Raw genomic sequence first — 71,907 nt, 5'->3', positions numbered from 1 at the left:
ACCTCTTATCCCACCTACTTCTCCGTGGCCCCCTGAACGGCTTTCCATGTGTGCAACAGGGCATATCGGGCAGGATTCGCCCTGCACCTCTGTCCTCCTGCCTTGGGAGGATATGCATCGGGAGGCCACCCTACAGGGCACCCCCAGAGGCTGAGCGCCCCCAGGAGTGGGCAGCGGTGGATGCCTGTAAGGCCATCCCTTGGCTAACAGGGGATGAAAGTTGAAGTGTAAAGGCTTATGTTTCATCCCCTGGGAAGGCGGCCCCTTGGAAGGATCTAGTGGGGCAGGCAGCAGCCCCCAGCACACAGCGAGCTCGTTTCCTCCCCCTGCTCCTCTCTCCTGCCCCTGTGGGTCGTGCTCCCTGAGAGGAGCCCCTTGCAAGGAAGGCTTTGTCACAGGCCCTGGGGAACCAGGGCACCCGGCAGCCAACTCCCCCCACCAGACTCTCCTGAAATTCATTCATTCATCCATTCATTCATCCATTCATTCATAATAACTTACCTCTACATGTAGTATTTTTAAAAATCAATATAATGTTCTAACCGTATTTTAAAGGAGAAATAAAAGGAAGTTTATATATATATATATATATATATATATATATATATATATATATAAGCTCCAGCTCCATATACATATATATATGTATACACTATTTTTCGATTCATATATGTTCAGGCAATTTTACCAGGAGACTGAGGGAGCAGTGTAGATACGGCGCCTTTGTATAGATTCACCGTGAATGTGACCTAGCGCTAAGAACCGTGGAAACAGGGTCAGGGGACTTGGTGCTCCGAGCCAGGCCTGCCATTAACCTCCTGTTAGGTCCACCCAGGTCCCTTTCTCCGGGCAGCTGTTCTCTCAAGGATAAAATGTGTCATTGAACTGTAGGCTCACCAAGGACCAGTCCTGCTCTATTTCTGTATGGTTTTCTGACCTTCTGACCTTCTCTGGACACTTGTTTTCTCATTCTGGCCTCCCTGCAGCTGTTAGATGAGCCATACCCGGTTGAAATAGTAAAGTTTATATGGAGCATGCATTCCTGCCCGTCACTGATGGAAGGGACAAGGGCTTGTCATCATGGAGTTCATACCTGGGAAGGAGGTGCAGGGTGGGCGACAGACAACAAGCAAACAACTAGACACAGTGTATCCCAGATAGTAAGAGCAGTGGAGAAATGCAAAACAGGTAAGGGGTTTTGAACCATGGGGGGATAGGGAGCAGGGGAGGGCTGCTAAGGAAATAAATTCCTTAGGATCTGCATCCCATTGCGCTGTCTCTAAGGGGCAGCGCTCTCTGAACTGGCTCCCATTTGGAAGGCCGACTGTTTCAGTTCCTACTGTGTAGAGAAAGGCCTCCACAGATAGTGGCTGAACACCATAATTATTTTATCATCTTGCATGGTTTCTGTCGGCCGGGAATTCAGGGAAGTGCTCGGCCAGGTGGTTTTGGCTTGCAGTCTCACCAGCAGTGTAGTTGGATGGGGTCTTGGAGCTGTAAGAGCTGGAGCCTGGAGCATCAGGGAGATGGAGGGAGAGGTGCTGCTAAGCACCTCTGTAATGTGGGCTCCGGGTCTCCCCAGGGGGGTTTCTATGTGCGAGGGTGTGCACTTCCTCATGGCTTGGAGGCTTCGGTCACTAATATGATGGCACAGGGCTCCAGGTGAGTGTCCCAGCAAACTGGCCAGAAGCCATAACACCCTTTGTGCTGCACATGCCTTAGGGAGGCTTCAGGAGTCTTCTCTCCTCATGTGGATCCACTGTGGTATCCCCCCTGACTTGAGATTGGTAAGAGCTGGGACCAGATTCCAACCAATGGAATATGACAAGGCAATGGTCTGTCGTTCCCATGATTATGTTACATTGTATGGCAAAGTGTAGGGATTTTTTTCAGATGCAGTGAAGGTCCTTAAGCCATGTGACTTTGAGTTCATCAAAACGGAGGTGATCCTGAATGGGCCCCGGCAAATCATGTAGAGTCAGCTCGGAGGAGACCTATACCTTCCTGGAAGTGAGAGACCCTAAGCGACAGAGACTCTCTGTCCATTGCTTGGTGTTATGGGCTGAACCGTGTCCCCTACACTCACAAATTCATACATGGAGGTTTGAACCCCTAGGACCTCAGAATGACTATTTAGAGACAGGGCCTTCAAAGAGGTGATTATGATAAAATGGGACCATTAGAGTGGTCCCTAAATCAATTCATCTGATGATCTTTTGTTTTTTTTAAAGATTTTATTTATCTATTCATGATAGACAGAGAGAGAGAGAGAGAGAGAGGGAGAAGCAGGCTCCATGCAGGGAGCCTGATGTGGGACTCGATCCTGGGACTCCAGCATCACGCCCTGGGCCAAAGGCAGGTGCTAAACTGCTGAGCCACCCAGGGATCCCTCATCTGACGATCTTATGAGAAGAGGAAATTAGGACACCCAAAGAGGACCCATGTGCAGAGAGAAAGGACCATGTGGGGACAGGGCAACAAGGCAAACAGAGGGCCAAACCTCAGAAGAAACCAAGCCTGTTGACGCCTTGATCACAGGTTCCCTGCTTCCAAAACTGTGAGAAAATAAATTTCTGTGTTATAAGCCACATGATCTGTGGAATTTTGTGACGGAGGCCTTAGCAAATGAATACACTTGCCTCGGAAGAAGTCGGCTGCCATAAATGCTGCAGTCACAGGAAATGAATTCTGCCAAAAACCCGAGGATGCTTGGAAGTGGATCCTTCCTGAGTTGAGCCTCCAGATAAGACCAGCACCCAGCCATCGCCTTGGCTTCCTCTTTGAGAGACCCCCAAAGGGAGAATTCTGCAAAGCCCTGCCTGGGCTTCTGACCCACAAAGTAAGTGTGCGTTGGTAACAGATGCTGTGGGAAGCCAAGTGTGTGGTCATTTGTCATGCAGCGTGGAGACCACACCCACCTTTTATGATCCAGCCTTGAAAGTCACAGCACAACCTCTGCTGTGCTTTATTTGGGTGCAAGGGAACCAACCATAAGCCCACCCAGATTCAAATACTGGGACCGGAGGTTTCAACTGCAGCCAAATTTGGAAAACACAGCCTGTGGCACCTGCATAATTGAATTTTAATTCATGGCTCATATTTGAAACTGTGTAGCCTGCTTTCTGCGTCCCTGTCATCTTCACTGACACTGCGCGTTTTCTCCAACTGGTCCTCACATGGCCTTCTCCTGAGGCCCCTTTGAGCCTCCATGGAGGACGTCTGTCTCTGTTCCTTTGAGGGGACACACACCAGCTGGCGTCACAATACCTGCATATATTATAAAGCAGGCTTTTCCAAACACACTGCCTCCATTTATGACACCTCAGTTGGACATTTTCTCATGATGCCTGGATAGAAACATTTTTTAAATTTTTATAGATTTTCCTTCATCCCCAGTTTGCTGTTCCTGGTGGCTGGATCCATTGGTGGAGCCTGGGAAAGCCCCATCCTGTGAGTTGACTGGAAGTGTGTGCCTTGGTACCCGGGGAAGCGGCCTTGGAAGTAGGCTCTCCATCCACGAGGCCCCTGTCCTGGGGGTGCAGGGGGGAGGGGGCTCCAGTTAGGAAGGGCCTGGGAGGACATTCAGGCCAACCAGACATCTGGGGCTCAGTTCCCTTCTACAACATCCCCACCTAGTGGACCTGCCGGAGTGCTTCTCCGGTGGGGATAATACCTTTCAGTTGCCCCAGGGAAGGAAAGGGCAGGTTCTCTCCGGAAGAAAGAGGCCATTCATCAGCTTGAGTCTCTAAGCTGCTTTCCTTGACCTCTTTAGCAAGACAATAGCCTTGACAGCCAGGCGCTGTGTCAGAAGAGGAGGATTTTCTGAATTCCTCCGATGTCATTACGATATTAGAGTTTGGCTGGCTAGATCTCGAGTTCTACCTAGAGACAGAGGAGAAAGAAGCCATGGGCTGAGGCGGGGACAATGCCAAGTCTGTTCCTTCCACTTTGGGAGATGACAGCAGGAAGAGGAGAGAGACGGGGGAAGCAGGGGGCTGGCCAAGGTCCTGAAAACGGGGTGCGCTGAGGAGGTCAAGGGGAGGGCCAAGAACTCTGTGGAGCTATGCCACGCTTCCCCTGGGCATCCAGGCAGAGGCTGCCGGGATCTAGGAGAGGCCCACCACGCAGCCCTTCCCAACATGGTGCAAGGAGAGGGACAGGAAGTCTGACAGAGCAGCACTCTGGGCGCCCCCCACCCGAGATCTCAGAGTTTATGTACCTTAGTGAGGAGACCAGGGGGTGCTGAGAGGGCTGGCAGAGTGGTCTGCTGGGGAGATAGGCCACTACAGGTAAGCACCTAAGGCCGAGACCCAGTGACAGGCCAGGCTCCCAACGGCTGACTCATCTTGACCACTTAGTTCCTTGAGGTGTTCCTCTAAGCCTTTTCTGTTTGTTATCTCTATTAGGCTCTGAATTCACCTTGTGTGGTAGGTACTATTGTGATCCAAATTTTGCAGATAAGGAAACCTGTCTGAATCCCCTCAACAAGATGAGATAGAATTAGCCAGACCTTGGGGCGCCTGGGTGGCTCAGTGGTTGCTTGTGTGTGTGTGTGTGTTGGGGGTGCACTGGGTGGCTCAGTGGTTGAGCATCTGCGTTTGGCTCAGGTCCTGATCCAGAAGTCCTGGGATGGAGTCCCACATCGGGCTCCCTGCAAGAAGCCTGCTTCTCCCTCTGCCCATGTCTCTGCCTCTCTCTCTCTGTGTCTCTCATGAATAAATAAATAAAATCTTTAAAAAAAAAAAAAAAAAGAATTAGCCAGACCTTAGTAGTCCCAAGGCCATGGAGCAGAGTAGAGGCTGGCCAGGGGTATCCAGAAAATTCTGCATATATGCAAGGACCCTTCCTACCAGACTCCCACCCCCTACAAGGACCCCGAAAGTTGTCCTGAAGGAGAAGCCAAGATGGAGGGAATCTAAAACACTGTGCATTTTACTTGCCACAGCCTAAATGATCTAACAAGACTATTTTAAATAGTTGGACCTGAGTTTACTGGATTGGCCAGCATTTACTCATTACCCACCCAGTGGGGAGGGCTCCATACAAAATGTTAGGTCAATTAGAGGAGAACTACAGAAGCTTAATTTTTTTTTTTCATGTTTGAGTGGAATACAAGTCAATCCATGACTCGACTTTGTTTCTCAGCCTGGCTTATATCTAAGGAGCCATTCGGTCTGAACTTGAGAGTCAGAAAGTTCTGGGTCTGAGCTCCAGCTGAGCTACTCACTTGCTATTGGACTTTGAATGACTTAACCCCAGGGCTTCGACTTCTTCACGTGTCAAATGAGGAGCGCAAGTAGATATTGTTTAAGCCAGAGGCCAGTAAGCATTTTCCAAAAGAGGCAGAGAATAAACAATTTAGACTTTGCAGGTCACAGAATCTCAACTGCAACTCTTCAGCTCTGCCCCGACACACAAAAGCAGCCGCAGACAACACATAAATGGATGCGCGAGGCTGTGTTCTAATAAAACTTTATTTACAAAATCTGGAGCCAGATTTGACCCAAGAGTCTTAGTTTGCTGGTGCGTGGGTTAGAGCATAGGCTACTCAATAACAAAGAGAACTTCAAATATTAGTGTCTTAGTTAAGACAGAAGCTTAAGGATGCCTGGGGGGCTCAGTGGTTGAGCACCTGCCTTCGGCTCAGGGCATGATCCCGGGGTCCTGGGATTGAGTCCCACATCGGGGGTCCCCGCAGGGAGCCTGCTTCTCCCTCTCCCTATGTCTCTGTGTCTCTCTGTGTGTCTCTCATGAATAATAAATAAAATCTTAAAAAAAAAAAAGAAAAAAGCTTATCTCTCTCCTCTGTTAACCGTCAGGAGGTGAGCCACCTTTGGGATCCAGGCTCTTTAAGGAATATTTCAGGAGTAGCAAGGACAAGGCTGGAGGGCTGGAGCTGAGCAAGCAAGCAGAATAGGGTAGGAGAGGAAGTCAGAGAGGCTCTGTGTGTGCATGTGTGTGTGTCTGAGAGAGACAGACAGGGACAGAGAGTGGTTTCGGGTCTCAAAGGCTGCTCTTGGCCATGACTTCTCCTCTGCAGACGATAGCATCCCTGACTTTTCTTGGAGCCGCCTAATTTGAACTACATTTGAACAGGATCCCTTCAGCCACTATGTGGAGAACAGACTGGTAGTCAGGCAGGCAGTAGGGGACCCGCGAGGTGGCCTTTGCAATCATTGAAACAGGAGACAATGATGACAAGGAGTGGTTAGAGTCTGGACATATTTTTAAATGGAAATGGGCTTTTTTTTTTTCTTTCTGGGAAGATTCATGACTTTATTCAGCTTACCCAAAGGTGATCCTCCAAAAAATTACAAATTACTGTGTAGGCCTGACACATTTGGGGTGTGACCACAGGCTCAGGGAGCCACTTGATCCGGGAATCCTCATAGCAAATGGGTCCACACGAGCAGGTGCCAAATCTATTTTCTTAGACTCTGGATCCCCGGTGCTTAGCACAACGCCTGACACACAGCAGGCCCTTAAACAAATGTTTGTTGAATGAATGAACAAAGGAACAAGCGAATGAAAGAATGAATGAATTTCCCCAACAAAATGCAAACATGCAAGATGGTGCTTTGTGTAGCAATTAACACAGAATCTGCCAGAAAACCAAGTGCTTGTGTTACCTTCCAGGCAGATGCACAGCTCTAGCTTTAGAGCCGCTGCCCAGGGAGACCCAGGGAGCAACAGAGCCAAAATAAGACAGAGGGATTGACACAGCTGGCCCAACCCCCGATCAAGGGGCCACAGCTTCACGGGCCTCCTGGTTGTGCTGCAGTAAATCACAAAGCCCTAGGCTTGGACAGACTTAATTACTTGGAAGCGAGATGGTTAAAGCTGCAAATTCCAAGGGGCTGCCATGTTCAAAATCTTCTACTTCAAAGAGAAAGCCGAAGCAGGAAATTGCCAGGTCGGCAACCCTTGGGCAACACACGCTGTGGCGGTTAATTTTATGTGTCATGGGGGTGCCCAGATATATGGCCAGACATTATGTCCCATGCGTCTGCGAGGGTGCTTCCGAACAAGATTTGCATTTGAATGAGTAGACTGAGCAAAGCACTTGCCCTCCCCGATGCGGAGGGGGCCTCATCCCATTCATTAAGGGCCTAAGTAGAACAAAAGCCTGAGCGAGGGACAATTCATGCTCTCTGCCTGATGGTCTTCGTCTTCGAGCTGGGACACTGGTCTTCTCCAGCCTTTAGACTCAGACTGGAACTTACGCCACTGGCTCTCGTGGGTCTTTGGTGTTCTGCTTACAGATCTGGGGAGTTCTCAGCCTCCATAATTGTATGAACCAAGTTCTCATAACAAATCATCCATCATCTCTCTCTCTCTCTCTCTCTCTCTCTCCCCAATTGGTTCAGCTTCTCTGGAGAACCATGGCTAATACATTTGCCATTACTGGGCTTTGGCTTCCCACCTAACACCCAACAATGTTGGAACAAGAGGCCTCCAAAGGATTGTAGGCTCACATGAACCAGGTCTCTGGAGCCAGGTGAGTTTCTCAACCTCTCTATGCCTCTGTTGCTTCATCTGTGAAAGGAGGAAAATGGTTGGACCTACCTTACACAACTGGGTGCAATGAGATGAAAGCCCAGGCACAGGCTCTTAGAAAGCATCTGGCACTGGGCAAGTGCCACGTGAGGGTTCAATATAATTAGTATTTTCAGCGTGACCTTGGGCAAGTGACGTGAGCTAACTGAGTCTCAGCTTCTTCATCTGTAAGAGAAGATAACGATATTGGCCCTGCCTGTTGGCTATAAGGATCAGATGCAAAAATGTGTAAGTGATGTAAACGATACAGACAAACAGACTCAAATGAGAATGGGGATCATTCTCCCCAGCCACACTTGGAGCATCTTGAAGATGGTTCAGTGCAATGGTTAAAAGTGTGGGTTCTGCATTACGGTGGCCAGATTTACCAAATAAAAACACAGGATGCCCTGTGAAATCTGAATTCTAGAGAAAGAATAATTTTCTTTTAGCATATGTCCCATGCAATATTTAGGACATTCTTACACTAAAAAAATACTTGTTGTCTCTCTGAAATTCAGATTCCACTGGGCAGCCTGCATTTTCAACCCCCTTCTGGAGGTGAACTAATTGTGTTCATATGCCAGGTCTTATTCGCTGTACAAACTCAAGCAAGTCACCTGACTGCTCTGGGCCATGATTTTCTGGCTTTGCCAGTCTTCAGCTGTGCCACCAGGGAAGCCCTCAACCCCTTTGTACCTTTATTTTCTCATCTGTAATGTGGGGCGAGGAGGATAATCATGAGAATAAATGAATCAATGCATGTAACACTCTGCCCAGCGCTCGACAGATGCCAACCATTGGTCAACCAGCATTCTTCCAGCAAATGCTGAATTGAGAACCTTTTTTTGGGTAAGCGACACACTGGGTGCCAGGGAAACAGTGTGACCCGCGTGGATCCAGCCTCTAACTGGAGGGCTTCCTCCTGCCATGGCCTCCTTTAACCACCCATGACTTTAATGGTTATAGAAATTTCATGTCTTTAATTTTCCTAACAGCCACCGAGCGTTTGTTTGAACTCACTTATTATTCCTTTGCAAATGTCCACTTTTCCATTCCCCTGGGCCATCATGACTATAAATCATTGTCTTGTGATTCCATGCTTAGAAAGAGCCAGGACTAGAACCTACTCATTGGAGGGTTTTACTGGGTTATTTATTGTGACAGAAAATGCAAATAGGTTGGCAGTAAACATAAGGGGAAAAAAGCTACCTCAGCAGTATGCACAGAACGTAAATGCAGATGGAAACGGTGGGGAGAGAGTGTCATTTTTAGTAAGTGGAGCAGATACTCCACTTTGCTGAAAATATGAAATGCCAGAAAATTCTCCTGACTTCCTATGCTACTGAAAGATACTTGAAGTTGACCTGCTTCTTCCTTCAGAATCCCAGAATGACATTATATTTCACTGTATTAGGTGCTTTTCAATGTGAAAAGGCGGATAACGTGGCAAATAACACACCAGAAGGGGTTTGTGGGGGAGAACAGAACTCGGCTGGACTCCACTAACTTCCATCACCCACAGAGAAGATCCTTCCTCAGGGCTGGCCAATTTCCCTTCTCTACTGGTCTATTTCGTGCCAGATAGATCTTTTCCAAGTGGGAAAAAAATACATTTCCCTGGTCTCTGTGGATGACTTCCAAACAGAGGTAGGAAATAGGGAGCCCTTGTTCCCCAGGTCTGCTCGAGGATACAGAAACATTGCCGTGTCCTGAGTTGTTGATGTCAGCGGGGGGGGGGAAGACTTCTTTCCTACTCCCAAAGTCTCCTTGCAGGTGGAGGGAGCCCCAGGGGTGTCATACTTCAACGCCAACCTGCGCCCTTCCCTCTCTCCGCTGAGACGGGGCGGGGGGGGGGTGCCCTGATGTGACAGGTGGGTTAGCGTGGAGAAACCTCCTCTTCCCCCTCCTGCTCAGCCTGCGAAGAGCCAATGTGTCCCCTGCTCCTCCATACGGTACGTCTGTGACCAGGTATGTTTGTCTGTTTCGGAGTTCAGGGTTAGGAGACCCACATGCCTGCAGATGATGAGTCACGTGTCTGATGAAAACCCCGTGAAGAGTAAAGGTGCTATTTTGGCATTTTACTGTCTCTCAGTGGGTACAGTTTTCAGATGGAGAACGGGAGCTTGTGTCTTAGTCTAACTGAGCTGATATCACAGAATACCATGCATTGGGTGGCTTAACAACATTTATTTCTCCCAGCTCTGGGGACTGGGAGTCCAAGGTCAGGGTGCTGGCAGATTTGGGGTCTGGTGAGGACCCTCTTTCCTAGCTCGCAGTTGGCCACCTTCTGCCTTATCCTTGCATGGCAGAGAACAGAGAGAGAAAGAGATCCTGTGTCTTCTCTTCTTCTTGAGGAGCCCCTAATCCCATTCATGAGGGTATCATCCTCATGACTTCATCATCCGCCAAAGGCTCCATCTCCAAATATCCTCACTTTGAGGGTTAGGCTTTAACATATGAATTTTAGAAGAAAGAAGCATTCAGCCCATAGCATCTAGTGATAGAGTTACCTCCAAGCCCAGAAGTTGACAAAGCTACATCTGAGGTACCATGGATGGTCCTCAGAGCATCTCTATCCTTCTCTATGTCAGCCACGACCCATGAAACACAGGCCGGAAGCCTCACTGTTACTAAGAAATCTTCTTGGGAATGGTTAAGGGGGCTAAGGCAATCACATTCCTCTTCCATAGTCAATTCCCAGTCAAGACTCTGCCTAAATGCCTTCACCCTCCCCTGAGGGTGGAAATGGTGCCTGTCCTCAAACCATATTTATGGAGGGGGAGGAATTGTGGGGTGTTGTGCTTATATGTTTGTGGTGTGTGGTGTACGGTGGTGTGTGTGTGTGTGTGTGGTGGGGGGTGCAGTGTGTGTGTTCGTGGTAAGGAGTATGGTGTAGTGTGTTTGTGCGTGGTGAGGAGTGAAGGGGATATGTGTGTGGTGTGTGTGGGGGATGGTAAAGGGGGTATACTGTGTGGTATAGTGTGTGTGTGGTAAGGGGTGTGGTGTAGTGTGGGGTGTGTATGTGTGGTGGAGAGTGAAAGGGGTGTGTAATGTATGGTTCAATGTATAGTGTGTGTGTGGTAAGGGGTGTGGTGGGGTGTGGTGTAGTGTGGAGTGTGTATGCGTGGCGGGGTGTGAAGGTGGTGTATGTGTGGTGTGTAGTATCGTGTGGTGTGTGCGTGTGGTGGGGGGGTGCAGTATGGGGAGTACAGTGGGGGCATATGTGTGTACATGTATGTGTGGTGTATGTGGGGGGCTGGAGGTGGTACATGTGTATGTTGGTTCCTAAACTTTCTCCAACCAAGGGTTCATTTGGCAGCAATCTCATCTCTTCGAGCCATTGAAGATCGTGTACGGGTCATTCCTCGCTGCACAACTTACTCCAAAACTAAGCAGCTTAAAACAGTAAACACTTATCATCTCAGCCTCCATGGCCAGGAACCCACAAGTGGCTTAATGGCACCAGGTTTCTTGTGAGCCTGTAGTCAAGATGCTGGCCGGAGCTGCAGTCATCCGATGGCTCGACTGGGGCTGACATGCCACCTCCCAGGGGCTTGGCTCACATGGTGCTGGCTGTTGGCAAGAGGCCCCAAGTCCTTCCATGTGCGCTTCTCAACAGGCTGCATGAACAGCCTCACAGGACGACGCTGGCGTCCCCCAGTAAACTATCAAAGAGAGAGTAAGAGGGAAGCCTCATTACCTTTGAAGACCTATTCTCAGAATTACCAATAGATGGTTTTGCCACATTCTATTCCTTGGAACCAAGTCAGTAAGTACAGCTTGCATTCATGGGAGGGAAATCAGTCTCCACCTCCACATGGCGGGGCATCAAAGAATTTGTGAACATATTTTAAAGCCACCGTGGGTGCATCACCTGGGTGGCTCAGTGGTTGAGTGTCTGCCTTTGGCTCAGATCATGATCCTGTGGTCCTGGGATCAAGTCCCACATCGGGCCTTGTGCAGGGAGCTGCTTCTCTCTGCCTCTCTCTGTGTGTCTCTCCTAAATAAATAAATAAAATCCTTAAAAAAAATTCTACACTGTGGTGAGACTGGGTTGCCTGGGTCTTCTTACTTAGACTACCTTCATGTTCCCCAAAAATTTCCACCGCAAATGTAAAATGGCAAAGCACTGGTTTTAAAGCTTGTCCCGTGGTTTTGTATCTTCTTTAAGACATTTGTATTCTCAGGACCTAGCACAGCACTCTTCACATGTGTGTGTGGTGGGGGGAGGGACTGGAAAGAATCAAGCGAAACAAGTAATTTGGAGGGACAGAGGAACTATGTAAACTTGAAATAAAAATATTTTGGGGCTACCACGTGTCCAGAATTCTTAGTTGGCTTAGAAGAAACAATGCAGGAGATCCACGGTAAATCACTCCTGGAATGAACAGAGTTGAGCCTGGGGGCCAGGACAAGGGTCAAGACTACTATTTTCTCTGGAGGCCCCAACCTTACTTTCACATGCTCTTCCACCCACACAACCCGTGAAAGCAAACAGGGAGATGACAGGACCAACTCAGCGGGGGACACAGAGGGGAACCTCTCAGCCCTACTGTTGGAGATGCCACTTGGGACTCTAGGTCAGTTCTGGGGATGATGCATGAGCTGAGATGGGGCCTGGAGAGCTGGACAGGTTTCCCTCTGCCCTAACAATTATTTCTTGCAAGATGAAAGAACTTAGCCATATTTTTTTTTCCTCTTGGTTTCTAGTAGGCTTCCCAGAGTAGATACCTGGAGACATGCAGGAGAATATTCTCCTTCAGGGCTCACATACACATTTCAGAAGGTGCTGGGAATTTGGGGATAGCACTTAAAATCCTGTAGGCCTCTTTCCATGTTCCCTTGGTATGTTTGTCTGGCTGAAGGCAGAAGTTGAGTTTTAACAAGGGGCTCCCTGGACCAGAGGCCAGAAGGTGGGGCCCACCCAAGGCTTGTAGCCTCAGCTCTGCTACCAATTTGCTGGAAAAAGTCATTTGTGCCAATTAGGCTCTGGTTAGTAAAGGGTTGTCCTGTCTGGGAGGCAGGTAGAGGAGCCAATTGTAAGAACAGGTGATCAATGAAAGTGACACATTACTCATGCCTCCAATTCTTCTTAGACAGTTAGTCCTCAATTAGTCTCTGAGAAATAGAGAAAATAAGTGTACTTGCCTTGCTAATGACCACATGGTCCAGACTGAGCAATTTACACAGTATTTTAGTTCCAAGATGAAATGTGCTGAATATGGGGATTAATGAGCTTCTGACTTGCAGGTTTGGAAAAGTTCAGTTCTTTCCTGTTATCCACAAATACAAAACAATGGTTTCGTGGTAAAACAGTCATGGAAAGGAACCAGGCCATTCTCCCCTCTATCCTAGTCAAAAGAGAACTTGCTCTGGCCCGAAGTGATCCTTCCTCCTCTGAATTTATTATCTGTATTCACAGTTCATATTCCACTAGAATGCACCAAGCACACGTCAATGGTTGTTTATAGTTACTATCTATCTGATTAGCTGGGCATTCTTTTTGGTTGGTGTCAATGATGGATGCACCCTACCACCAACCCCATGAGTTCTTTATAATCCCCTCCCTTTGAGGGACTGCAGGTCCTATGATCTGCTTCAAACAGAATAGGGCAGAAGTGATGTGATCTCACACCTATGACTGCTGATGACCTTGGAGAAGCCAACATCTACATCATGAGAGACGTAGCATGTGGCAAAGGCCACTGGAGCGAAGCCAAAAGAGGCCTTCTAGTCAAGAGTCAGAAAAAAAAATGGAGCCCCGAGTCCCATCATCACAAGGAAATGAATTCTGTCAGCAACCTGAATGGGCCTGAAAGACGATCTTTCCCCAGCTGAGCCCTCAAATGAGAACACGGTCTGGCTGATGCCCTGATTGCCTCCGCATGAGACCCTGAGCCGAGGACCCAACTCAGCAGTGCCAGGACTTCTGATCTATGGGGACTGTGAGCTAATGACCGTGTTTTGTTTTAAGCCACTATATTTGTGGCCATTTGTTACGAAGCAATAGAAGACTAATTCACCACATACGCCATACCAGGAGTTAGATAATTGCTTTATCACCACTACCTGTTTCTTTCATTGCACAATTAGCCACACACTGCTTTGTAATGCAGAAACACTGGACCTAGAGTTGTAACTATAGCTTCCTAAAATTACGACTTTTCCTTTTAACAAGCTTTAAATCTCCTGAGGGCAAGAACTCCGCTTTTGAACTTTAAAAAATATTTTATTTATTTGAGAGAGAGAAAGCACAAATAGGGGGAGGAGGTGCAGAGGGAGGGAGAAGTAGACTCCCTACTGAGGAGACCAATACGGACTCGATCCCAGAATCCTGGTATCACAACCTGAGCCTGAGGCAGACACTTAACTGATGGAGCCACCCAGGTGCCCCTCTGTTCTTGTACTTTTTAAAAAGGTCCAAGGCATCTCAAAGTAATACTGACACACAGTAAGTACACTGTCATATGTGACTCGAGGTTTTGACCCTTCATTTGTCCAAGGAAACCAAATGGGTCTAAAGAGATAGAGACAGGAAGCAAACTTTCACTGCACACCTGCTGTGTACCAGGTGAGAGCCCAGACATGTGGAGAACAAAAGTCTTGCCCTCAATTTGTTCGTGGTTTAACCCAGTCAATGGAATCTTGTAACCTCATCTTCTCACCATACAGAATCAGAGGATGCCCAAAGATCCCCAGAGTTCTTTGTCAGCCTGTCAAGATTATGACTCTGCAGATCAGGGAAGTCCCTCAGGGACTTTTTAGTGACTTTTTAGTTTGCAAGTAGAAGCAAAAGTCTCAAAAAAAAAAAAAAAAAAAAAAAAAGTCTCCTGCAGTGCCCATTTCCCATTTAAATGGGTAGTAAGCCACAAGGATAAATGGGCAGACTCCGCCCTTCCACAATAGCCCAGTGCCCTCAACTCTGTGACTCAAGCAGGCATATCCATATTCAAGCAGACCAGAGATCAAAGCCATATTAGGCATGAGCTACTTTTTATTCATAGACTTACAAGATATATCGAATTAAGAGGCATGTTGTTTGTTAACTGTATTTACCAAAAAGAGCTAAATATATATTCAGCCTTAAAATGCATCCATTGTAGCTTGCATACTGCAAAATTTACTTTCATATACATATAAACTATTCTTATTTTACCTAAGTTATGCATCTAAGATACATAAAAATGGTACCAAATGGCATATTGGCTTATTTTATCACAGTTCTTATACATTCCTGATAGTCAAAGGGATGGATAGGGAATGCATAGTTTCCTACCAGAAAAAAAAAGTAGATTCTGATACAATGAAATAACCTAAGGATAAGAGTACCTGGCTAGGTTTAGATCTCAGTAGCTTTACAACACAATTACGTCAATTAGCATTACAATTGGCTCTCTTTGTTAATAATTGTTAATTTGCCTAGTCGTCCATCCTTTACTTGCCTGGCTGAGGCAAAGGAAACCACGATGACCTTTCTTCTAGTTTATTTCTACTTTCCCCAAAGAGTTTCCTCCACAGCCATCTGCCCTGCTTTTCTGTCCATTCCCTTTACACTGTCCTACGTCTGGCCCACCTTCCTCACTGTGTCAACAACTAGATTATTGCATTCCACTCCAGAGCTCTGCTCAATACAATCTTTGGCCACTGCCTAATTAAAGAACTCTCTTCCAAAACTGCAAGCGGAGGGGCTGATACCTCTGCAGAAGAATCCGGAAGCCTGGGCTAAGGAGATTTTCTTTAGGTGGCATGCAAATAGACTCCCCTCCTGCAGACCTTCATCTCTCTTTCATTAAACCCACGGTCAGAGAAATTTCCATCGTGAGTGTTCCTGGCAGCCAAACCTCCTGCATCCCACGCTGATTTCTTTCCTAAAAATACACAGCCTCTCACTCCATGGGGAAGAAAAATGCAACACTGGCATTTCCAGCGTGCTCCCCAAAGGCTGATTATGACCTGGAGCAATTCATCATCGCTCGTGCATTCGAGTTTTTAGTTGCTCCTCCCCCATAGAACTCTTCTTGTTTATCTTGTGGACGTTGTGACAAGAACCAGATGTGTCTGGACCCCAATATCCGCACCCCATCGCTGTTGGGGGGAGGCGGCTGCGGAGAAGCAAACCGTGCCAGCTAGAAACACTCTTTGGAACGGAAAATTATCTGAAACTTCTGGAAGACTTTCAAGAGTGTGGCCTTGTGTGTAATAGTAGTCCCATAGTGTTTAATTGCTAAAGGGACCAGTAGATGAGATGGTGTCTTTTCAGCACTATTTTCCTTCTGGCTACGCATATTTTGTTGTATATTTTTACTTTATCTCAAGGTGCTGCTATATTCTGAATCATGATAAAAAGTCTTTATTTGGAAGGCATGTCAGAGTGTCACAAAGAAAATACGAAGCCTGCTTGTGTGGGGGGGTGGGCGGTGGTGGTGGTGGAAGGGGACAAGGTCTGCCTTTGCCACTCACTACTGGATAATCTTGAGCAGGCGACTGACTTAGATTTTTGCAGCGGTTTCATTCTCTCTGAAATCAGAATGCCTGCCTGCCAATAAACTAAAGAACTGTTTATGAACAAATGAGATGGACACAAATGCACACTGAGAAAACATAAGGCTTTGCTGAAATGCAGGGTGGTCTTATTACCCGTTGCCCGAGAACACTGTGCCATTCACACCTAAGGCTTGCTTTTAGTCTCGGTGAAGATCGGTTCCTGATCCCACACTTTAAGGCTGTGTGGCGTGGCCACTTGGCGACACAGAGGGACCCATCCTAGCCACAGAGATTGTGAAGAAGCAGCAGGCTGACAAGAAGGAAACCAATGGGTGATGGGAAGGAATGGACGAGAGCAGCCCTTCCGGGGACTATCTCCACAGGGGATGGTCTCACGTGTCCCTCTGCTTTGGCTTTCTGATGTTGTTGGGGTTTTACTTTGTCTTACATTATTACTGGAAGAAAAAAAAAACTTCTGGCAGAAATTGTTTAAAACTTGAGGGATTCTTGGGATGGAGCAGTGAGATTAATGAAGCAAAGCTTCCACCACCTTGCGCCAAGAACATCTACACCCTTTTAGCAAGTCGGCCAGAACAAATATCTCCTCCCTCAGCGCGGAGAGGCTGGTAGGCTGCAGACTGATTTGGTCTAGTTTCTTAAAAAGAAAAAGAGAACCTGACTGCAGCTGCAGGGACTACCCACCCTCTTGCCCTCACCTCACCCTCAATTCCTTAGATGTGCCTTCCACCTGCCAATGTCTCACCTGGACTCAGCAAGCACCCCTACCCACCCCGCCCGGCACCCCATGTTCCCTGGTTTTCCAGATTCTAGGCAATGGTTACCAGCATGGTGAATGCAGATGGTTTCTCCAGGAACTTCACCCTCAGAGGTGAGGCCGGGGAGCTGGTGCCCTGTTCCGTAGAGGCAGCCCTGTGAAAAGATGCCCCCGTTGCCTTCTCCACAGGAGACTGGAATCGGGAACATCATTTCGACCTGGCACAAGTGCTAGCACTGTCTAAATGTCCCCTACATTGTTTGCCAAGGGCCTGTTTTTCCGCCCAGGCTTGTCTGAGGGGTTCCATGTGCCAGAAAGAATTGTTGCCCATCTTAACAGCCAGAGGAATAGCAGGGCTGTCCCACTTTCAGCCTCCGATGTGGGGATACTGGGCATTTGTAGTCAATTCAAATCAACCAGGAAGGCAAAAGAATGCAGAAGAGTGATTTTTGGGCTTAAGAAAATGAAAACAAACCACTTTTCTCCTGTGTGGTTGGTGCTCAGTAGGAAAGTGTCAAGCAGCGTTGCTACTATGTGTGGGCCACTTATAGTTCATTAAAATCCCCGGTGTCCTCGGCTGGAAGCCCTCAGCCTGCGGCCCAGATCGTACCCAGGAGTGCTCTGGCAACCTCGATGCTATTTATGGCCTTGATAGGCACTGCGGAAACCAGAAACAACACCACGCTCATATTTGTGGCGAAACATCTCCCTGCTCATGACTTGGCAAACAATTGCTAAAGAATAACACTGCACTGCAACACGATCGTGCTGCTTTGGGGGCTCCGAGAGACGTTGTCGGGTGGCTCTCCTAAAACCCACTTCATGTTCTCTGAAGAGAACCAACTAGTCAGGCACAGCATCCACTGGGGAGCTTCCACCACAAAACCAGAGCCCCCGGGGCTTCCCGACAATCCACACCACAGAAGCCCATTTTGAAATAGGCCCTCAGGCCCCCTGAGCGCAGACCTGGTCTGTGGGATCCAGCGTCCCTAGCTCCAAAGCTGGGCTCTGATGATCCCCCGCCCCCCGCTAGCCTATTCAGGATGAGCCCCACGTCAGCGTGTGAGCCCCTGGGGGCTTTCCTTGGGGAAACTACCGGGAAAGACAGGGGCGCTGGTGTCATGACCACCTCAGGTTCTGCAATTTGGTGCCAGAGCCCCTCCAGAAGGGCCATGCTGGGAGCAGCAGCAACAGCACATCAACAAAGCAGGACCGTTGTGTGAGCACAATGGAAGGCAGGTGGGCAGGTGGGGAGTCTGGTATTCAATGACTCGAAATATGACGCTGCCCCGAGGGCACAGGCATGCACAAATCAAAGGGCCACCTCTAGGTTTCAAAGTGCATCGAGACTTGTGTAAAGTCCTCTTTGATTCACAAAACCTTCCCTCAACAATTCTACCAAATGCCCATCCGATGGAAATACCTGTCCTACTGCTTTAAAGGACGGGATAAAAAAGCACCATTCAGTCTTTGGCCTGTCTGCTGGTTACCCACAAACTCAAAGAACGGGTTCAGGGAAGCAGCTGAGTCATGGAGAGCATCTAACAAGCAGTATTGCTCGGGCCGCCACGGGGTCGGCTTTGAACCCCAGGGACAAGGGGAGAACACCTTTGTCTCACTCATGGGCCTGCAGCCCGGGCTGGGCCTGGACACGTGTCAGCAGAGTATTTTCTTTGTGGCAGAGGGAGCCACGTCCAACATTATTTCGTTGATGCCGCCCCCGACGAGCATCCCCGGGAGCCAATGAGATGGCCAACGTTCTGCTATTAAGGGGGGTTCGGGGAACTGAAATGGCTCAAAATAGCATTGCTGAGTGTTATCAGATTTTTAAAGGAATCATCAGCAAATCTTTTCCGCTGACTTTGCCTTGAAGAGTTCTTACCAAAAAAGATGGCTAAGATGGAATGAGGAGGGCCCCTAGCACGTTGGGTCTTTTTTTGCTTTTGTTTTTGATTTCATCCTAAGAGCTGTTCCATCTTATCTGATTTCCTCCTTCCTCATTTGAAAAAAGAAAGAAAGAAAAAGGAAAAAAAAAAAAAGCACATTACTTTCCTAGATGGTAAGAGTTACTGTGGTACTCTCTCCTCAGAGAGAACAGGCTTGAAGATGCCTTTCCGGGTGGGAGACTGGACATGTCATGCAGTTAGCCGGTAAGTGCAATCCCTGATTAAGACGTGAGTTCTAACATTTTGAAAACTTCTATTTCCCCAAATGCGTCCTTAATTTGAGAGCTCTGAACTTGGCTTTCCATTTGCTTCTAAGCCAGGGCTACACATCTTTAAAGGCCCCCATCACCCCCTTCACAAACTTAAGTCAACGACTATGTGCTCGAAAATCTTTGTTTTCCCTTTGAAACTGGATGCAAAAAAGAAATCTCTCCTGTCAGTGGAGACCGCCGTGAAGCAGCGAGGGGCCTGCACGTAAATCTCCTTGAATTTTTTGAATAGCTGCTTCTCTTTATCCCACTGGTAGATCTGGGAGAACGTATAGTCACTCCCCAGGGCCAGGTAGTGATTATCTTTAAAAGAAAAGGGCTGCAGGGTCATGGCCCCCCGGGATGGAAGAGCCTGGATCTCCACAAACTGCTTACTGTTCCACCTCATGACCCGGGAGTCCCCGATGAAGCGGGTGAGGGAAAGGTAGAGGGCATTCTGCATCCTAAAGCTCTTCACAGCCAGGACATCTTCCATGTTGGGGATGTCACTGTGGGGGACAAACTTCTTGGAGCTTTTATTCCACTGGAGGATGATGGGGACCTGGGAGCGGCTGGACAGAATCAGGTGCGACTTCCCGTCTATGTCCACGAACTCCGCGTCCGTGTCCCTGAACCACTCGTGCAGAGACTGGTAGGAGTAGAAGCCTTTGCTGTTCCATTTATACACGGTGGACAGGCCGGCTTTGGAGCTGTCAGGCGATGATGAAGAACGTCTCGTCCTCGATCTGAAAGAGCTCGATGTCGTTGGGCTTGGAAATGCGGGAGACTTCGATGTCCTGGAACTTGACAAACTTGGTCCAGCTCTCGTCGTACTTGTAGATGTGGGAGCCGCCGAAGAGCTGGGCCACCACCACGAAAACCTGGTCGTCGATGAGGATGGCCTTACAGCCCACGATGGACTGACCTGTGCCCCAAGAGAAACGAGAGGGGATTAGGTAAGAATGGTCCTCCGGGGACGGCTGGGTGGCCCGGTGGTTGCGCATCTGCCTTCGGCTCAGGGTATGATCCCAGGGGCCTGGGATGGGTGAATAGATGACCAAAATGTGGTTTATACACACGATGGGACACCATTCAGCCTTTGAAAGGAAGGAAATCCTGACATATGGCCCATGATGATATGGATGAACATTGAGGACATTATCCTAGGTGAAATAAAGATGGTCACAAAAAAAATAATATATGACTCCACTTATATGAGGTCCCTAAAGAAGTCAGATTCATAGACCCAGAAGGTGGCCAAGGGCTGGGGGAGAGGAGAGATCGGGGAGTTAGTGTTTAATGGATACAGAAATCTAGTTTTTTGAGATGAAAAGGGTTCCAGAGAGTGTTTGCACAACATCGTGAGTGCACTTAACGCCCTTGCAAAGTGGTGAAGACGGTTAACTTTTATGTTATGCATATTTTCCCACAATCAAAACATTTTTAAAAACAAAAGTGTGGCCGCCTTCGGTCCAGGGTGTGATCCTGGAGACCCGGGATCAAGTCCCACATCAGGCTCCCTGCATGGAGCCTGCTTCTCCCTCTGCCTGGGTCTCTGCCTCTCTCTCTGTGTGTCTTTCATGAATAAATAAATAAAATCTTTAAAAACAAAACACAACAAAACACAAAAATGTATCTGCATAGGAATAAGTCAGGGCTGGTCTCCTGGCCTCCGGTATCTTTAGAGGCAGGAGTACCATTCAGGAAGCGCACAGACCCACAGGAATGGTCTTCCTTCTAGTCAAAAAGAGTATTTCCCACCTCGAGACAGTGGAATGAAACAAATGGGGTTCTCTTTGGGGCATGGGAACACAGGAGGGTAAAAAGTAAGGAGTCAGGGCTCAGAGACAGGAGGGGAAAAAGATGCAGAGCGGGGCTCTTCAAGACGTTTGGCCTCTTCTGGGTTCCAGAGCCAAGGAAGCCGACCGGAGGCGGGTGGGGGGGGGGCATTCAACCTTGTGACTCTAGACCAGGTGGCCCAGACGTTGACATGCAGCCTGTTCCTTATAAGCTTTCTGACCCGGTGCCAGTCAACTCTCTGCACCCAGGCTCCTCGTCTCTACAATGAGGATGCTATTAGCACTGCCCTTCCAGGGTTGGTAAAGACTAAGTGACAAAATTCATGCTTGGTGTTTTGAGAACCGACCCCCCCTCCCCCAAAGCAGGAAGTGGTCAACAATGAGCAGCTGTCCTTCCTGGATCACTGAAACAGTTGTCTTGGTAACGGAGAGACCTAGCCCCATAGCAGGCGCTGTGTAAATACCTGTAGGATGATCCGTGACCCGGAGGATGCCCCGGCTCAGGACGCCCCCCACCCAGAACTCTGCTGGAGAGGGGGAGCTCTCCTGTCCCAACACCTCCCACCATCTTCTCCCACACGGCACCCGGACCCCCAGGCCTTCCCCCGACCTCCTCCTCCAGCCAGCAAGTAATAGGACCACTCACATCACAAAGAGTATGGACCCTCCATCTAGGCTATTGGATTAAAAGTTACTTCTTTTCTTTCTTTCTTTCTTTCTTTTTTTTTTTTAAAGGTACTTCTTTTCCCTGATTTTCTAGGCAATGTGGACCAAAGTGAATTTGGTCTGCAAATTACAAGGATAATGATCCTCCTCCTGACCTTAGTATTAACTTTGGGAGCAGACAGCGGGTGGTTTTTAGAGTGATGTTTACTGCTCTCTTTCACGATTTTAGTCCTTCTTGCAAGAACTTGGTTCCTTTCTTTTGTTTACAGCTAATTATTCCTTTTTTTTTCCCTGAGTATAAAAGCTTTCGATGTTCACCAAAAAGCAAATTTTAAAAATAATAGGTAGCATTCACAGCATGTCCTATGACCAGGCATTATACTAAGCACTTTACACGTATGTACTCATTTAATCCTGACAACAACCTGGTAAGACCAGTATTATCATCATCATCATCACCATCCCCAGTTTATAAACAGTAAAACTGAGGCACAGAGTAGGTAAGCAACACTTATACAAGGCCACAGAGCTCGTATGCGGTTGAGCCCGGGATCTAAATCAGGGTAGTCTGGCTCCGGTCTACGCTGAGCCACCAACATACCAAAAAGCACAAAGAGAAAAATCAAAATTACTTGTACTGCAAAGCTGAAAAAGCATTTAACGTCTTGATATATTTCCTTAATCATTAATCTATCAACATACATACTCAAATGTACTTCTTAAAAATAAATTTGGGGGGCACCCAGGGGGCTCAGTCGGTTCAGCATTCACCTGCAGCTCAGGTCATGACCCCAGGGTCCTGGGATTGAGCCCTACCTCAGGCTCCCCACTCAGCGGTGAGTCTGCTTCTCCCTCTACCCCTCCCAACCATGCCCCCCACCCCTGCTCGTGCTTTCTCTCTCTCTCAAATAAAGCAATAAAATCTTTGAAAACAAATAAATAAATAAATTTGGGCTTATAGGATGCATGAGCGTTATACAGCCTTTCTTTCCCATGTGACCATTATGTTGTAAACATTTTCCCCTGTTCCTGCACCTTCTACAACTTGATTTTTTTTTTTTTTACAACTTGATTTTTAAGTCCTGTACAGTAGTCCATTGCATGGCTGTGGTCTATTTTTAACAAATCCCCTATTGTTGGACACTGCAGTTATTTCTAGCTTTGCATTATTGTAAGTAACTTGTTTCCTTGTAGGGGAGTCTTTTTTGAAAACCAGCTGGCGGTGTTCTTCAACAGGCATCGCTGGGGGTAAACGTTGTGCACGCCTTTAAGGCTTCTGGATTTCAACTACCAAATGGCTCTTGGGAAGCTGCACTGACTCCCACCCTGCCAACAGTAATTGAGAGTACATATTCCTGGTCCCCTTCCTGAGCGGCCTCCCATGGAGGTCCCTGCGGCCCGGGACGTCCTCCAGGCCTGCCTGTCTGCCGCAGCTCAGGGGCCTTGCGAGAAATAATTCCTTTCTTGGAGATGGTCTGGAATACCTCTGTCCAGCTGAACACTTTTAGTCTATGGAACTGTGCGGAGCAGCAGAGATCATCGTGTGTGTGTGTGTGTGTGTGTGTGTGTGTGTCTGTTTTAATGCAGGAAGAGAGGTTATAGGCTGGAACAAACCTGGCACAGAGAAATCAAAAGGCAAACAAAATAAACCAAAAACAGGACTGCTGAGCAGAGATGGAGAGGCGAAGAAGGAGAAGACACCACGTGCAAACCCTCGGGGTGAACCTGACCGTGGCTTCCTGCGCCCCCCTGGAAGCGGGGACCCGGCTGGACCGGCCCTTCTGCACCCGGCTCCCCAGGATGTCGAGGAAGCCATGGGGGCCCCTCCCGCCCCTCAGAGACCCGGTCGGGCCAGGCAAGGGTGGAGAACACCCTGCCCGGCCCTTGCAGACTCCGGGATCACTCCAAGATCAGACAAGATGACAAATGAGCCACATGTGGCCCGTGAAGGGAGGACAGGCCGGTGTTTACCTTGGTCCAGCTCACGGCGAGCGGCCGCAGGGCCGAGCCCCTGCCTGTCCATTTGTCATCCGCCCGGCACGTGTGTGCTTAGGGCTCCCCTTCACACGGGCCTGAGCTCCAGCCAGCCCCCTCCCCGCGCTGCGTCTGTGGCCACCTCTTCCTGGCGCCCCCGGAGCAGCCCAGACCCCAGACCGGCCCCTCCCCTCCTGTGCTGATGGAAGTCAGGGACAAGTCTAACTGATGTGAGAGATTTAGGGTCTGCGAGCGGGGAGGAGGGCTGCTCCTTTGTCACCCCTGGGTGACAGCTGACACTCGCGGAGGAGTCACTGTGCCCAGCTCTGGGCGAAGCGTTACAGACGTGAGCCCCATCGAATTCTCACGGGTCCGACCCGATGGTAAACCCGCTGTGGGATGAAGTGGGAATTCATGCTACTTCCATTCCACAGGTGAAAGGCGCTCGTGGAAAGTAACTCCCACGGCCAAGGTCACCAGCTAGAAAGTAACTAACGTGGCCAAGGTCACCGGTTTTATAAAAAACCAGCCTGACGTTGTTGGAGCTCGAGGGCTTAACTGCCCCCCTGTTGTAACTTGTTTCTCAGGCTTGGCTATGAAGGGGACCTGGGGGGCTTCCCATGGGATGCCCACCGCCCAGAAGGTGGAGAACGACGGGGGCTGAGGAGTTCCCAGAGACTAACAAGGCCTGGCCCTGGCCCTGGCTGCTCCCACGGCGACCTCGCTGCCCGCTTCCTACCCACCACGGCTGCAGCCTGTGTAGGGCCCAGGCCAGCAGCGCTGCGTGGATTCCTGCAACAGCTCCTCAGCTAGGTGCTCTGCCTCGACCTCTGTCCCCTTACCCCAACACAGGCTACTCCCAGCCCTGCATCCCACGCCAGGCCCCTGCCTCGTCCTGGGCAGCCCTGCTGACCTCGGCGCAAAGCCCTATGCAGTTCTGCGGAGCACTCGGATTAAAAACCCAAGTCCTTCCCGGGACCTGCAAGGCACCCCCGTGTTCAGTCCTTCTTGCCCCCCTGACCTTGTCTCCCACAGTTTTTCCTCTGGAGCATTTTGTTCAGGCCAAGACGGGCCCCCGGAAGACCCAAACCGGGAAGACATCCTCTCGCCGCTGGACCTTTACACTTGCTGTTGCCTCTGTCTGGAATGCTTCCTCCCCACGCTGTCCACATGGATCAAGCCCTCCCGTCCCATTGGTCTTCAAACAACCTTCCTCACGAGGCCTTACCAGACACAATCTAAAATGTCAACCTTCCCACGGCCGGCTCTTCAAAACTCCCATCCCTACCTTCCTTCCCTTTCTTAGGGTGTTGCTATCTGATGCGTTATCTGTATCATAATTCTTTGTCTTGTTTATTGTCTTTCGCTCCCATTATAATACAAACCCGTTGAGGGTGGAGGTTTTCATTTGGCCTGTGAATGGCTATGGCCCTAGCACCTCGACTGTGCCAGCTCTGAGTAAGTGCTCAAGAAGTCGTGAATGAATGAATGAATGAATGAACAAATGAATGACTTGATGAAAGCAGGGATGTGACCAGGTGCAGACTGTCAGGAGGGCAAGTGGAGGACAGTGTTGTCCCTTCCTACCAAGGCCAACCTAAGGGAGGAATAGGCAGTGACAGGCTCTGGGCTCTGTCCCCAAAGTGATCCAACAAAACATGCCTGAGCCCTGATCTCTTTGTTTGGGAAAGTGGGAGAAGGAAGCCGGTGTTAGTTAAGTGCTTGCTCCCTAGGAGCACGTGGAAAAATGCTCCCTATCACTTGCCATCAGGGAAATACAAATCAAAACCACAATGAGATCCCACCTCACACCAGTAGGAATGGCTAAAATTAACAAGAAAGAAACAACACGTGTTGGCGAGGATGCAGAGAAAGGGGAGCCTCCTGCACTGTTGGTGGGAACACAAGCTGGTGCAGCCACTCTGGGAAACGGTGTGGAGGCTCCTCAACAAGTTGAAAATAGAGCTGCCCTACGACCCAGCAATTGCACTCCTGGGGATTTACCCCAAAGATACAGATGCAGTGAGGTGAAAGGGCACCTGCACCCCAATGTTCACAGCAGCCATGTCCACAATAGCCACACCGTGGGAGGAGCCTCGGTGTCCATCCACAGATGATGGATAGAGAAGCTGTGGTCTGTGTATACCGTGGAATATTCCTCAGGCATCAGAAAGGACAAATACCCCCCATTTGCTTCGATGTGGATGGAACTGGAGGGGATTATGCTGAGTGAAGTAAGTCAGTCGGAGAAGGACAGTCGTCAGATGGTCTCACTCATATGGGGAATATAAGAAATAATGGAAGGGATTATAGGGGAAAGGAGGGAAGCTGAGTGGGGAAAATTAGAGAGGGAGACACCTGACTCTGGGAAACAAAGGGTTGCAGCAGGAGAAGGAGGAGGAGGTGGGAGGGGATGGGGAGACAGGGTGACGGGCACAGAAGAGGGCACTTGATGGGATTAGCACTGGGTATTATACTATGTGTTGGCAAAAATTAAATTTAAAAAAAATTAATTTAAAAGAACCACTTGCTCTGTGCCTGGCACTCACCGATCCTCACAACGTCCATAGGAAGTACACGCACTGCCCATTCTACAGAGAACACCGAGCCCCAGAGGCCGCGGCCCATATTATATCTCAGCACCTGGTGGAGTCGTGGGAGTCCCATCCCCGTTCATCAGTGCTCAAAACCTGAGCTCCTTATCATCTCTATGCCACCTTCCTACTGAGCTGGGCTTCTGTCGGCCCCCTGCGGGCAGGCAACCCACCCTAATCCCTCAAGAGGCTCTTGGGAGTTTCCAAGGAGACAAGCCAGTGCCTGGCACCTCACAGGCCCGCAACCAGCCTCAGCAACAAGCACTGGTGTGGAGCCCCCCTCCCGCAGCCTACCTGGGCATGAAGCAAAGCTTCCCCGTGCTCCCACCTCCCAGCATGGGTGGGAGGAGAGGAGGCCAAGGGGCCAGCCCCTTCATCCCTCACCTAACCTCTACACCTAGAAAAAAAGGGAAGCTAAAAGCAGGTGGAGAGCATGTCTCCCCCTTCGCCCTCTGGCCTGGGTCCAGGGGACAAAGGCCTCAGCTTCCTGGGCAGATTCACCTGCAGCCAGTGCTCTGGGCTGCCTGTGTGCTCGGAGGGAGCGGGGCTGCTCTGGGGAGCACAGCTCAGGTGGCCACACAGCAGAGGCTCACCCACCAGGGCATCTTCGGAACTCCTGGAGTGCTTGGGGCTCTCACAGACCTCTCCTTGCAGTGGAGATTAGGCTCATTAGCATCTCTGCTCAGGCAGGGAGTCATGAAACCATGCTCTCCCTGCCTCCCTACACCCCTGCACCTGCTGCAGAACCGCTTTGCACCTGAGAGGTTCCTACGGGCCTCCTCATCCGGGATTTCTACATGATCTGCTTCTCGCCACAACAGCAAATTACAGCTCTAACTCCAAAGCAGGAACCACTAAAGGAAATCCTCTCCCAGGGCGACAGTTGGGCCACCGTGGTGCTGTCCGTGAAGTCAGCATTATTATCAGAGTGCACTTGATAAATGAGAAGTCTTTAAAAGATTAGTCTGACTTTTCCTACCTATTTAAAAAGCAAGTAAAAAACAAATTAAAAACAAAAAGCAAGTACACAGCCCATTTTTGGTAGCACAAAAACACTGGGCTCCTGACAACATAGAAAGAGGCATTAACCAGGTCTCAAGCCAAAGGCATGAATTGAGAGAGCCATTTGTTCTTATTTTGTTTGTATTTATTAAAAGGAAGCAGTGATCACCGGGATCCGGCAAGGGGGTTGCAAGAATAAGCCATAGAGTGTGCCTGTGTGTGCGTGCATGGATGGGTGTGTGCCTGTGTGTGCGTGCATAGATGGGTGTGTGCCTGTGTGTGCATGGGTGGGTGTGTGCCTGTGTGTGCATGGGTGGATGCATGCCTGTGTGCATGCATGGATGGGTGTGTGCCTGTGTGTGCATGCATGGATAGGTGTGGTCTGTGTGTGCATGGATGGTGTGTGCCTGTGCATGCATGCACAGGTGTGTGCCTGTGTGTGCATGCATGGATGTGTGCCTGTGTGGATGCATGGGTGGGTGTGTGCCTGTGTGTGCATGCATAGATGGACATGGTCTCTGTGTACATGAATGGATGTGTGCCTGTGTGTGCGTGCATGGATGGATGTGGTCTGTGTGTGCATGCACGGATGGGTGTGTGCCTGTGTGTGTATGCACGGATGGACGTGTGCCTGTGTGTGCATGCACGGATGGACGTGTCCCTGTGTGTGTATGCATGGATGGATGTTTGCCTGTGTGTGCATGCATGGATGGGTGTGGTCTGTGTGTGCATGGATGGTGTGTACCTATGCGTGCACGCATGGATGGACATGGTCTGTGTGTACATGGATGGATGTGTGCCTGTGTGTGCGTGCATGGATGGACGTGGTCTGTGTGTGCATGCATGGATGGACGTGTGCCTGTGTGTGTGTGCATAGATGGGTGTGTGCCTGTGGATGCATGCCTGTGTGCATGCATGGATGGGTGTGTGCATGCATGAATGGATGTGGTCTGTGTGTGCATGCACAGATGGACATGTCCCTGTGTATGTATGCATGGATGGATGTGTGCCTGTGTGTGCATGCATGGATGGGTGTGGTAGGTGTGTGCATGGATGGTGTGTGCCTGTGCATGCATGCATGGGTGTATGCCTGTGTGTGCATTCATGGATGTGTGCCTGTGTGGATGCACGGGTGGGTGTGTGCCTGTGTGTGCACGCATGGATGGGTGTGGTCTGTGTGTGCATGGATGATGTGTGCCTGTGCGTGCATGCATGGATGGACATAGTCTGTGTGTGCATGCATGGATGGGTGTGGTCTGTGCGTACATGGATGGTGTGTGCCTGTGTGTATGCATGGATGGACGTGTGTCCATGCATGTGCACAGGTGTGCATAAGCACATGTGCCTGTGTGTGTCAGCATCTTAGTTAACCACCACCTTAACAGAAGTCAAAGGTATCCTGAGCTGCTACAAAGCAGTTGCGGCCTTCGGCTGCCCTAAGTGCTCAGGATTGAGGGGTGCTCCAGTGATTTCTCCCCACTACTGGAAAATGCCTCCCACTATATGCGACCCACACTCTCACCCTTTTCAAAGGATCACAAACAACAAATAAGACCCCCACCCCACGTTTCTGTTCTCACCAACAACTGGCCAAGTCAAGAAGGAATCCGAGAGAAGAGGGTGGGCTGGAATGCCTTCCCCAATTCTCACCAAGTCAGGGCCACGCTTTCCCTTCTTGGGATGACAGGATGCCACTTCTCTCACCGGCTTGAGGCCACAATGAAATGAGGTCAGTACATCTGATCAGAGTCACAACGCACCTGTAATATTGTCATAGCTCCGGAAGTTCATTTCGATGTGGTCCCACTCCAGCACCATGCAGTTCTCCATGCTGGGCTGAGCGATGGCCACGTACACGTCATTCTTGGAGTTGAACGTATCCACCGAAACCGACTGGTAGGGCAAAGTCTGATGGACAACAAAATCTGGGAATGGGTATTTAAAAAAAAAGTCTCCATGAGATCCCACGTGGGAATTATCCACCACCAGTAACCTGCTTCCCTTCGTAGCACTGGTTCCGAAGAGGACCGGGGTGGAGGGGTACAAGGGTAGTGGGTGTGTGTGGAGGCTAGAGAACCAATAAAGAAAGAATAAAAATAAAACAAAATAAACCAACACAGTGGGGCACCTGGGAGGCTCAGTCAGTTAAGCATCTGCCTTTGGCTCATGTCATGATCCCCGGCTCCTGGGATAGAGCCCTACACTGGGCTCCCTGCTCAGCGGGGAGTCTGCTTCTCTCTGCCCTTCCCCTGCTCATGCTCTCTCTCTCTCTCAAATAAATAAATAAAATCTTTTGAAAGAAACCACTAAGAAAGCCTAAAGTAAGTTATTTCTTCAGCTAGAGATGCCTCAGTGTACACTGCTTCTTGGCAGGCTGAACACACGCAGGGTAAAAGGATGGTGGATGTCTGGCTACGGGAAGTGGTTCCTCTAAGAACACCCTGGCTTTGCCCACCTCCTGCCCACCCAGCCCTCGCCCTGCGTGCCCAAGCCCCAGGTCTTCTGCAAAGCCCTCCCAGATCCAATGCACAGGACTCTCTCCTAGTCACTGGACTCCCAATCCGGCACTGCTGTTTAAATCTTACTCTTGGCGATGATGGGCCCTCCAGCAAAGCGACTTCAGAGTCAGCTTTGGGGAATGATCTCAGGGCCTCGAACCTTCCACAGAAAGCTGAAGCTCAGAGAGGGCGTGTGCCCGGCCACAGGCCACACAGCCTGCATCCCGTGTCTCCTGAACCCAGGGCTTCCTGAGGACAGGTCCGGGTCCCACCCTCCAAGGGCCTTCCATGGCCTAAGCCCTTGGTGGCCACTCAAGAAATCATTCTGACTTGGGAGCCTCCTCCAGATGTCACATGAGACAGGCCGTAACGGGGGTGGGCCAGTCAGTGGTGAGCAAAGGCAGGACAGTGCAGGGGGACAGAGGCAGGGAAGGAAGGGAGAGACGCTGAGCAGTGGGGAGGTGGGAGAGGGGAGCGGGGGTGAGAAGAGCAGCTGCCCAGGTGCCCACAGGTCAGGGCCCGGAGAGGGGAGCAGGGCCGAGGGAGTGAGAGCAGCAAGAGGTGCAGGAAAGAGCACTTTGCCTGGAGTCGGACCCCCTGGAGCCCCTCCTGCACTTGAGACCCGGGCCACACTCTTTCCCTTCCAAGGCCTCAGTTGACTCATGGGCCACCTGGGGGTACGGTTCCTACCTGCCAGGCTTGATGGCAGGGCCGCACTGGAAATGTTGGCGGAAGCGCCCTCGTCGGGGCTTAGCCCGTAGCAGGTGCTGCATAAATACAGAACTGAGGGCTGAGAAAGGACAGTCTGCCTCCACCGCGCTGTCTCTTGAGGACCTGCCCTTCGCACGGCATCGCTGTGACTCCAAGGTCTTGCTGAGTGACCTTGGGGAAGCTATTTAACCTCTGGCTTCGTCTCTTCATCGTCTTATAACCCTGACTCATTTAGCATCGTGCGTAGCACACAGTGGCTGGCCGATACCGGTCCGCTCTTGGAGGTGTCCCCAGCCCTATTCTGAGCACACAGTAGGTGCTTAATAAATGCTTTGCTGGTGGAGGAGTGTGGGAGGGCTGGGGATGAATGAATGACGCGCACAGGTGCAGGGAGACGAGGAAGAAGCAAAGAGAGGGGAGGCCGCCTCTGCACCCTGATGGCGAGAAGTAGCCGAGGGACAGCGAGGACAAGTGGCAGGAGCCGCTCACCCCCACGGCAGGGCGGGGAACATCGGGAAGGGCTGAGGCTTTCAGTAGGACGGGCTGGCCTCCAGGGGCCCGCCTGTATCTGTAGCTCTATGACGCTGGGCGAGGAGCTTGGGTCCCCCTCAGTAAAAAAAGTGTGACCCCTATTCCATGAGGACACTGTAGAGACTAAGTAGGAGAGTGTAAGTGTTAGCAGCAGAGCCTCACAAATGGGGAGTTTTATTTTGGGGGCTTTTTGTTTGTTTGTTTGTTTGTTTGGGGGCCTTGCGGGGAGTTTTATATAATAGTTTTAGGTCCTAGCTTTGTATGCTGTAGAGCCATGAGCATGCTGGGTTGCTGGGAGAACTCCTGGGAAGAACCACTAAGGCCCCCCCGCCCTGCTGATTTCTCAACCCCACCCCCCACCAATACCCAGTGCTGCTCCATCAATAAGGAAAATCACACAAATCTCAACCTGTAGATAAACAGAAAAAGGGAAACGGTAGCTGTCCTCATCTGCTTCCTTTTCTCTCTCCGGAACAGGACTCCGAGAACACGGCTGCGTCCTTTTAATTCCGAGACAGCCGCACACCCCTCTACCCCTCGGGCTGCCTTCTGCTAATGAGAGCCCCGAAGGTTGCAAACACTCCTGCCTCTAACCCGAGGCTCCCACCTGCACTCTGGTCTCCGAAAGATGAGCATTTGCTGAAAAATGCAGGCTCTTTAAAGGGCAGACCAGAAAGTTTCAGATTTTTTATTAAAAAAAAAAAAAATCTCAGAAAGCTGCCAAAATTAGACAGCACTTTACAAATCTAGCTTTCAACGGTTCTATTTTCATTTGTTTTCCCAAAACATTGGTTTCATAATATTTTCTATATGCTGACTATCTGGCACAACACAGCCTGTTAGATCATTTGGATTATAAATCTAATTCTTAATAGGAGAGTCCTTCTCCCCTTCCTCCCCGCCCCCCAACCTGAAAAAAGGAGGAGGAAGAGGAAGAAACAGGAAGAAATGTCTAAAAGACAAAGACTGGTCGCTATGTATTGGGTGGGGGAGTGGGAGGAATTTAAAGATCCTCTCCCATCTCCATTTTAATTCATCTTTCACGACCGGCAAAAGCACATTCGTCGTGCAAAGATCTCCAACAATACACATGTTGATATGACATCAATTTACTAGTGTTAAAGTATTAATGGCATTCTCTGCAAAAAGCGCTGCCACTTCCATTCACATTGGATTAAGTTCATGATGTCAGTGGGACGCTTACAATTTAGGCCTTGCTCCCACTGGAATCAACAGATTTTTACATAGCTATTTATAGCACTTGCAGAAAATAAATTATACATGACGCCGATCCTATTGGGAGAGAAACTGCACATTAATGCATTATTTCTCTTTGCATTTCATCAGCCCAGAAATGGGGAAGCTAACAGGACAATTAGGATGCAAAATTCACTCCCTCCAAGGAATTTAGTGAATTATCCACCTAACACGGGGAAATCATGAGTAGGTAACAGGGATTTTTGAGGTGGTTAAAAATAGACTTAAGGGAAGACCGTGATTAATCTAGAAGCTGAAACAGTCCAGCAGTGGTGCTGCCTGTTAATTATACCCGGTGCCAGAACACAATGGCCAAGAGGATCTTCCTCTCTCTGGGAAGAACAGGATTTTCCTCTCCTTCCTCTACCTGAGGAATTTACTCCATTCCCGAAAATCTGAGCTAAGAGAAAAATAATGCCCTCAGAGAATGTGCTTCTTCCCAAAAATGTAGCGAGGATGCCATCATAGTACCAGGGCTCTCAGATTGGGCCTTCCCACCTGCCACCCATCCTCCCAGCCTTTAATCGAGCACCGAAGGTTGAGGCTTGATAGGAGCGGAAGACAGGAACCAAAAAAACAAAACAAAAAACAAAACAAAACAAAAAAAGCAACCTTCATGATTTATTAACTTAGTTCTTAAAGGGCAGGGACTATATCTGGGGGTGGTCACAGCTTGGTTACCCCATTTATTCTTGATGGAGGAAACCATGAGCAGAAGCTAATTTGTTCATGAGTCTAAAGGGATACAACAACAGCAAAGACAGAATCATCACCCCCCTGTTACCAGGGAGCAGCGCTGACTATCTAAATTTTAGTAGGAAGGTTTCTAGCAAAGCAAATGCATATGAGAGGATATCCTAAAATGTTAGGGGGGCTGGTGCTCATGCTGCCCCATGGGTTATGGGTTTAGGACAGGTTTCCAGACCTGGCTACCTTGGTTCCAAGCCCCCCTCTCTACTCCTCTGACAATTCTCAGAGCCCAGATCATTTCTACAACCGTCCCCAGGGCCCTAACATCAGAAATCATGTTTTCTCATATAAATTATTCCCTGTTCCCGGGCCCTCGGCATAGCCCATGTCATTTCTCCCAGAGACTGGCAAAGTGTATGGCCAGGTATGAAGAAAACAATGAAAGAGGGGCTCCCTTCACTTGGGGGTTTAGGGAACTCTCCAGAAAAACGGGAGAAGAGACACACAGGAGCCCCAGTGAGCTGTGGTCTGGCATTTCACATCAAATGGCCTTGAACGCCACCTTTTGGTGCAAATGTCATTGAGGATGACCTCTGATTTATTGCACTGCTCTACAATATAATAAATAACCTGCTCGTGGCCTCCACTGGCCAAAGGGCACCTGCCAATTACACAGCTGAATGAGCCCCTGGTCCATGCTGGAAGTCTAGGGCAGCCCACAAGCCTGCAGGTTTTCTCCCGGCAAAGAGAAAATTTTGTAAAGTCCCCTATTTACAAAGATATCTAGAAATAGTTTTTACTTTGTGAGTTGTTGTTTATTTATTTGTTTGGTGGGTGGCAGTAGGACTGGCCTAAATGTCACAGTTTGTTCTTGGAGGGTTTTTTTGTTTTGTTTTTTTGTGTGGGTTTTTTTTTTTTTTTTTTTCCTTTTGAGTTTCTGTAACTGTTTTCGGAGTCTCATGCCTGCTGTTCCCACTGACATGCCTTGAGGCTTTGTAGATATCAACTCTCAGCTGAAATGTTTATTTTTATAAGTTTGGTAAGCAGGTTTCATACTGGGGATTGATCTGCTTTCCTTTAAAATCTGGCTTTAGAAGCCGTGGAAGCTCCACATAGGCCTTTCCGACAGAGACACTCACCTGCTCTCTACGAGATGTGACAGTGGAGGCAGTTAGTATTTTAACTTTGCCTTGTAACCTGTGAAATGTATAAATGGAAACCTCGAGGCAGGCCCTGGAAAAAATGCAGATTCAAAGTTTCTTTGCATTTTTCCTCAGTGTGAGGTTTTTTCTTTAGATAACTGGTTGTTCACTTATGTTTCTGTTTTGCCATTGGTTATAATCCACCAAGTTATCGCTTTTTAGGTGGAACGACAAAAGCAATTCACAGATTTTAAAGGGTGGTATTTAGGGACACCTGGGTGGCTCAGTGGTTGAGCATCTGCCTTCGGCTCAGGGCGTGATCCCGGGGTCCTGGAATCGAGCCCCACATCGGGCTCCCCGCTTCTCCCTCTGCCTGTGTCTCTGCCTCTCTCTCTGTGTGTCTTTCATGAATCAATAAATAAAATCTTAAAAAGATAAATAAACAAAAGCTGATATTTATTAGCTGAATTTTCAGTAAACTTCATATTACTCAATCAGGAGAAGAGTGTCAACAGTGGATCAAGAGAGCAGGAATGCGGGCCTCTTTACACTGACTTTCCAAGAAACCTGACTTGTAAATGTGCTTATGCCCAACTCACCCGTTTATAGCTTTTGGCCCTTAAAAAAATTTTTTTTTAATTTAAAAACCCTCAGAGAAATTAGAATTTTGTAAAGAATCAGAATTAAAACAAAGGGCAGTTAACAAAAATCCTTCCAAACTGTTGAGATAATATCCTCACCTCATCGATTCATTTATTTTAAGTGCTTAAACATGGCCTAAAATAATTTGGACAGAACACCTTTATACCCACTTTTCTCCATTCCCTGTGGATGTTCTAAAAGAAAAACAAAGGGATTATTCTCCATAACAGTCTTCAACGATAGAGGTTCTGAATACCTGTAGTGGTACATTCGTAGTCAAAGCTGGGCACATCATTTAGCTTCTTTTCCTGATACTCTGGTGGACCGATGCAGAGGACATCGGAGACAGTGGAATTTGTCATCTTCAACCACAGATACAACCACTTGGCTTTGCAGTCACATTCAAATTTATTGCCCCTTAAGTCACTAACAAAACACAAAACACATAGACGGAGAAACAGATATGCCTGAAAAGTCTCAGCAGTCATATGAAACGCCAACATTATTTAACATCCTGATGTATTTACTACCCCCACCCAATAAAATGTAAAAAATTTGCGTTTAATGCATCCTATTTCTTGTACTTCTCACTGACTTTATTTAATGATCTTCGGTGCCCATGATTTTAAGTAGAGCCCACAGAGAGCTCTCAGAGCTCACGTATCACCACTTTTTCACTCTCCTGAAACTGTCGCCACACCATGCTGGAAATGGGGAGGAGGTGACAGGGTTGACGGAAGAACTCCCTCCCGCCCCCCCCCCCACACACACACACGTGCAGGTTCTCACAAGCAAAGTCAGGACATTATAGGAAGATAGCTTTCACGAACACGATCGAAACTTTAAGATCTTGTTCAACAATGTCCAGTAAGAAGTGACAAACACTAGAATATAAGGCAGAGGGATCTGCTGTCTTGAGAAAGGAAATCTCACACCAGCAAGCTTATCTTACCCTGGCCTAACGGTACCAAGTGTATCCCAACAAGGCAAGACCTAACACAAACTGTATGCTGTTTCCCCCCATGCACTCTCCGTTACCGACTTCTACCTACAACATAAAAGAAATGCAGCGATGGGGCGAGGGGAGCCTAAAGACAGGATTAACTGGAGCCCAACGACAAGCACACATAAACTTAATTTTCCTTACTTACAGTTCAATCAGAGAGTCTAAATCACTGAAGACATCCCTTGGGAGCGCTTTTATGTGGTTATTGGCCAAAGAACTAGAACAAGAAAGTCATATTTTAATGTGGTTATTATCCTCATGCCCTGTCACTCCAAAGTCCCTTAAACAAAGCTAATGATTTAAAACAGAGCTCTAAACCTCTTCAGCCCAATGCCAGTTGAATTTCTGGCTCTGATCATCGATACCAAGATCAAGAAATGAGTTTTGTTACACAAAGACAGCACTATAGATGCTGGAGCACAATGTAAGGTTTTTCGCTGTGTGTTTTAAAAAGGCATTTATTAAACTCTTTACTTATATACACTTATCAAACTTTGGATGGTATCTTCTGTTTCTCAGAATAAGAGCCAAAGTCCCCTTGATGACACGCAAGACCCTCCATTGTCAAGTTACCCCCATTCCCATGTACCTATGGGACTGAATCTCTGACTACTTAGAACACCCACACTGGCCCCTTGCTATTGCTCGGATAGTCAAGGCACGCTCCCACCCTGAGGCCTCTGAGCATGTGATTCCTCTGCCGGAACATTCTTCCTCCAGATACCCACACAGCTCACGCCACCATCTCTTTTAGGTCTGTTCTCAATGATCACCACTGCCCTGACCTCTACTACCTCCCTTCCCTGCTCTGTTGATCTTCACTGCACGACTGTCCTTGGCATACTACACATTTTAATTACCTGTTTTCTTGGCTGTGTATCCTCCCTATACGTGAGTGACACGAGGACAAGGGGTTTGTGTTTGTCCACATCTGCATCCCTAGCATCTACACAGTGCCTGGCCCAGAGTGGGCACTCATTAAGTCTTTGTTGAGTGAATGAATGACACACATAAGTCAGAGAGGTACAAGAAAAGATGTACAGTCCTGTCCAAGAAGTTCCCTCACAGTCCATCAGAGTGAGTTCTATTACTTGTGACTCCACGAAGAGATTCCGTAAATACTCTTTTACATAAAGATGCTCAGCCCTAACCCCATGATAATATAAAATCTTAACGGACTATAATGTTCAGGGTATAACCGAATGAGATCAATTTCTCTTTCTCATTAACGCAGGTTGATCAGAAATCATTTGGCATTTTTGCTCTTAGTGTTGAAGAGCTTTCCAAAATGTCTTAGTCTGCTCCCCCTCTCCAGGAAGAACGAATATTGTCAACTCTTTTTCTGATGATTCAGGATCACACAGTGCCCTGTCATCATCCTGCTGAAGATGAATGTCCATGTGCTGGGCTGTTGACGTAGAAAGATGCGTGGTGTTGAAAGACGTACATCGAGTCTGTGCTTCGCCTCCTGGGGCATCATGCTCTAATGTGAGTCAGCCAAGAAACTGATGCCTACTTTTGTGGGGTTTTTTTTACACGGGTGAGTACAGACGGCAAGACTCATAAATGATAAATATGCAGGCAATTCAGCATCAACCTCTTTAAAAAATATATATGAAATTAGCCTTTTGTAGCATCCTGGTGACCCACTCACTGCAGAAAGAGGAATTAAAGAAATGGGTCTTCCTCCCTCCTCAGCAGCAGCTCACAGAGAAAGCCCTGAGCCCATAGTAACCTAAACATTCTTGCTGTAAGAGACCAAAAGAATATGGGGAGACCTTATCATTTCAGAATTATGTGCTTTTCCACCTTGGTAACAACAAATGGATTAAAATACAATCTCATCTATTATTTCACCTTTCTTTCCTAAATGATTAGTACATTTTTAAAGATGTTGGAAAATAGGCTGAATGTGTAATCACACTGAACATAACCTAGGAGAAGCTACCTGAAATTAAAAAAGATGTCTGTCTTGTTTTGCTGGTTGATGGTTGCTTTTTCTAGAAAGTCCAAACAATTGTTTTTAGCTATTAAAGATTAATCATTTAGCTAAATATTTTTAGTTAATTAAAATGCATTACACTGAAGTGACGAGAATATATGGAATGGTCAAAGCCAAAAAAAAAAAAAAAAAAAGAAAGCCGTAGGTTGAGCAACCTTTCCAAGTGTTCAATTTAGATTTCAGGAAGCCAAATTACTTAGATGGACTATCCGCCCCACTCATGCTAAGTGCATAACATCTCACTTTCCACTTCATTTTGTCTACAAATTTATGGCACTTACTTCATTTCTGAAACTACTTAACGGCAACCTGTCCCTTGGGCTTTATAAGACTGCTGGAAAACAAATGTCCTAGATTTTAGTTACAGATTGGGACTGCTTCTTCGATGCTTTGAAACCTGATCTATGTTTCTTGAGAATAAGAATGTGAGCCTGTAGGTGTTGGGAAAATCCATAAAAGATAAAAAACAGATACTTAAGCAAATTCCAGATAGTGACTTCTTTGCTCTCTTTGCTTAAGTGTTTACAAAAACAAGGAGGAAGTGGGGAGGACTGGTTCATTCGTTAAACAATCTATTAAATGCTTTAATTACTACCTACATCTCCAACCTAAGGAGTCAATTTTAAAAGTCGGTTGACTTGCCCAGAAGCAGACTTGGTAAGGAACACAACTCAGTGAGGAACTAACTCATTGATCAATCAGGGAATCGGAAGGAAGGTCTTGCTGGCCTTCAGCCCTGAGCTAGACGCTGGGAGAACAGAGTTAATGAGCCATGATCCGCCTGGGCCCTGCCCTCAGGGAGCTTTCATTGCGGCTGGGGAGATGAAAACTGACATCATGAAACAGTACCAGCCAGTACGGCCACTGCGGCTGGAAAGTGCTGGGTGCATAGAGCCAGAGCAAGGGCTACGGGATGGCAGGGCGGAGATTAAGAAGGCTCCATCGGGGAGACAGAACTTAATCTGCACTTTGAAGGAAAAGCAGATTATAGGAGATGGAAGATAGAAGAAACAACATCCTGGGCAAGGGAAGAGATGTGAGGAAAGGCCCGGTAATAGGATGAGTTGGGTGTGCACAAGAGATCAATGTTCTGCAGACATTTCAGGAAATGAGCCCCGAGAGCTAGGGAGAGGCGGCTCCGGAGGCTTCCCTGCAGGATGGCAATGCACACTGGGATGGATGCATTATTGCAGAAGTACTCTGGACCTGGGGCACCTAGGTGGCTCAGTCCCTTAGGCATCTGACTCTTGACTTCAGCTCAGGTCATGATCTCAGGGGTCATGAGATCAAGCCCCGTGTCGAGCTCTGCACTGGGCATGGAGTCTGCTTGATTTCCCCCCTCACTCTTCCTCTATCCCTTCCCTCCTTTCCTCCTCCCGTGTACATTCTCTCTCTAGATAAAAAAAAAAAAGAATACCCAAGCAAAGGACTCTTGCTTTCTACAGTCACACAGAATAGCAGGTGCCTCTTAACACATATGTACACGTTATATACATGTGTGTGCACAAATAACAAGCATGCACACACGGTTATGTACACACACCGGGTACACAGGTATCTGCCCACGTATAGAAGTCTATGCATCCCTGAGCAAACATGTGCAAAGATACATGCATGGTCACACCTGTGTTCAGACCAAGGACCCATAGCCAATTGGTCAAATGAAAATTGACATCTGGGCTAACTCAGCTGGTCACATGGACCTTGCTTAGGTTCGGGATCTGCCCAGAGTTTTGTTAAAAAACAAAGCCCCTCATTCCTGACTTCTGGGAACCAGATTTATCTGGCCACAGCTGTTCCTCTCCAGACACCCACAGCTGTCTTCTTAGCAGACCCTGTCTGGCGTCTCACACTGCCAAGGCAACGCAACAGTCCATGGATAAAATCGAAGCTTCTTAATGAGCGGAGGAACTCTAAGATGTTGCTGTTGATGATGACGGTGGTAACCACGCCAACCATACCTTGAGCCCTCAAGCATTTACCACAGGTAATGGGCTGGATGCTTTGCAAGTCAGCATTAACCCACCATGTGCGCCAATCCTATGGGGTCAGTATAATCACCCCTTATCTTCAGGATAAGGAAACTGAGGCTCAGAAAGGCTAAGCAATGTTCACAAATGATGTCCTTGAGATTTGAACCCAAGTCTACAAGACTCCAAATCCCTTATCTTACCCTCTACAGGAATATGGGGATTTAGTATCCGGGTTCAATCTGAAAAAAAAATGAAATGAAACAAAACAACAACAACAAAGCAAAACTTTTCTGGAAAGGAAGGAACACCTAGAGCAATAATGGCAATGAGAGGCTACGCTCTCTGGAATTGATGGAGCCAATCCAGATGTTTGTACCTCCCACATTCCTCCCTCATCTCCGTACTCCACAAGCTTTATTGAACTCAGGCAGGCCTTCTGCTTGGTCGGCTTCGAGAACCAAATGCTCGTGAGCCTGTTGACAGACACCTTTGCCTGTCTCGGGGTTTGATGTAAATGATTATCTCTTCAGATGGGAATCAGCCTGGGCTCCACCTGCAGAAGGCTCTATCACCCCTGCCCCAAATCCCCACTTGAAGGCCTCCTATTCTCCCAATATTCTTTCCATGACCGAGATGAGACAGGTTATCTTAATCACAAACTATCTATCAAGCACACGGGCCCTGCTCCTGACTAATAAATTTCTCCTCCCAAGACAATGACTATTTTTACATTTCCGTAAACATGGCCACAATTTTTTCCCACTTTTCTAAATTTGCCAAGTGTGCATACTTGCTTCATTCCGATATGCCAATTCAAATCAATTTGTTTAATTTTTTTTCCTCCAGAAAGCTATTAAAGAAGCCAGAGAGCTTAGCTTAAGCTGCAGATTAATCCAACATTAAAGAAAAAGCCATTTGCATTCAAATGAGAGGAGCCACAAAAATGTCTCTATTCCACTTCACCCTAATTTTGAGCCTGCAGTCAACATTCTTCAGTGACTCCCGGGAGCCTCAGTTCCCAAATCTGTAAAATGGAGATGCGCTAAGTGTGGCGAAAGATAAAGAGGAGAAGGCTCACGAAGCACACAGCCTGGGCTGGCTGCTCATAGGGCTCCTTGTGTCACACGTACACTCACGTGGTCCATCAGGGCCATTCAGGATGATAGAACAGATAATGAAGCCTAGTGCATGAGTAATGACTCAGGGCTGCCATCCCATCAACAACACAGAAACCTCTGGGGCAATGTGGAAATGAGTTTCCTTGAGAAAATGCTAGCAATATGGACAACGCAGTCAAGAAAGAGCAAGGCACCAGGAAGTGGATCTTCCTTTACCCATTAAAGGACTCACAACGTGTTTCATAGGACTTACAGGTGAGTCAGGTCACGGAGGCCACGAAAGGCATTTCTTGAAATGGTTTCTATTTTGTTCCCTTCGATAAACCTAAAGAGAAGAGCAAATCATTCAGCTGGATTTTCTCTACTTAATATCTCTTAAAAAAAAAAACAAAACACGATACTCGGAACAAAACCTAAAAGCATGCATGAATTTAAGAAAATTCATCTCTGAGGATCAGGTCAGCTGCACCAGATGCCAAGTGGGAGCGGGGTTTGTGGGCAAGAATGCGTGCACACAAGGCCATGCTCTGCACTCCCTCCAGCAGCGGCATGGAAGTCTTCACATTCAGAGCTGGCAACGTGGGTCACAACATCTTGGGGGTGGGGGTGGGGGGGTGCTGGAAAAAAGAATGCCCTGTACAAAGGCAAGAAATTCTTAAATCTCTGCAAGGCTGGAATGCCTCCAGACATCTTCCCCACTCCAACCTTCTTGCATTTCACAGCGCCCGGCTATTAATACTTTCATTAATATCGTGGTCTCTTGAGGGGAGCCCATTGTTTTATATCTCGGTCTTAAAGTTCTTGCGGAGGGAGAATTCCATTAAGCTCAGCTTCTGGCAAACTTGACTTCAGCATGTCCTGCACGATCTAATCCTTGAACAAATGGGGAATGAGGCAGGGATTCTCGCAAGATCTCTAAGCCACTAGGAAAGAGGAAACATAATGAAGCTGAGTGTGGGCCAAACTTCTTGCTCTGTGCTAAACTGGCTTAGGGCTTGCACACAGGACCTTGCTGGGATAACTCTGACCATGCTTTAAAGTCTTTATGGGAAATGCATGAAGGGAATGTGCTCCAACTCTTCCCTAGGACCACAGGGAACTAAATTTTCGTTTACGGCATCCCATTACATCAAATGTAAGAGGGTCTCTCAGGAGGTTGTCCAAAGGACAGGCTTTGCAACACGAAGCCATTCATTAGTGAAATGGTCCTTGATTCTTGGGCTGATGTCTGTTTTTGTTTTTGTTTTAATCAGGGGTCTGTTCAGTAACAGACTTCAGTACAGACAGATAAGCGAACTTCCCCTCAATAACCTTGGCAGTAAGATGAACCACTCACAGGAGAAAACCGATAGCTTTACATCTGCTACCTCCATCAGCCGTTCGTGGGCTTTGCTAGAACCTAGTTGGGCTTTAGCACTGGAGTCGTAGCCTGCTTTCCGTATTCCGTATACGATCAGGCTGCTATGAAACTATACCTATTATGTGCACCCTGGAGAAAAAAAATCCTTCAGAGACATCTTTCCTAAGGACATAGAATCAGCAGTTTTCTTAGACTCAGGATGTGTTTAGAATTCAAACATCTACCTGTTAACCTCAGATAAGAACGCAGAGACAAGGCTTTAAAAATCCCTCTGAATGCTAAGTAAGGAAATCCCATCTGATAGCAGGATTAATATTATTACAAAGTTACAAAAGACAAGGATGAAAGCATTTAAGGGGGGAAAAAAGACATGAAGTGGGGGTGGGGAGAGGCAAATGGAAAACGAAATCAGAGCAAGGGCAAAGCTCATTGCTAGGGGAAAAAAAACCCTGCAACATCTGAAAAAGAAAGAAAAAAAATAAACAAAAAATAACCCTCTTCTTTTAAAGAAGAAAAAATAAAATTAGGCTCTCAGCAGCAGCTCACAGGAGATACTGCAAAGGGGAAATAGGATCGCCCAATTAAAAACGTGGAGGGTATCCCCATACAGGGAGACTTCTCTTAAAAATGAGTAACCCTCCGAATCCTTCAGCTTTATTTCTGGCCGATCAGCAAATCCATGCGTAGTTATGAGAGGCAAAAATATCCAACGCAATTTCCAATTGTGCTTACTACACGCCAAATTAAATGTCAGCAGAGAATGAATAGGCTATCTTTCCTTCTTTGTTTGCTTTCACCCGCTTTGTCTCCAACCTTCTCCTGTCCCAGCGTGTTTATACACAAGTAAACTATAAAAAGGTCAGTGCTGAAAAGAGAATGGGGTTTTCTCCATCTTCTCCACCCCTAAGCTCCCTAAGAGATGCCGTTCCTGCCTGGAAAGCAATACAGCAATTCTGTGGACATACCAAATGCTCAGCAAAGGGACAAGGCACAGAACTTACAGGTACTCGAGATGGAAAAGTCCAGCAAAAGCGTCATCCCGGATGACGGTAAACGAGTTAGAATTCAGCAATCTGGAAGCACAGGAGAGATTTCAGCGCAGAGATGTACATCTTGACTAACATAGGGAAACCCTTTCTGTTTCTCTCACTGTCTTTTGATCCAAGGCAAACATGGGCTCTTCTCAGCCTACGGCTGGCTCATGCGGTGCACAGCCCAACTCACGGATGGCAAGTGGATTCCTTTGGGCTAGATTTTCTGGTCACCCCCACTGCTCCTCCCTTTCTTCCCGTGGGTCTCGGTAAATAAGACCTGCTAACTGTTATCTCAAAACATTCTAATGCTCAGCACAACTGAGCAGCCAGTGAATGATTCATCATGCACAAGCAATCATGGACTCAGAGATCTAAAAGGCCCTAATCCGACTCTTTCTTTTAGGGAAATTGGTGCCTAGAGAAGTTAAGTGACTTGACCAAAGTCACAAAGCTGAGACCAAAAAAATAAAAAATCCTTTCTTCTATATTATACATTCCCGTGAGAAGTAATAAAAAAGTCTAAGAAATGTTGAGAAGACTCTTTATCAGCACATAGGTTTCTATTAGGCACCACTTCAGTCTATTCGGTGAAATACCTAAAACTGTATTTCCAGCACAAAGAAAGTATATTTTAATAGAACCACAATTTCCAAGAAATCACACTTTAAAATGTTAAGTACAATGTTCTAAGTAAGGTCCATAACGTTCCAAGAACAAAAATATCAACATAAAGTTTATTTAGGATGAGAAGTGACCTCCCATAGGGTATTTCCTCATATTTTTCTGTAGTACATTGCTTATTTTTAATCTCATCTCAAGGTTGAGGAACAGAATAAACAGAATGAGCTATGTACTCATGACCTTGCCTATCACTGACTTGCTTTTGAAAACTGCTTTTTGGACATTTCTTTTCATCAGCAAACAATAACTGAACTGGGATACCAGGCATGACATGAGGACTCGCCAAGAGCGGCTGGATGCAGAGCAGTTACGAGTGTGGGTTAGAATTCTGGCTGAGGGCGGGCGGCGGGTAGGGGAGGGGGCTGTGTGGCTCAATCTGTTGGGCGATTGGGCATCTGACTTTTGATTTCCTTGATTTCGTTCAGCTTAGGTCATGATCTCAGGGTCTTGAGATGGAGCCTCTCGAGGCTCCACGCTCAGCAGGGCATGTGCTTGAAATTCTCTTTTTCCCTCTCCCTCTACCCCTCCCCCAACTCACGCTCTCTCTTTCTCTCTCTCTCAAATAAATAAATCTTTAAAAAAAAAAAAAGAATTCTGGCTGGGACTTTGCACAAGTTACTTAACTTCTCTGAGCCTTAATTTTCTTGTCTGCCAAAGGGGGAAATAAAAATGCTCTCCTTGTAGGGATGATTAAACAAAAATTTCCATATAAACATACAGTATGGGGTGCCTGGGTGGCTCAGTCAGTCAGTCGAGCATCTGCCTTTGACTCAGGTCATGATCTGAGGGGTCCTGGGATCGAATCCTACATCGGGCTCCCTGCTTAGTCAGGAGCCTACTTCTCCCTCTCCCTCTGCTGCTCCCCCTGTTTGTGTTCTCTCTCTATCTCTCTGTCAAATAAATAAATATAATCTTTTGAAAAATGTATAGTATGTTGTCCAATAGTTTCCATACTCGGTCAACTAAAAATACTTCTATTTCCAGAGATACATTAAGAGTCTAAAATGTAGGGTTTCTTTTCACGTGAGGTGTTTGAGAAACACTTGATCTAGGTGAAATTCAGACGATCATTCAGTGTAATCCTGTCCCCAGTTACCAAACACGGCCGTTGGGATCTATGATAAAGTCCTTGAGGAAAACATGTGTCAAAAAAAGGACAGAGACACTGAGCAAAGACCCTGAGACTCAGCTAGTGGGGACACCATGGGACAAGTTAACACCGAGAGTTTACTGGGGTATCTGAGGAAGGAGTGACGCCAAAGAGGCAGAGATTGCTCCTCCCAGGACTACACCTTGAGGATGCCCGTTTTCAGAGAGAACTTCCCATACTCACAGCAGCTGCAGGGAAGGCAGATGGGAAAACATTCGGTCCTTGATTTCCAAAAATGTTCCATTTACCAGGCTCCTGGAGGCAAAAGAGAGCAAAAACAAGGCCTAGGGTTGTTTTTTGTTGTTGTTGTTTAGTTTTTAGAAGTGATTGCAGGATGGGCAACCGGTCTCATCCTCCACCTGTATTTCAAGCTCCTCCACTCAGGAACGAGGCTTTAAATAGTCGGCCAGGAGCTTCGCAGGGGTAGAAACGAGAACAGTCAAGCCATTTTCCAACGCGCTGGATCAATATGAAAACTAGTCTGAATAATAGAAACCTTTACCATCAGTCTAGCGCCTTCCACAGACATTATCTCAGCAAGTTGAAATCAATCCCCTCACTTCCTTTTCTTAACTACAGGAGGCCCTGGCTGAAAATGGATAATTAGTTCACCTCTGCCCATGATTCTGTTTGTGTAGACACAGCATTAATGTCAGCAGGGGAAACTCCTGGGTAGGATCAAGCATCCCCCTTGGGAGCACATCTCTGAAAGACACTCAGAGCTCTTCTGATTAAATGCACTGTGAAAGCCTTGGGGAAAAAACTCAAGAAACACCTGAACTTGAATGTGCGGTGGGAGGCAATGCCATCTGCCAGATAGAATGGTCAATGGGGGGTGGGGGGGGGAGACAAGCCGTTGGACTCCTGTCTCCCCCAGGCCCCCTGTCCTTTCTGGCCACCGCAGGACCTCAGCACATTAGTTCTAAATGATTTCTGTTAACATGCAGATCAATTAAGCAGCTGCTGTTCTAAAGGATTTAACAAGGGGAATTCTAATTTCTGGAATCCTCCACGTCACTTGACTTAGCCACATTAGGAATCCAATAGGTCCTCTGTTCCTGCCGGCACACCCTCCTGAGTTTCTCTGAATGCCCACGGGACCCCCTTCAGCCCTGCACCTTGTCCGAGGTGGGAGGCAGGGCGGGGTAGCTCAAGGGACACGGGCCACTCCACCCCTGGGACTCCCTGCCTCTGTGACTGAGCGAGCATGGGCCCAGCTCCCTGGCCTGGCAGAGGAAGTGCTTTCGGCCGCCAACACTTCCCAGCAGTACAGACAGGGCCCGGTCGCCCCCGGTCACCCCTGCTCGCCCCTGGTCGCCCCTGGTCACCCCGGGACTGCGGTTAGGAGAGCGGCAGTGGGGCTTGAGAGGCTGGGCGAGGGCAGGTTGCAAGCACCTCCTGGCAGGTGCAATTCCTCTAGGGCTGGAAAAGCAGCCAGCATCCTGTGCGGAGGGGCAGGGGGCAAGAGGCCCGGCCGCCCTCCAGCCCCGGGCCCTGGCCTGGGGACCCCACGAGCCCCGAGCTCTGCCAAGCGCGCGCTGCCCCCTCCGGGCCGCACGAGGTGGCCCCCACTTGCAGGGGCTGCGTGCCTTTCCTCGGGCGCTTCCCGACCTGCAGCGCGGACAGGTCCGGGGAGGCGGGGGGGGGGGGGGGGGGGACCAGCGCCCGGGACGCGAGGTGGGCCGGCCAGGCCTCGCCCCTGCGGCCCCTGCACACCCGCCCCTCCTCTCAAACTTTAACGCACCCCGGGGTCCCCTGGGGCGCCACGCGCAGACTCGGGGGCTCCGTTCCACGCGCGCCCGGGGACTGCGTCGGCGCGAGCCTCCCCACCCCGGGACTGGGGCGACGGGGGCGTCGGGGGCGTCGGGGGCGTCGGGGGCAGGTGGCCCGCCCGGGGCTCCCCGCACCCTCCCGGGGCCCCGAGGCTCCACCCTGTCCCGGAGCGCGCGCCCGCTCCCCCGCGCCGGGAAGAGGCCGGGCCGCCGCGGAGAGGGTCTCGCGGGCGGCGGGGGCGGCGGGGGCGGCGGGGGCGGCGGGGTCGCAGGCACTCACAGGGAGCTGATGTCGCCCGGCACGGTCCTGGGCACCCAGGAGGAGCCCACGCAGATGATGGACTCCTTGGTGCAGCTGCAAGTGGCGGGGCAGCGCGCCAGCCGCCTCACCTGCGCGCCCGGCCGCACGAGGCTCGCGGCGCCCAGCAGCAGCAGCAGCAGCAGCCGCCCGCGCCCCGCCGGCCCGCCCCGCCGCAGCGCCATGCCCGGCGCCGCCCGCAGCCCCAGCGCCGCCGCCCGCAGCCCCAGCGCCGCCGCCCGCAGCCCCAGCGCCGCCGCCGCCGCCGCCGCCGAGGGCCCGGGCGCCGCGGGACTGCCAGGCCGAGCCGCAGCCGAGCAGCGCGCCGGCCCCGCGCCCGCCCCCCGCGCCCCCGCCCCCGCCCCCGCCCCGCCGCGCCCGCCTGACATCAGCGCCCGCCGCCGCCCGCCCGGCCAATGACTACGGCGGGGCCCCCGCCCGCGCCCCCGCCCGCCCCGCCCGGAGCTCCCCGGACCCTCCCCGGACCCTCCCCGGGGCCGCGGGGGAAAAGTTGGGCGACCTCGGCGGAGGCGCCGCCCCGGCCCGGGACCCCCCGCGCCCCTCCCCCGCCCTGGGCCGCGGGGGCTCCGAGCGCGCGGGAGGCGGGGGCTGCCTCCGCCGGGACCTGGGGCGCCCCCCCGCCCCCCAAAAAGTAGGACCGAGGAGCGGGGAGCAGGCGGGACTGCTGCTGCTCGGGAGGACCCGCTGCGCGCGGGCTTCGGGGAGGACTCGGGAGTTGCGGTGCGGGCGCGCCCCGGGGTGACCCGGCTCAGCCCCCCCCCCCCCCCCGCCGAGGGGATGGGGCAGAAACGCGGCTCGGCGGTGCCCGCTGCCGGGGGGGAGGGGCTACCGCTGGCCCCAGAGCTCCAGAGCCCCCTGCTCCCTGCGGGCTCACGGCCGCGCCCCCACCCCAGGGACGGGATGCGGACGGGCAGACGTGGGGGCCCCGTACATCCCGGGCGCTGCCGCCTGCCCCCCCCCCCCCGCCCCCGCTAACCTGCCGAGGCAGGTCCCGGCCATCTCCCCAATTCACCGATGGGGAAACCGAGGCCCAGGAAAGGCCAGTCGCGGGCCGGCCGGCGGGGGAGCGCAGGGACTGGGACCGTCCCCCCCCCCCCCCCCCGCGCGCGCCGCACCCTTCACGCAAGGCGGTGCGCACTGGGGGAAGCAAAGAAAATGGCCAAAGAAGGACCAAAAACAAGGGCCAAGAGCCCAAACTGCCCAGGGGACGGGATCAAGGGCACCATCCAGGCTACTAACCCGGAGGAAAATCGTTTTTGTGCGTTAGGGTACCCAGAGGGGCGCCTCTTGGTTTGGGCTCAGGTTCTGATCTCAGGGTTCAAGGATGGAGCCCTGGATCCGGCTCAGTGCCGGGTGTGGAGCCTGCTTCAGATTCTCCTGCTCCCTCTGCCCCCCGCCCACACCCAAATAAAATAAAATTTAAAAATCTTAAAAAAAAAAAAAAAAGAAGCAGCAGCAGCAGCAGCATACCCAGAAGAGGTAGCGCCTGCTAGAAAAGGTTATTACAATTGGAATCATCAGTTATCACTGTCTCTTGAACATCTGGAGCACAAGTTGGGCTGGCCACCGTGGGAGGGGACGAGGGCACAGGCCAGAGGGATCCTCAGGGAGCTTGAAGTCCAGCTGGGCAGATGGCCCTAAAGAAGTGACACCACGTGGTCCGTGGGGTTACTGTCCCAGCAAAAGCGGCTCAGGAACTGAAAGCGACCTTGTTATAGGTGACCTGGCGGAGGGAGTTGGACACTCAGTGCAGGACACTGCTTATCCGGCCCCAGCAGCCACGGCAACCAGCCTAGGCGCAGCATCATCTAATTCCCGCATCTACTCCGGGAAGGGGCTCTCCCCATTTTATAGATGGGACACCTGAGCCCAGAGATGTTCTTCTCTGGCCCAAGGTCACACAGGACACCGGCAGGAGGACCCTGCTCCAGGCCCCGCACTGTGTCGGGCCCTCACTGCTGTCGTGGCAGGCATCCCACAGACGCTCTACCCGCCGGCCCGGCCCGGTGCTGGGGGCTGAGGACACAGACACTCGGGAGGGCCACAGGCGCGAGGACCCACCCCGGGATGTGTGTCCTGCACGTCAGAGACACCTGCCTCAGGAGGGATGGGCTGCTGCTTTATGGAAAGGAGGGGCGAGTGCCTTCCTGCTGCCCCAGGCAAAGAAACTGGTTCTCAGCCCTGGGGGTGCAGTGAGGGGGAGAGGGTAGAGAAGGAAAAGCCCCTGTCCCCAGAGCTAGACAAGTCTGGGTTCGCATCCCAGCCTGCCGCTCACCGGCTGTAACTGGAGGCAAGTTACAACCTCCCCAAGCCTCGGTTTCCTCACCTGTAGAATGGGAGCTGGTCGTAACCACCCTTGGGAGTGAACCGCGGTCAAAAATGTAAGGCACCCGGGACACCCGAGTGGCTCAGTGGCAGAGCATCTGCCTTTGGCTCCGGGTGTGATCTCAGGGCCTGGGATCGAGTCCCTCATCCGGTTCCCTGCAGGGAGCCTGCTTCTCCCTCTGCCTGTGTCTCTCATGAATAAATAAATAAAATCTTTTTAAAAAATGTAAAGCACCCAGTGCCACACCGGAGGTACTGGGTATTTGTCCCCGGGGTCTATGTGATACTGTGGGCGGGGCAATTCTCACCCAATCTGTGGGACTGGAGGGATGGAGGCCAAGAGGGGCTCTAAAAGGAGATGAATTTTCCTAACTTTTGTGCCTCCATTTTCTTCAAGGACAAGGACACTGTCTAGCACAGTGGTTCTCAATCAGCGGTGACACCTGGCAGTGTCTGGAGACATTTTCGGTTGTCACGGTGGGGTGGGTGTGACTGGCAGCTAATGGGTAGAGGCCAGAGATACTATCCAACATCCTGCAGTGCACAGCAAAGAATGATACAGACCAAGATGGTCCCTGGTACCCAGGTGGAGCCACCCTCACCTAGTGCCCCAGAGAGACCCTTGGGATGAGGAATTCTGGAAAGACAGATTCTAGGCCTGGCCTCGCTATTCATAAGCAAGCCTTGGTCCTTATGGGTCCCATCTCCAGCCTCTATCTTTTCATCTGTAAAATGGGGATAATGAGACCCCAGTCTGTCTTTCCTACGTGAATGTGGCGTACCACCATCATTACTGTCCTTACTCTCCCTAACCTGAAAAACCAGGAGGTTCCTGATAGGGAGAGTGCAGAGACAAGCCCCCGGTAGCAGAGCTGGCAGGGGTGGAATTTGTTTCGGCTCCGGTAGAGACACCAAGTGAAAGCTTGTAAATTATAAGGTGCAGTTTATAAATTAAGATATAAAAATGGAAATGCAGATTACTTTGGTTTGGTTCCAAGATCTTCAGTGGTTAAAAACAAAACAAAACAAAAAAGCCTTAATAGACCATCCGAGAGACACAATCTGTTTCCAGGAAATAGCAAGAGTCTTTCAAAATGTAGAAATCCTTGTTCAGATGTACACTTACTCCAGCTGCGCCTCCGTGACACGAGCAGGCGTTCCTACGGGGCCGGATGGCAGGTGCAGGCAGCCCCAAGCGTCCTTCACTCATCCCCCTTCTCGTTCAACCACCCGGCAGTTCCTCTGGTCCACGTTGATGGAAACCCACGAGCTGCTGGGTTGGAAGTAGGCGTGAAGCCGGAGAAATGCCAAGAACGCAGTCCCAGGTTTTGGCTTGAACCCGTGGCGGGTGGAGGCACCACTTCCTGAGACGAGGAAGCTGAGAGGAGAGAGCTTGGCTGGGAGAGGATATCAGCAGTTTGGTGTTGGAGATGTTGACTCTGAGATGTCCAGGGGGCACCCACGGGTGGCTGAGTTGGCAGCTAAGCGACCAGCGGGGACGGCAAGGACAGGACAGGGGGTCTGGTGGGAAATCTTCACACCCCGGATGAAACCTCAGTAAGCCGTCAATGTAAAGTTGGTTGATTTAATGAATGAATGAGTGAATGAATGACAGTGTGAACACAGAGACAGTAAAGAGAGCATCTCTCTCAGGTGCAGCCAGCAAGGAGCACTAGAACCTCTTCCAGAGGAGTGTGAATCTAAGAATATCACAGTCTGGGCATCTGTTTTTAGACCAAAAATAATCTTCAAATCCTAAAGCCGAACTGGAAATAATCTTGTAAGGATCTCAGGGACCTCATCGGGCTTCTGATCCCCCTCCCCGATTTCCAACCAAGCTCCACCTCCACCCCCAGCCCGTCTACTCCTCAGGGCTGTAGGCTGTGGAGAGGCTTCCCTAATGTCAAACTCTCGCTCTGAGGCTTGCTGTCACAACCGAAGAAAAATTATTCATCCAAACCTCAAAAGCACTTGGTTTCAATGGCTACAAATTGGATTCCCTAGAGTAAAAAATATAAAACATCTCGTCCGTTTTTTTTAATCAAAGCGTGTGCCAATCCCTCTCTGACCACATCGCCCCAAGATGCCACTCTTGTGGTTGGCCGCTGGTCAAATGTGGATGCCATTTCTGCCTTCCGTCATTTCCTTTTTTCATAAACTCAGTGGGTATTACGAGTCTGGAATCCATTCCAAATTTGCCCCGGCCTGGCTTCTTCAATTCAGGCACCTTCTCGAAGGGCTGTCTGCGGCTATCTCATGCAGTTTCCTAAATCAGCCGATAAAACGTCCTAAGGCCCCTGGCCATGGTTCTGGTGACCCTCGCCACCACCGGTGTGGGATGTTTCTCACCCAGCATCGGCTGTCCCTGCTCATGACAGTAGGTCACAATTTTGCTTTGGAGGGAATGGGTCCTTCTCAACATTCAATCCGTGTGGCTTATTTGATGAACACTTCCATCTCCTGTTGCACATGTCAAGAGGAGAGCTTTCCAGAACATTCCATCCTCCCGGCCTCAGTGACTGGTGTAGCGAAGAACACATCACCCAACTGGAGCAATCAGGGCTTTTGCTTGAAATATCAAGAAACAGGCTCGCCATCCCACTGGTCTAGGAGTTGTGGTCACATGAGCCTGAGAACACGCATATCCTGAGAAAGGTGTCCACCTGAGAGAAAGATCTCGATGGCATTGGCTGGGCTTTGGATCAAACCATCCCAGTCAACTCTTCAGTGATGTGGGACCCTAGACTCCCTCATTTGCTCAATTAGTCAAGTATGGGTTTCGCTCTGTTGCAACCAAACGAATCTTCACCAGGCCATTCAGACATCGGGCAACACGCAGGGACTCTAAGATGAAATTAGGAAGCAGATAAAACTCCATGTCCCCAGCTGTGCCCCTCAATGCTCTTCGCCCTCATTCCCCAACTTTGTGATTTCCTTTTTCTTTCCTTTCTCAAGGAAAATTTTTAATTTTTGCATTTTGGGGGGAGGGTCATTTTTCTTCTTGATCAATACTGCCAGAGTTTTGTCCATTTTATTGGTTTTCTAATAACTGTTTTATTCGTTATTAGGAACCAAGTTATGCCTGTGTTGATTTTCTGTACTCCGTCTTTGTTTTCTCCCTCATTACTATAGGCTCTCATCTTCATCATCTGTGTTCTTCTACTAATTCTGAAATGTTGCGCTCTTAAAAAAAAAAAAAAGTTAATCAGTTAGAGTAACTTTATTTAAAGAGTCACTCTATGAGAGTCACTTGTATGGGCACCAGTGTGCCCGAGTCCGTCTCCCACTCCCTGCCCCCACCCCCAATTCCTGGGCCTTCAGACAAAGCTGAATTACACTAACAGTTTTCCTGGGTCTCCAGCTTGCAGATCATGGGACTTCCCAGCCTCCCAAACTGCGTCAGCCAATTTCTATAATAAATCTTCTCATACATATCTTATTGGTTCTGTTTCTCTGGAGAATGCTGACTAATGCATCTCTTTATTTATATTTACAAGACAGACTGCCTGAAGCTCCGTTTCTAGTTCCAGGAGCGTGTGCCCATCTTTGAGCTGCGTTGAGTTGATTAGAAGTACGTCTGTGAGTCAGAGACCATGGGTCTGTGAATGAAGTCTATCCCCCTAAGACAAAGACTGTTTTCTGGGTAACAAACTTCCACAATCTCAAATATATAAGTCAGTATAATAATTTTATGGGAAATCTCTTTGCTCTTCTTAATGAACAGATTGAGACAGAAACTCTAAGAGGACAAGTTACCAAATGAGTAGAGATTTAACTAAAATGTATAATAATGGGTCTGTAAATATCCTCTAAGCTCTTCTGTTATCCATAAACAATGGTTAATTCAAGGCTTTGCATTCTCAGAGGATATATATCCTCTCAAGATTCCTGCTTTTGAAGCCTGTGGCCTCTGATCTCAACTTAATGTTCATCAAGGCTAAATTAAGGATATTTGGGGCTTAAAATTTTTCCATTCTATAGCATCTGAGTTATTCTGTGATCTTAGGTCTCTCTGCTCAGCTGACCTCAACTCACATGGAAATGTGTTCTGAACGAAGTATCTGAAATGTATCCACATTTGATCCCCATGGCTGTTTATCTGTTGGACTGCCAACCCCAGGGACCTCGGTGTTTGAGCACAGCTCTCAGATAAGCTAAACACCAAGGGGGAAATTTCAAACAGAATCTCTGAAGTCAGAAATGAACTGTCTTCCTCTACCTATGGGCCTCCCTATGGGCCTCCTCTTCACCCCACCCATGTCTTCCAGGAAGAGCTGTTCTTAAGAAAAGTGTCCAGAACTCCCCTTCAGAGCCCTCCCAATGCCTCCCTTTCCTGCACTCTTCAGAATCTGGTGCTAAGAAGCGCCGAGACAGCGGAGGCATCATGGAATGTGTTCTTTGAGGGCCTGATTTGAATCCCAGCTTCACTATTTATCACCAATGAGACCTTGTCAGGTCATCTTCGACGGGCCTGATTTCCTCTCTGTAAATGGGAGAGGACAATGCCCATCACCCTGGATTGCTTGACTAATGAAATCAGTTGAAGGATGTGAAAATTCTTCCAAGTAGTACAAGTTAGTTAATTAAGTTGTTCACGGAGGACCACAAATCACTGTAGCTATAGACACAGCTATGGAAATAGATTCTCCTCAAGAAGTTTAAAATGTAGGAAATAAGACATTTCTATGTCAAAGAAGCCTGCTAGGACCTCCAAAGTGTCTTGGTTCTTCCCCAACACTCTTTTCCTATAGTCCCAAGAAACAGAATTCATGCATTTATCTGAAAGCTGGAAAGACTGGTTTAATCGTTCAGGGAATATTTACTATGTGGCTCTCATGGGCCAAGGACTGTATTAGACTCTGGGAGTATGATGATGGACCAGAAATGGTGGCTCAGCTGTGGATTCCTGCTCTCACTGGGCTGCCCTGGGCATGCAGCAAATCCAGGTGGGCATCTTGTGCACTTGCATTAGCAGCCAGGGGGCAGGAGGGTGGCAACTCTAGTGCTCTCCCCTCCCATCATACTCCCCTTACACCAGGGCAAGACCAGATCCAGCACGGTGCTGGCACAGATAGCCATCCTTAAGCAAACCTCATGACTCCTTGCTCTTGACCACTAGAGCTTAGAGCTTATGTGGCTCCTGAAGGCTGCTAATTCAGTAGGAGAGTGCGTGATCCATCATTTAAGGAAGGGGAAGGGGGTGTGCCCACTGGCTGGAATGCTGACCCTCAAGGGTGGTTATTTCAAGAGGAGGGCAGTCGTAAATTCTGAGTTTGCCCTCAGCAGGCCATCTTGGTTCATGTCAGACAAAGGCTTGCCCAAAAGCAAAGTCTGAGGAGGGTTTCTATCTCAGGCATCCCTGTTGGGATATTTACCTTCCCTGGCGGGAGAGCTGAAATAGGTCTGAAGGGCGCCATGATGAGGTCTGATGTCCACACAGCAATTTCACAGTCAACAAGGCCTTTTCATTCCCATTATCTGAGCTGCAGTGCCCTGATAACCCTGCAACAAATGTTTTCAGAGAGAGAAACAGAAGATGTTCTCAGAGAGAAACTGAGGCCTGGACAGGTTAAGTGGCCTGCCCCAGGTCAGGTAGCCAATGACCATGTGCCAAAGACTGCAGTGGACAGAACTATCCTACTCCATCCCAATCCCACTGGGGGTGGAGGGAGTTGGGGCCAGGATTAGGGATGAGTTGGAAATAAACGTACCAGTGCTTTCTACAAGAGTCTAGAAAGCAGAAGCCTTGGCATTCCTTCCTCTCTCTTGCCCAAGTTATTTGAAGATGTCTTTTTCCCCCCTTTACCCACTGTGGGTGGGAATATAAATTGGTACAGCTATTATGGAAAACAGTATGGAGGTTCCTCAAGAACTTAAAAATAGAACTACCATCCGATCCAGCAGTCCCACTAGTGGGTACATAGCCAAAGGAAATGAAATCAGAATCTCAAAGAGCTATCTGCACGCCCATGTTCACCGCAACATTATTCACAATGGCCAAGACATGGAAACCACCCAAGTGTCTGTGGATCAAGGCTTCTCTCTCATGTTGGACTATTGTCCAAAAGCAATGGAGAAGAATATGGCCAGTCTTCAACCCTGCACGAGGCGGGTCTAGAGGATTTTCAGGCGTCTGTGACCTAGAAGATGAACCTCTCCAAAAATCCCTGGCAGCTCCAGCTGAGTGCAAAAGAGTGACGGGCAGAATGAAGGTCCCCTGCAAAAGTCCCCTTGCTGCCAAGGAGGCCTGGCCTGAGGCAAGAGTCCCCGTGAGTCAGGAGAGAGTTGCTGAAGGGTGACAAGGGCAGAGGGAGGAACAGACATAGTCACCCTTGGAGAGCAGGGCTAATCACGGAGCCTCCAGACCAAAGCAGGGCCAGCTGGAAAAACGGCCCGCGGCCACCCCCACACCCTTCTCCATCCCGCAGTTCCCTGGGGTGTGCACTCCCAGACAGCGCTATTTGTTCTTATCTATATATCCTCTGAGAGAATAATAGGATTCATCAATAATGTCTTGTTTTTGGACTCATTTGGGAAATCAGGAAATTTTCCACAAGAACAGCGTGCTCTCTGATCGATTTTACTATAATATTCTGGACAATGTAATTACAGCTGGATGTCCCCCATAAAACCAAAGGACTGTTACTGTGCTTTCTGCTATATGGGCATGCCACTGGGCAAGGCTTCCAAAGGCTGAGCTCGGTGCTGTCGCCTCAGCTCACTACTCTGTATTTCCTCACGGGCCGTAAACGTTCATGGCTCCGGGAAAATGAGGTCAGGCTTCTTTCTGGCTCCTTCTAAGCTCTCTCGGGACACTGGTCTGCAGTGGCGTGCTGTTTGGAATCTGTGCAAAGGAGAAGCTGAGCTGGAATAGAAAGCGCAAAGGCTTTGGGGGTGGGGGGTAACACCTATAAAAGAAAAGATGGGGAAGAGCTGGGGCAGGAGAGCCATTAGACTACGATGCAGACCCCACAGATTTCAGCCAGCCCTGGCAGGGGGCTCCGAAACAGAGCCGGCCTGCGACAGGGGTCTCCACAGGTGGAAATGGCCAGCCCTGGGGCCACCGCCCTGCTCAGTCAAATCCAGGGATTTGCAGAGAGAAGAGTGCCCTGGCTTGCAAGCCAGCGGGGATCCCAAAGGACCTAACAGCTGGAGACTGTCAGCTAAGCATCCTCCTGGCCTCTCACCAGGGGAGATCTGAGCTGCGATTCTCTGGGGCTGCTAAAAATAGTGAAAGGGACATTTGGGCTTCGATGGTTGACATGAACTAAGGGGGATGTGGTACGAAACTGTTAGAGAAGATCTCTAGGCCTTTCTGGACCCAAGCGAATATTAGCAGCGATTTCTTTCTAGAAATTTCCTGCCTAGCAGGAGCTGGTATATGCCTCTTATTAGATTCGGTTCTTTCCTTTGTCATTGGGTGAGTCAATAAACATCTACGGAGCACTTTCAAAATCTATCTGTTAATATGGCAAAGCCTGGGTGAAGGACGAAAGCTGTGAAGTTTGCTGACACTTTAGCCCTGCCTTTAAAGTGCTGGCCCTTAGGGGCGCCTAGGTGGCATAGTCGGTTAAGCGGTGACTCTTGATTTCTGCTCAGGTCTCCATCTCAGGGTCGTGATCTCAGGGTCCGAGACCAGATTAGAGTCCCGAACCCCTTGTTAGAGCTCCACACTCAGCGCCGAATCTGCTTGCCCCCTTCCTCCCCCTCTGCCCCTCGCCCAAATAAATAATTAAATAAAATCTTTTTTTTTTTTTTTTTAAAGAGCTGGCACTTAAGCAACAGATAATAGGAGAAATGAAAGAAATCGTATGACAATTGGTATCGAAAGGAATGCCATTTGGGCTGGATCAGTTAACACAAACAGAGGAATTCCATAAAAATCGCTACAGAGGATGTTCAGGTCTTTCTGGGACCCAAGAGACTATTAGCAGTGATTCCTTCTTATGCATTCACTGCTTAACAGGAGTTAATAACACAGAGAGCCATAAATGCACGCAAGAGGGAGTGATGTCTTCTTCTTTGCAAGGCTCCCCAGGACCCGTTTCCCGGGGCAGCTATCACCTGAGCTGGGCCATGACAAACCGGTAGGGTCTGAAGGCCCAGATGCAAAGAGAGGGGCGCCCTGCCTGGAGGGAACAGAATGAGCAAAGCCATTGATAAATAACAACAGCGAGGATAGTAGCTAGCACGTTTCTAATGCCTATTTGTACCAGGCCCTTTATAAAAGCGTATCTTACTTAAGACTTAAGGCATCTCCACCAAGGAGCTGTTAGGACCCCACCACACAGGGGGAGAGTCTGAGGCTCCGAGAGTTTAGGCAATTCACCTAAAGTTGCAGAGGCGATGACAGATTCAGGATCCCGAGTCGGGTCATCTGGCTTGAAAGCCCATTCCCCATCCTATGCTGTCCCTAGCGCGGCTGCATTTCAGACCAAAGACACTGTTGGCCACGGAAGGCATCCCACAGAATGACGCGGGGAAGGAGGAGGGTCTGAGGGATGAAGCAAGGTCCAGCCCGGGAACATCAGGGGCCAGGTGGAAACTTGCATCTGAAATGCAGAGAAGCCCGTGGGGTCAGGGAGGGGTGTGGGAGAGACACAGAAGGGATCACGTCCCCTGGGGACTTGCCCTGGACATCAGTGAGCCTGCGTGGGAAAGTAGGAGGGGCGTGAGACTGCAAAGGTTGGCTAAATGCTTTGTGGCAGGAGAGGAGCAGATGTTTTGCTGGGCTTCCAGTGAGCTAGAGAAATAAGGGGAGGGGGCAGGATGGAGACAGCGAGATGAGGCAGGTCGGGCTAGCTAGGAGCCCTTCCTCACGACTCCCTGGCCTTTGGAAAAACTACCCCAAACACAGAAGCTTCAGGATGAGTGATTTTTTTTTTTAATTTTTATTTTTTGGTGAAAGCCAATGAAAGATTTTCCTGCCACTCACCGTGAGTGACACAGAGCCTCTGGGCTCAGAGGAGGGACCCACGGCGGAGGGACCTTGACAACCCAAGCCCTGGGAACTTGCAGCCGTCATGGGCTGAGCTCTGGCCTTTCACAGGCTGGGGACTAGTGTCAGATTTACCGAATTCTCCAGGGAACAGGGAGGTCCTGCCCAAGCAAGAACCAGCTGAGGATGGAACACTAGCCACCCCTTGAGGAGCTGTAACAGAGCAAATCCAGAGAAGGGGACAGCAAAGGGCAAAATAGGGAGAGGAGGGAAGAGCCTGGGGTCTGGCTCTGCCCTGAACCCGTTGCTGGGCACTGGAAATCAGAGAACACCTCCGGGTCTCGTGTCTCCACGGGAAGCTCCGGCCCCCCCCACCCCGGAGCTGTCGACCTTATGAGGCTGTGGGCGCTCTCGGGAAGAGAGGGCCGGAGGGGAGCCCCGTAAAGAGCTGCCTGTGCTGGACAGACCAGAGGAGGTCAGGAGAGGCCACGCCAGGCCTGAGACTGACAGGGTCACAGGCGAAGGGCCGCCCTGGTTTGGTGGAGGGTGATGCCTTCTGAGGGAGTAAGGATAGACCCAAAGGCCGCTCCCCAGCCTCGGAGATCGAGTGTCCACGATGCCCTTTTTAATAAGTTGTGTCCACTTGGGAAAGTGTCTGTGCCCCGGGGTTGCGGCCCGGTGAGGATGTGCTGCCCACATGGCCGGGCGGCACACTCTGTCCTGGCCGCTGACCCATTTCCCAATGCCAGGTGACAGGAACCCCACTGCTCAAACTCGTGGCTCCAGGGATAATTAGGTTCTGGTCAGGCAGCTCTGTGAAATGATGCTCCCTTCTAAGCGGATGAAGGGCTTCCAGGAGGCGGGGGGGAATGTGCTCCCGAGGGGCGGTCAGGCCTCCCTTCTGTGACCGTGACTCGGAATGTTCCAGCTGGTTCCCCACGGGCCCAGGCGGCTCTGTCTCCAGCCAAAGAGGACACCGGGCAACTTCACCAGCCAGGGGGCAGGTGAGGGACACTGGGAAGACACCCTTCTCTCTGAGAAACCCCTCCCCGACTCAGGCATGGGGGGCCAAGCCAACACAGGACTCCTTCCTTGTCCTTGTCACTGCTGCCCTTGGGAGGAATAGCAGCCCGTCCCTCAGTCCCTCATCTTCATTCAGCAGAGGCTCACCCCGCACTTCACTCTCATCTTTTCTTACGTATCCTGTCTCCACCAAGCCTCCCCCATCTCCACTCATCTGAAATGCAAACTCCGTGACCCTCCATCGGTGCCCACAGCTTTCCCTTCAGAAGCACTTCCCACTACTCGCCATAGAATACGTTCATTGGTGGGTGTATTTGTTCAATATTGCTTCTGTCATTAGAATGTCACCTGCACGAAGGCAGAAACCTTGCCTGTCTTGTTCTCTGCTGTCTCCTGGAGGCCTAGCAAAGCTCCCAGCCCGGAAGAGTCACTCAGTAAATACCAAAGATCGAGCAGGTGAGCGGATGGCATTGAGACAGTATGTTTCTGGGGCTCAAGGGCGGAGACGATCGTGTTTGGTTTACTATTCTGGTCCCAGTGCCTCACGCGGTCTCTGACACATCACAGACTCTCAAATATTTGTTGGATGAAAGAAGGAAGGAAGGACCAACTTCCATGCCAGCATCCCTGTCGTGTGACTGAGGAAGTGTCCTGGACAGCGTTGGGAGCACCTGGAATGGGCATGAATGAAGAGGAAAGACCTCAAAGAGAAGTCAGGGAGAACCAAGAATGCTCTAGACTCCCAGAGTCACCTGGATCTCTGGTCTAAGATGAGGAGACTCCTGTCACACAGTGTGAAAGTCAGTGAGCTTCACCATGGACTAAAAAGGATAGACTCTGTCACCAACTGGCTCTGTGACCTTAATCACAGAACCTCTCTAGGCTCCATAAATGGTTATTTGAATGAATGAATGAATGAATGAATGAATGAATGATGCTGTAGGAACTTCCAGTAGTTCAGCCTTTCAACAGAGCGCGAAGGTGGAGGGGGATGAGATTGACTCAAACATGGTCTTCCAGTGCTATACTTTTCAGAGTATAGACAAAATTCCTTTGCAATAAATCAGATATATTTAAAGGCAGGAGACTGAGCTTGGAAATAAATATGTGACTCTTCTTCTCTGTCCCCTTCCTTTCATTCTGTTATCTTCTCCAGTTAAGTTCCTGGCTCATCCACATTCTCAGCTCAGAGTGTTGGGTTCACATCCTCCGTTTGGATGGAAGATGGGGTCCTCTTCTCCACAGAGATTAGGTCTGGTGGGTCTGGCTTGGCTTCTGGTCAATAAACTCCTTGTGGGGCTGTTGGGACTGTTATCTTCAATAATCCTGGGTGGCTCAGTGCTTGAGCGTATGCCTTCTGCTCAGGGTCCTGGGATCAAGTCCCGCATCAGGCTCCCTGCATGGAGCCTGCTTCTCCCTCTGCCTGTGTCTCTGCCTCTCTCTGTGTGTCTCTCATGAATAAAAATAAGTAAATAAATAAATAAATAAATAAATAAATAAATAAATAATCTTAAAAAATAACCCAATAAAAACAGATCTCATTGGCTCTCGTGAAAAAGACGCCTGGAAGTCACAGCCACCACTGACTCATGGGGGTACATTGGGGTTGTGTGTGAGTGATGACGGGGGAATGTTTTAGTCACTTGAAATCCTAAAACTTGGTAACTGGCTCATCTCATCCTCCATGTGTGCCTGAGTTGTTCACATCTGTGTCTATTAGAATTATTTACTCCTACTTTCATTTACACCCATGAACTGTTGACTCTCTTTTGATGCTTCTTTACTATTCTACATCCATGGTGTTGCACTATGGCACCCCTCAGCAGCCCGGGGTGGGGTGGCAGGGAGTATTTACCCCACAGGAGTTAAATGCTCCAAAGGAATGTTTAGGCAACTTGGGACGTGTTGTTACCAGGGAGGGCTCAGGCAAGAGTCATGCTTTTTTCTGCCGGTTTGTGCAAACCATTCCCTCTACTTGGAGCCCTCTGCCTTTCCACACCCTACTCACCATTCCCCCATTTGAAGAACCAAAGGTTCTCCAGACCCAAGTCCAAACACCACTTCTTCAGGGAAAGCTTTTCTTGAGCTCCCTAAGTAGGTCAAGTGGCCCTGTCTTTGTGTTCTTAATACCCATGCTTCTCCCCTAAAGAAGTGCTGTCCAGTAGAAAGATAATGCAAGCTATATGTGTAATTTTGACTTTTTAAAAAGATTTTATTTATTTATTCATGAGAGACACACACACACACACAGACACAGAGAGGGAGAGAGAGGCAGAGACACAGGCAGAGGGAGAAGCAGGCTCCATGCAGGGAGCCCGACGTGGAACTCGATCCCAGGACTCCAGGATCACGCCCTGGGCCAAAGGCAGGTTCTTAACCGCTGAGCAACCCAGGGATCCCCAGTAATTCTGACTTTTGATTAACTACATATTTAAAGAAACAAATCTGGTGAGACTAATGTTTTTTTATTTGGGGTTCAACTTGCCCACATATAACCCAGTGCTCACCTGTCAAGTGCCCCCCTCAGTGTCCGTAGGTGAGATTAATCTTAATAATGTATTTTATTCAGTTTGACTGTATCAGACCCTCAGGGATACCATAACAAAGCACCACAAACTGGGTTGCTTAAACCACAGAAGTGATTTGTCTCCCAGTTGTGGAGGTGAGAAGTTGGAAATCATGGTATCCACAGGGTTGGTTCCTTCTGGGGTCTATGAAGGAAGGGTCTGGTCCACGCTACTCTCCTAGCTTCTGGTGGTTCACTGTAAACCTCTGGCATTCCTTGGCTTGCAGTGAAGGATCTTGGGTCTTGGGTCTTCACATTGTCTTCCCTTCACTTGAGTAACAGATACTTTCTCATCACATGCTGTTCCTTTTATAAGGACACCAGACAAGGTCACTCTACTTGACCTTGTAGGAGCTCATTGTAACTAATTACATTTGCAGTGACTCGATTTCCCAATAAAGAGTCACATTCTGAGTCCTGAGGATTAGCACTTTGATGGATGGATTTTGGGGGGGCACAGTTCAACCCATAACATCAAGCTATTTAAAATATTCTCATTTCATCATGTAATCAGAATAAAAATTATTGAGATTTTAATTTAATTTAATTTTAATTTTACTTCATCCTCAGTCTTTGGAATCTGGTAATGAACTTTACATATATATATGTATGTGTGTGTGTGTGTGTGTGTATTTTATATGTCAAATAGCTTATCCTTAGAGCATAAATTTTCATTAGAAATATTTTATCTGCATTTAGAGGTCATAAAATTTCCAGTGGAAGTAAGATTCTCATATCCAAATTTTACAAAGCACACTTAAAAGTTTGGCAGTAACCTAATTAAGTACCAAGAGAATCATTTTCCTTTGGTATTTGTGGAGTACAGGCACACAGTGGGTCTTCAGTTTTGAAGGCAGATGTAATCACTGGTCATGGCCTCCTTTCTATCCCACTGTGGGCATGAGGGATGGTCCTCACTGACATTGCCGGCTGGATCTCTGATGTTCCATACTTCTGGATTTTTTTTCATTGTTCCATGAGCCAATAAATTATATTACTTTGTTTTTGCCAATTTGAATGGAGTTTTCTGGCCACCTGCTATGAAGAATGCTAATCATTGGGATGCCTGGGTGACTCAGAGGGTTAAGCATCTGCCTTTGGCTCAGGTCATGATCTCAGGGTCCTGGGATGGAGCCCCACATCAGTCTCCCTGCTCTGTGGGAAGCCTGCTTCTCTATCCCTCTCCCTCTGCTCGATGCTCCCCCTGCTTGTGTTCTTTCTCTTTCTCTGTCAAAGAAATGAATAAAATCTTTAAAAAAAAAAAAAGAATGCTAGCTATCACAGCAAAACAAGATCTCATGAATTCACATGTCTGGAGTCACCATGTTCATCCTACAGATAAGGAGACAGGCTTAGAGAGCTTGAGCAACATTCCCCAAGCCAGGAAGCAGGAGCACTAGGATTTACCCGCATTTCTTCCTGATTCCAGGAGGGGTGGCATTTCTAACAGTCCCCACTGCCCCCTAAGTGCAGGACACATACAAACCAGACAAAGGAAGAAAGGCAACAATAAGGCTATAGAAAGATGACACCAAAGCACCAAACAAAGGGGGGGGGTACTTCTTATGCATCACAAAAAGAGGGAAATTAATTACATTCATGTACATGGAATGAAAAGAACTAGCCTTAAAATAGGGAGGCTGAGTAAAAACTCTTAAGAAACGTGCTTTAATGAGTGGGGGGAAATAATTAGGAATTATTATGTCAATTGCATGCAATTAGGGGCTCTTAAAGTATTCAAGAGTACTGAAAAGAATTTGAGGTTTTACATGATTTTACCATTCCCCTGGATATGTTCTCTGCGCAACTGGTAGTGTTGTGGTTGCTGATGGCTCCTTATGATGCCCACAGAAAATGGATCCATTTGAAAACCTACACTGGGACTCAGTGAGCTTTGTCCTGTGCACTTGGTGAATCATTTGGGACAAACTAAATATTGGAATGAACTGGGAGGACTCCCAGGGAAAGGAAACCATGCATCCTAGAGTATAGCAGGCCAGGCCTGGAGACATGAGCCCCTTCCCTAGCATGGACTGGGAGGCTTATTCTCAGAGGATATCTCATTAGTCCTCACACTTCTCTCCTGGCTGGGGAAACCGAGGCTCAGAGAGCTTGAGGAACTTGCCCGGGTCATGCAGCCAGCCCACAGGGGACAGAGTTTTGCTTCACTGTCCTTTAGAAGCCCAAAAATGTAGATTTAGAGAGCCTGGTGGTTTTCCCATTTCGTATTTCTTTCTTATTTTCCTTTATATCTCCCTTAGTGCTTTGTTATGTCTGTGTAATTCATCCAGGTCCCATCACTTTCCACTTTGTGTTCTCATAAGGTGACACAGGAACACTAACCGCATAATTGGGAGGTCTCAGATGTGTTGATAAGCAGGTCTCCCGTGCAGGAGCCCTAAAATGCTTGAGACACCAGAAAGCTTCCTGGTGGGACATGGGAAAGGACAATCCACTCCCAATTTCGTTGACTGCTCTGTAGAGTCTTCCGGCAGCAATGAACAAACTCAAGCACCTTTTAGGGGATTCATGAGAAATATATTTTTTCTGGAACAATAGGGCACTTTGGAACTTCAAGTCTCTGATCCCCACTCAAGAGTTGGGTGAGCTCGAGGGCTCCACTTACTCTATGTGAGAATCAGTTTCCTCGTCCACAAAGTGGTCAAATAGTCCCAACCACACGGTGGTTGTTAGGTGAATCACATCTAGGTAACGTTTAGACATTTCTCTTCCTAACTGCCTCCCCTCCCTGTGAAATCAGTCAGTGTATCTGTGCTTTATACACAAAAATAAGATTTTTTTCGTCATCTAAGAACCAGTTTGCACACTGAGGTCTGCATCGGCTCATGCCGTCCTTCTCCATCAGCCACTGGATCCAATGCCTCTGTTTCCAAAACAAACCATCAGTGTTCAGACTTGCTACCCAGGCTACTTTACTTTCAAGTCACTTTCTTCAAGTGCCCAAGAAACACGGGGGCAGATCTGAAGACCTCTAAACCACATCCTTGTGCGTGTTGTATGTCCCTGTATCTCTTTGCAAAGTTAGAGGGCCTGCCCTTTCTGGCTGCAGATTTAATTTCCTTGGCACTGGCAGTCTTTCCGGTTTGGTCTGTCTGAGCTTTCCATAGGCAATCATGGGGCTTATAGAGGTTTTCCTCACCGGTGTTTTGAGGGTGTGGGGCATAAACACGTCTTGTGGCTACTCTGTCCAGTGCAGTCCCCAGGCTACAGGACAGGAGAATAGTGAGCATCTAATGCTTTTTTCAAAAGAAAAAAAAAAGATTTTATTTATTCATTTGACATGGAAAGAGAGAGACAGCACAAGCAAAGGGAACAGCAGAGGGAGAGAGAGAAGTAGGCTCCTCACCAAGCAGGGAGCCCAATGTGGGGCTCAATCCCAGAACCCCAGGAGTATGACCTGAGCCAAAGACAGAAGCCCAACTCACTGAGCCACCCAGGTGCCCCTCTAATGCTTTTTTGTTATTGTTGTTAAACAGTTATAAGTCAAGGATACACAATAAAAATAATATATTAATAATTTGTTATTGAAGTCTAGAAGCGGGTCTCCTTGAATTAGGGAAAAAAAAACTCTGTTATAAAGGACTCATTCACTTACTTAGTAGACAATTATGGAATCCTTGATGTGTCTTCTGTTCTAAGCCATGGAAATGCAGAAGTGAATGAAGCAGTCAGCATTCTTAGAACTAAGCTAAGAGTTGGAGACAGGATAAACCAGTAAATGCCCAGTGATTGGTATTATGAAGCAAATGGAAGAGGGCAAAGGCTTGGAGAATAGGAACAGAGTACTGCCTTTGAGGAGGTGGCATTTAATAAGGCAGGGCCAGGTGAAGGAGGTTGGGAAGGCCCTACTATGTATGTGGAAGGGCGAGAAGGCAAAATGCCTTCCTGTATTAGAGAAGCAGGAAGAAGGTTGAGGTGGCTAGCACAGACAGACCGATGAAGAAATGGGCAGGCTTGATGGTAGGTAACCACCAGGGGCCCCCCAGGCCACTGAGGCAAGCTTACGGTCATTCTAAGTACAATGGGAAGCCTCTGGAAGGCAGGGGAATGACAGGATCTGGCTTGTAAAGAATAGACTATACACAGAACCAGGAAGGGGAGCCACATGGAGAAGGATCTCTGGAAGATGTGTTGGGGACTTGGAACCTGTACTTTAAAGAGTCATGAAAAATATGCAGTCACCACATTTTATATTCACACCTGGTCTAACCAGTCTTGAAAGCACTTTGCAATATAGATGAGTAGAAACGACTCACAAACATAAACCCCCAATAATGGCAGGAGGCAGTACGTGTGAATCAAAAGCATGATAGAGAGAGTGACATGCATTCAAACCTTTATTGAGGGCTTCCTATGGACAGATCCTGAGTTAAGCACTTAATGTCATCCTATGTCATTTCTGAACTTCATCTCAACCCTCTAGGATATGTACCAATATCCCCAAGTGGGCAAGCGCAGCAAGTGAGGTCTAACTAGTAAGCAGCAGACCCAGGATCGAATCCAGCCCTATCTGGTCTTGAACTGCAGCCCAGCTGGTCAGCTGAATGCTCTTTCTCTTGAAGATGCCCTCTGAGGTCCCGTTCAGGTCTAGGCTTTGTGAGTCTATGGTGTTATCCCAGTCATCAGGGTGGGCTGAAGTTACTGGCCCTATGGAGAGGCCTCTGAACATCCCTAAGGGAAGGAACTGTCTTTCTTACCCATAACTCCCACTGGCCGGCACAGTACCTGGCTCATGGTAAATCCTCAATGGTATCTGTTCAATGAGGAAATGAATGAACAAATGAATGAACTCAAGTCATTCACTCTCTTCCAAACCAGAAGCAGGTCTGCCTCTTTGCACCATGTTGCTCAGGCGTAGAATTAGCAGGTAACTTGCCTGAAGGCGTGCGGTAGCTGGCTGGAAATTTTCATTCATTTATTCATACATGAATGTGATAAATATTTAACAAATGCATGCCATGTATAAATTTTTGTTGAGTGAAGGTGTTCACCTCTTTCCAAATGATAGAAAGTCAAGCTGAAAAGCAAAAAACCCAAAAAACTCAATATAACACTTAAAAATTTTGATTCCAGAGTTCCAGTTCAGATGCTTACCACCTGGATGAACTTGATCTACTGAGACTCAGCTGCTTCAGCTGCAAAATGTGGCTAATCATATTTTTTTCATGAGGTCATGAGAACCAAATGAAAAGGGTATACAAACTCCCCATAGTATAGATTCTATATAGTTAAGTCATATTAACTATTATTGCTACTGCTACTGTTATTATTAGTCTATTTCCCTTATTTTCTTTTTTAATTTTATTTTATTTAAATTCTGTTAATTAATATATAATGTATTATTTCAGAAGTAGAGTTCAGTGATTCATCAGTTACATATAACACCCAGTGCTCATTGTATCATGTTCCCTCCTTAATGTCATCATCTAATTACTCCATCCTCCCACCCACCATCCCTCTATCAACCCTCAGTTTGCTTCCTATACTTAAGAGTCTCTTATGATTTGTCTTCCTCTCTGATTTTGTCTTGTTTTTTCTCTCCCTTTCTCCATGCTCCTCTGTTTTGTTTCTTAAATTCCACGTATGAGTGAAATCATATGATAATTGGCTTCCTCTGATTGACTTATTTCACTCAGCACAATACCCTCTAGTTCCATCCACATCATTGCAAATGGTAAGATTTCAATTTTTTGATGACTGAATCATATTTCATTACACACACACACACACACACACACCACTTCTTCTTTATCCTTGGGGCTCTTTCCATATTTTGGCTATTGTGGATATTGCTGCTATAAACATTGGGGTGCCGGTGCCCCTTTGGATCACTGTGTTTGTATCTTTGGGATAAATACCTAGGCAATTGCTGGGTCATAGTGCGATCCTTTATTTTCACAAGAATCTGTCTCCTTATTTTTGGCCTTTGTCTTTCTCTTCTCCACCCCCTGACTTCCATGGAGAAAGAAGAAAGGAAAGTCAACGCCATGAGCCCTACCATTAATTAGATTATAAAAGCCCCTGCAAACACGAGGTATTATTTTATTAAATATCCTTTCCCACTTCATCTATCTGAATCAAGCCCGTTTAATTTAATGAAAGCACTCCAGTAATAGCATAAGACATTATAGTTTTAATAAATACCACCAAAGTAGTGTTAACCATCCACCAAAAGAAAGCAATTATGCCAAAGAGTCGAAAAGGGGCATTTGTCAGAATGCAACATGATGACCTGTTGACTAGAGGCACTCGATTGAATCCCATTTGCAGATGCAAATCAAACTCTAACACAAGATAGCTGTAACATCGTTCACGGCAAACAGTGGGGCCTGTAACTGTTAGGATTGCATGAAGTCACCGCCGTTATTTGCTCGGCCTTTGACTTTCCCGGAGCCTTCGTGGCAGAGAGGCATATTGAGAAATGAGCAGGAAAGAAAGAGCACAGTTTCACATTTGTGCCGTTTGCACATTGTGTCAGCTGGAGATAGAATAATGCTGGCTGTTTTATTTTGCTATTTGAAGTGGAAGGTAAAAACCTAATAAGTTTTTTATGGCTTTGGCAAGAAATGACCACGAACTTAGTGGCTTCCAGCAACATAAATTTAGCATGTTCCAATTCTGGAGGTCAGGAATGTAAGATAGCTTCTCTAGGCGAAGGTCGAGGTGCTGGCAGGGCCCCATTCCCAGCTGAGGCTCTAGGGGAGGATCCTTCCCCTGCCTTTTCCAGCTTCTGGTGGCCTCCTGCATTCTGTGGCTTGTGGCCACTTCCTCCATCTGCAAAGCTGTGGCTCCAACCTCTGCCTTCATCATCACATCTCCTTTCGAAACTCTGACCCTCCTTCCTCCTGCTTATAAGACCCCTTGTGACTGCCCCTGATAATCTAGGATAACTGGATAGAAAGTTCCTTTGATCAACTAAGGTAATATAGTCACAGTTCCCAGAAATTAGGATGTGGACATCTTTGGGTGACCATTATCCTGTCTGCCACAGAGGGAGGAATAAAATACATATAAATACAGGGGAATGATTCCAAATCTTCTAGGAAATAAGTAGAATGCCAGCTGACCTTCTAGAACATTTTTCCTGAAATGTATCCCCATGATGGGGTCCAGGTCCTGAGCAGCCAAGTTCTCAACCCACAGTGGTTTCTATTTCCCTAGTTGGACCCTGACTGATACAGATGGGGGAAAATTATTTTAAGTAGACTTCAGAGGAAAGTAGACACTTATTTTAATGATAATATCACTATTCAGATTAGTTCTGAAATTCCTTTCTCTTTGAGAATTGTCTTAAAGCCACATTTTCAAGCCAAAATAAATAAATAAATAAATAAACCAGTGTATTAATTTCCTGGAGCTGCCATAACAAATTACTGCAAACATGGTGGCTTAAGACAAAATAGATTTATTCTCTTAGTTCTGTAGGCCAGAAATCTGCAGTTAAGGTGTCAACAGAGCCTTACTCTCTTTGAAGTGTCTCAGAGAGAACCCGTTGTTGTCTGCTCCAGCTTCTGCTGTCTCCAGGAACACCTGGGCTCATGGCCACATCACTCCCATCCCTACCTCTGTCTTCACATGGCATTCTCTTGGCTCTCCTAAATCTCCTCCTGTCTCTTTCTTAGAAGACACTTGTCATTAGATTCAAGCCCACCCGAAGAATAAAAGATGATCTCACTTGAGATCCTTAATTACCTCTGCAATGACCCTTTCCCCAAATAAACTCACACTCACCGTTTCTTCAGAATAGGACGTAGACGTGGACCTTTTCTGGGGGAGGGAGGGGGCACTGTGTAACACACTACGACCAGTTTCATTGCTTTATGGTCAGTTTGGAAGATCGCGTACACAGATACACACACATATGTGCACATGTGCGCACACACACTCATTACTCAACTTTATCATCAACTTTATTCACCCAACTTAGCTCTCAATGTTTTTCACTGTTTGCAAAAATTAAATAAACTCCTAAAAGAGTTGAGGAATAATGGAATGATAAATGATGGAAAGCCTTATCACAGCAGCATAAATAGAGATGAAGAATGATTTGCCAACGTCACAAAAGCTGGTTGATGGAAAAGGTGTGTTCTGACGTCCCTCATTCGCAAAGGCTGACTCCACCGATCAGCAGGAAAGGGATTTGAGTCTCTTTACTTGAAAAGTGTGCTCAGTCCACTTTACACTCCTTCTCTGCCCTCACTCAGCAGTTGCTTTTTCTGTTTTTAATCCAAAATATGTTTTCTCATTTATTCTTAGCACTCATTCGCCTGCCAAGTTAAATATGGTTAAGACGGCTATTGGTCTTGTGATTATTTTTAAGGGTACAGGGAGGCCCTTCCTAAAGGCATAGTTTTCACAGGATCATCTGAATTTGTGTCATCGCCCGTGTCCTGGTTCAAGTCAATGAACCACAAACAGTGACGTGGATGAGGACTTTAGATGACTTACGGAGATTATACTCTAATTCTTGGTTCAGAGCAAATAGAATCCTTAATGAAAATATAGCTGCACTGACTAATGCTCACCAAAAATAAACCGGAAAAGAGCATTAGATGTAGAAATAGAACAAGTAATTGCCCTGAGTTTTAAAAAGGGAGAAACGTGCTTTGTAGATGAGTCAAAATCCGTATAGCTTTTAACATAAGGGAGAAACCAAGTCCCATGTAGACTACTTGGAGAGTCTTCGGAAAGCGAAGGAGAGCGAACTGCAGAGCTTTAAGTGAGCACTGGGTGTTAGGCTGTATGCTGGCAAGTTGAATTTAAATACAAAATACAAAATAAAAATAAATAAAACAAAACAAAAGAGCGCACCCTAGTGACCGGTTCAACAGCACTGCTCTCCCCATGGCGGTGCTGGGGAAGGCTTGTCTCACAATATAAAGATACTAGAAAAAGGGTTTGTACAGCATTAATTAAAATGTAAAGAAGAAAGAGCCCCTAAAATCTTCTCTTTCCTCTCGTTTTTAAAATTGTGAGTAGCCAAGTGTGTCACTGGCCATACAAGGATATGGATTATTCTCGCAAAACACTAATCTGACACATATTTTATGAAACTCATAATAGACTTTCTCCTGATGAATTAAAGCCACCGGTCACTGTGCGGAGGCCGTTATATACATCTCCAATATTTACGACAACGCTGCCCTTTTATAGATAAGGAAATTAGGTCTCAGAAAAGCAAAGACTTTACCCAAGGCCACAAATGGAATTACCTCAATTCCAAAATGCCATTGACTGTGGGACTCGCCATTGATTTCATAACTGCTTCACAGGGACCAACAAAAAATACACTTCATTAAGTGTACAGCTCAGTTGTAAGATCAATTGTGCTTTCAAAAACATTAAAATTTGAAGGGAAAAAAAAAGAGCATTTGAAATCCACAGAAATGTGGCAAATGTCAGCCCTGAGGAAGGGCTTCCAATCAAGGTCTCTCGGGACCCAAGACCCAGGCTCCCTGCACGACCACCAGCTTGCTCGCTGCTGTACGCGTTGGGGCCAAGAACCGAGAACCATAACCAGCACCACACTGTACCATAAACCACGTTTTCAGCCCTCGGTATCTCTTGTTAGCTCTTTTGTAAGCTGTGGCAGCAAGGACTTTTTTTTAAATCTAATATCAGGCATCAGTGATTCATCAGCATCCTCTTGATCCACTTCCTTATTCTGCAAATGTTGTGAGTCAGAACCCATGCTGGGCCCCGGAGGGACAGTGGAGAGCAGAACTCTGTCTTCAAGGAGCTTCCATGGGGGTTGGAAGAGGTGGGAAGATGGGAGGCAGGGGCATTAGCAATCACTCACTCAAAGTGAGGAGAGGCACAACTGAGGTATGTGCTGTGCAGAGGAAGTTCTCAGTGCTCTGGGGGCTTCTCTGAGGGGTTCTGATCTACTGGAGGAAATCACACATGGCATTCCTGAACCAAGGTCCAGGAAGTGAGGAGGAGTCACTTCTGCTAAAAGGAGAAGGAAGAGCATGCTCAGTAGAGGACAGAGTGTGTGCAAGGGCCCTGTGTTGAGAGAAGAAGGGGTACAGGAAGTGGAAGTAGGTCGGTGTCACTGGAGTGCAGGGAGTGAGGAGGCTGGTGAGGTGGCAGGTACATGATGGACAGTTTCAAAGGCCACC

At 48.4% G+C, this 71,907-nt stretch overlaps 1 protein-coding gene across 1 annotated transcript; it reads right to left on the bottom strand.

Moving 5' to 3' along the window:
- Positions 1-14,515: 14,515 nt before the first annotated feature.
- Positions 14,516-47,077, bottom strand: LGI2 (leucine rich repeat LGI family member 2). Its single transcript, XM_025437565.3, is given in 9 exon segments — positions 14,516-19,707; positions 19,709-19,917; positions 28,788-28,952; positions 34,755-34,924; positions 35,650-35,721; positions 40,851-40,922; positions 42,959-43,030; positions 45,006-45,077; positions 46,875-47,077. Coding segments are annotated over 9 exon segments (1,644 nt in total). The 3' UTR covers positions 14,516-19,098.
- Positions 47,078-71,907: the final 24,830 nt, after the last annotated feature.

Source organism: Canis lupus, chromosome 3 (genome assembly GCF_003254725.2).
Source record: "Canis lupus dingo isolate Sandy chromosome 3, ASM325472v2, whole genome shotgun sequence".
Lineage (NCBI taxonomy): Eukaryota > Metazoa > Chordata > Mammalia > Carnivora > Canidae > Canis > Canis lupus.
The sequence above is the reverse complement of the archived record's forward strand: the minus strand, read 5'-3'. Positions and strand labels throughout refer to the sequence as shown.